Source organism: Ochlerotatus camptorhynchus, unplaced genomic scaffold (assembly GCF_037179485.1).
Source record: "Ochlerotatus camptorhynchus isolate MF236.1 unplaced genomic scaffold, CSIRO-AGI_Acam_v1.1 ptg000602l, whole genome shotgun sequence".
NCBI classification, from domain to species: domain Eukaryota; kingdom Metazoa; phylum Arthropoda; class Insecta; order Diptera; family Culicidae; genus Ochlerotatus; species Ochlerotatus camptorhynchus.
Genome location: NW_027041082.1, coordinates 66,017 through 138,105, shown reverse-complemented (window position 1 = coordinate 138,105; position 72,089 = coordinate 66,017). Strand labels below are relative to the sequence as shown.

Sequence of the window (72,089 nt, the reverse complement as noted above, 5' to 3'; positions counted from 1 at the left end):
CCGGCGGCGCCGACTGGGATTGAACCCAGGCCTGCTGGGGTGAGAGGTAATCACGCTTACCACTACACCACTGGCGCCGCTAAAGATCATTGTTTAATAGGGAGTGAGTAAAAGCAATGTTGAGTGCACTGATATGTCGAAAATAGGACGCGGAAGGTCCGCTTAGGAACATATAAGCATGCATATGTAGAACTTTAGGGTAACGCGGTATTAGGTAGAAAGTTTCTTAATATATTAATATAACTTTTTTTTTTGTTGTTTTTCAACGGTATATTTCAGGGTCTAAAGGGTGTCCACGATGAAATTGCCACACTATGAAATTGCTCTAACTTTTTAACCGTTGGGTAGAATTTAATGAAAATTTTGGTGGATTTAGTTCATAGTGCATTATTTACATCCTGCAAGTTTTAAAGTCCTGTGATCAAAACTCGCGGAAATGGAGTCGAAAGAACAGCTCGTGCGTGATAAAATCTTGCGCATTCATCACGAGAACAAGGATCTCTCGCATCGTTCCATCGCTAAAACGTTGGGAATCGCGAATTCCACGGTGTCGCGAGTGATTAAGCGGTTCGAGGAACGGTTGACCACCGATCGGAAGCCCAGAAGTGAAGGAAAAAGTATTCCGTACAACACCAAAAATCACAACCGCGTAGTTGGGGCCTTCAACCGAAATCCGAACGCCTCCGTTAGGGATGTGGCTAAGAAGCTGCACCTAAGCCGAAGTTTTGTCCAGAAGGCCAAAACTAAGGCTGGGCTTCGAACGTTCAAGGTACAAAAGGCCCCTAATCGTGACGAGAAGCAGAACAAGTCCGCCAAAACCCGTGCCAGGAAGTTGTACCTCAACATGCTGACGAAAGTTGAATGCTGCATCATGGACGACGAAACATATGTGAAGGCCGACTTCAAACAGATCCCCGGCAACCTGTTTTTCACGGCCAAGGATAAGTTCAGCGTTCCGGAGCATGTCCGCACTCAGAAGATGTCCAAATTTGCGAAGAAATTCCTGGTTTGGTAAGCCATCTGCACGTGCGGGAAGCGGAGTGCACCTTTCGTGACCCAGGACACGATGAACGGACAGGTGTACATAAAAGAGTGCCTCCAGAAGCGGCTGCTTCCTCTCCTGAAGGCCCACAACGTCCCAACAATCTTCTGGCCGGATTTGGCCTCATGCCACTACTCCTACGTGCTGAAGTGGTATGCGGACAATAAGGTCAATTTCGTGCCGAAAATGTTCAACCCTCCCAACACTCCGGAGCTCCGCCCCATCGAGAAGTACTGGGCGATTATGAAGCAGCACCTTCTTAAACGACCTAAGGCAGTGAAGACAGTCGAGGAACTGAAGAAAGTATGGGTTTACATGCGAAAAACGGTTGATTCACAGGTTGTGTAGAATCTTATGGCCGGGGTTAAGGCCAAGGTGCGGGCATTTGCGTATGGACTGTAAATAAAATACGAGTAAAATGGTAAAATGAAGTTTAATAGTTATTTCTCAATCCCTGAAAATTTGATGGCAATCGGATGAAAACTCGAATTTTGCGAATCAATTTTGTGTGTGGCAATTTCATCGTGGACACCCTTTAAACTAATTCTATGCTAATTGATACTGTATTTTGCAACTAAATATATATCTATACAAAATTTTGATTCACGGTTAGAAGAATAATCGCGGCAGTAGGTTCTATAAAATACAGACCCCTGCATGCACCCCCCCATTTTCCTTTTTTATTTTTTATCTTTTTGGGATTTTTGCATTGGGCAAAATCTGATTCAATTGATTTTATTATTATTTTTATTATTTAACTTTAATAGCATAACACTTTTCATTCATTCTCAAATTTGATTCAAAGCAGCGTAGAACTCTCAATAATGAATTAATATATAATTAAATAACTTATTACAAATTTCAAAATATTTCCAGCTTGCACATTCCATATAATTTTGTAGCATCGTAAGCAATTCAATCCAAAAAAAAAACTTCCAACTACCTACCTCAATCTAATCATCATCCCTTCCCATGGCGATCATGTAGCCTGCATGTGGCGAGTCAGTCATTACCCCTTCTTTACTATCGACCTTGGATTGACTTGCGCTCTTACTGCCCCACCCTGCGCTGCAAAATGAAAATGAAATGAATTCGCGGTTTCGCGAGAAATCAACTGCAACGGCACGGAATCCGGTCACACTTTTCGCGCGAATTTAAGTATTCCTCGCTTTCGTTGCTATTAACGAAAGAGAGAGTCGTTGAAGAGAATCGATCAATGTAGATTGGTCTATTTCAAAGGTGACGCGAGAATTGTATGATCATGTGGGTGGAAGGAGATTCTCTATCATCCCGTGGAGGCGTATAGGTGAATAGATTATAGATCCACCAAAACCGACATGTTGAGGAAAATCAGAAGTTATTAAGCTTGATCAAATCAAACAGTGAGGAGCTAGGGGCATCCCACTCTAAACTTTGTATTTTTTCCAAATATACATTTAAAGATCTTAGATACCTAATCTAATATCTAATGTCGTTTTCGTTTTTGTTCAGTTCCAACCCAGTTTTGCACCAGTTTCAACCTAACTGCTGTCAAAACGTTTTTTTATTCGCACGGGTTGAACCTAGTTCCACACTAGTTTCAACTCCAAAGTTGATAGGTTCGCACTGTAATTTTTCACGGTTTACTGGTTGGATTCACCAATACAACTGCATCTGAGCTGTCAAACTGTGCGTTGTTGGATTGTGAAAAAAAAAATTCGAAATAGATATGCAAAACGTTGCGTCTGTGGTTGCTTTCGCTGCCTCTGCAGTTCAATTACTGGAATCGGAATCGGAATCCGATTCTGATTCCGATTTCGATGAACATATTTTAATGACGATTCTCAGAAAACCGAAGTACAAAAAATGCCGGGTCAATAATTTCGTCAGAGACGTAGTTGAGCATTTTTCGGAGGAAGAGGTAATAAAAAAGATTATATGCAGCCGGTAAACGGAAGTCAGCTCCAAGCGGCATTTTTATCAGTTTTGAGTTTGCATCATGAACAAGCAAAACATATTTATTTCTAGTTCCGACGTCACTTTCGGCTCAACAAAACCACAGCCAATACGATAGTTACGAGATACGCAGAATCCGAATTCTTTCGTTCAAACTCCGGTACTGGACGCAGGAATGTTCCAGCAAACGAGCAAATGTATGCTTTTTTGTGGTAAGGATTTTGGTTTAGCATTTATATGGTCATAATACTGAAAGATTTTCAATATTTTTTTACTTAACTTCATTGAGAGAGGAGGTGTTGTGAGTGTAGATGGCAATTTATCGTAGTTTTAAATCTTAAAATCCTCTGATTTTCCAATCCTGAATATTTTTATTTTCTCTGAAAACCCCTCTGCACATTTTTTTTTATTTTCTCAAGAATTTTCCTAGGGGAACGCAATATCCTTTAACTCCAACGCAGGCAACGGCTGTAATTAAATTAATTCCATTAACTACTGCTTTCATTACATTAATTACACAATGTAGAACCACAGACAAACAGATATAACACTCGCAAGTTGTTCATCGAACAAGCATTTAACGGCCAATTCAAAAGTATCGTAGTTGGTAGCACCACCACCTGTGGCGCGCATAGTCAATTCCCTTGCGTTTGACTTTACACACTACCGCCATTTGTTCAGCGTACTACCCACCACAGTGTATTCAACAGATGGCGGTAATGTTTTAGCGACGATGTTTTACAGTGAGAAATATTCAATGTGTGATGTCTTTTTGTCTGTGGTAGAACATTAACTACTTTTTAACTCCATTATTTACGATTTAAATTTCGTAATTAAAGTACATTAATTACAGTTTCAATACTTTTAATTACATTAATTACGGATAGATAATTTTAATAACCGTCAGTACTACTTCAAAACGCATTTATTACTTTAAGTACTTTTGATTGCATTTTAACTTCAAAGCACCGGTTCTTTGTATTACGTGCCCCTCGGAATTTTCTTAGAAACAAGTTTTAAAGTTATCTCGTTCAAATTATTCATAAAGATGACGGGAATCATGCTCAATACCATAAGGAAGAAAACCAGAATCCAGGGTGGAAAAGTGATGAATTGGTTTTACGAATTGTTTAAGGAATCTTAAGTTTGCAAGAAATTAAGATCCAAAGAATAGTTTTTTTTAAGGTTACGAACTCATGTTTTGCTCGATATTTGAATTTTATTTTCACCAGTGAATTTTTTTTAAAAATCGGCGGCTGATAAACTTTTAAATTTTTCCTACTTTAGTAAATGCTGAGTATTTAGAACATATTTTTTTTTTAACCAAGGGATCATAACCTTGCAATAAAAGTCCTTTTAATGTTATACATAAAATCAAGACGAAACGATTTGCATTTAGAAAATGTTACAAAATTGTGAGACTCCGACAATTGAGCAAAGCAAAATTATAAAACATCTTTGAAAACTTAGTCTTGGTAGAGATCAACTATTTTATTCGATAATAGGTTTTTAAATAATTATCATTATAATTAACTTGAATATTTGATAGAAACATTTTATTTTAGATTTTGCTTCAAGTGTGGATTAGGAATGAGATAAAAAAATGGGCACTTTTGATTGTTTTACGACTATCCTGGAATATTTTCTACCCAATTGCGATGATTCAAAAACTATATATTTGCAAGTAAAATTTCTGAAACACTAGAAACAATTTGGATTCTAATTGGATTTCCCTTCAAATTTTCAACAACTGCTGAAATTTTTAAAAATTGAGTTTACAGTATTGTTGGTATTTTCATGAAACCTTGCACTGTTTATTCTATTTATAAAATACTCTTGTTATATTCATTGCAATTCCTCGGGTAATTTCTTCAGATTTACCTATAAGCATTTTTCAGAAACCTTTTGAAATTCACCCCCGATCTGCTATTGAAGTTTGCTATTAATTTTCTTGAAACCATCCTCAGTACACTCCTGAAAATTTCCTCAGAACTTTGTTAAAATTCTTCTTAGAATGTTGCAAGGGTTCACCTTGAAATTCCCTAAGATTTATTAAGAACCGATTAAAATTATCTCTCGCGCTAAACATTTCTTTCGTAGTTTAATGGCTTGTTGTGGACGACTACGTAACTAATTTGCAATCTGCTTGATGTTTCTTCAAGAGAAAAGATAGGCTAAAAGATAGAATAACACATGTGAACTTACGACCCTCCTCCTTTTTGTGGGGGGGGGGCGGATATAAATGTTCAAATTTGGCAAATGTAGTGCAGTATGATCATAGAGGTAACTCTAAGACCAGAAGGTCCCGAAGAAACGTGCTCAACTTTTTGGCTCAGCTCTGGTACTCTCTTCGGTCCCAAGTTTATCGATTCACCCCTCGAAACATACGAAAAACCAATAACCCCTCATTTTATCTGTCAAACTTTCATAGCAAATCAAAACAAACATTGCGTAGTACTAGAATTTCGACTAGAATGGGACACGTTAATCGTTTGCTTGGGACCAATAGGCTAGTCAAGTAGTAAGCCAATTTAAAATCGTTAGTTTCGTATTGATTATTGGTATGATGCTCATAAATGATTAGGTTTTGACAAAGTCTTACAAAATTAAATGATTTTTGGCACAAATTTCGATAATATACCTGCGTTAGTAAGAATCATTACCAATTTGCATGTATGCCACACTCATATCCGGCCATATCTTTTAGCCAATCACTTCTCCTTGATGAAACATCAAGTAGATTGCAACGTAGTTGTCTAAAACGAACCATTATTCTAAATAAAAATTCGTCTCGGTAGGTTAAGGGGTGATTCAACTTTGTAACTATACTGTACTAAATCCTGATAAATGTGAGCGTCTTAGTGGAATACCTGTATAATGAGAGAGAGAAGGATTAGTATTTTCCATTTAATTCCACTACTTTATTTGCTTATCCTTGGCAGATACGCGTATTTCGTCTACAATGTGCAGACTTCTTCAGTGTCTTGTACTAATACTCGACTAGTTGAGTCGAGTATTAGTACAAGACACTGAAGAAGTCTGCACATTGTAGACGAAATACGCGTATCTGTCAAGAATAGGCAAATAAAGTATTGGAATTAAATGGAAAATACTAATCCTTCTCTCTCTCATTATATACTGTACCAAACAAAATACACCAACGAATTCTGCTAGATTGTACTGATTTTAAACGATTTTTTTTAGGTTTTGTGCAAACAAAGATTCGTATCGTGAAATCGGCACCCTGTTCAACATGTCGGAATCATCGTTTTTTAAATGTTTGAACCGTATTTTGGACTTCCTTTACGATGTGTCCAAAACCATTATTCGGTTTCCAGATTCAACAGCAGAGAAGGAAAGGATCGCAACCGATTTCAGAAGTGTTAGTTAAAAATGAGATAATTCTGATGTGATCAGCGAATATTTCAAATTTTTACAGATTTCTGGTTTTCCAAACGTGATTGGCTGTATCGACGGGTGTTACATCTACATCAGAAAACCAGCAAACAAAATACGATCTACGTATGTTAATCGTCATGACTTGTTGTCAATAACACTTCAAGGGATTTGTGACGCGAAGAGAAGATTCATTGATGTCTGTGTGGGGTCTCCTAGCCGCATACACGACTCAAGAATTTTCTCTCTGTCACCTGTTAGTGACGAGCTACCTGGCATATGCCATGGAAAGTACCATCTGCTCGGTGATGCGGCGTATCCCTTGCGGGAGTATTTGCTTACTCCGTTCAAAGATTATGGTAATCTATCACAAAAGGATACAAACTACAATCTTAAACACAGCCAAACACGTGTTAAGATTGAGAACTGCTTTGGAATTTTGAAACAAAGGTTCCGTCAGCTAACTCGGCTCGATTTCTTTCGTGTCGAAAGAATGTGCAAGTTTGTTTTGGCTTGTTGTACACTCCATAACATGTGTATTGATCAAAATGACACATTCAACGAAGAAGCAGCTGATCCCATTGAGCCCGATGAAACCCGAAGCAGTCAGATTCCACCTACCGGGCCAAGTGGTTCCCAAAGCACAAGGAATGCCGCTTTGCGCAGACTTGGAGAAGTTAAGAGAAGTGAAATTGCTGAAACATTAATGCAATAGAAATTCAATAAAACGACTTTTAATCAAACTCCATCATGTATTTCTAGTTTTTAAGCACCACTCTGTGGGATACCGGGTCCATATTCCGGTCCCAAGTCTAATTTTGTTCTAAAAGCACAGATACAAACATTTCATTTGAATACGGTATGACCACAGAAAAACAGACATAACACATTGAATATTTCTCACTGTAAAACAAAGTCACTAAAACATTACCGCCATCTATTGAGTACACAGTGGTGGGCACTACGTTGAACAGATGGCGGTAGTGTGTAAACGTCAAACGCAAGGGAATTGACTATGCGCGCCACAGGTGGCGGTACTACCAACTACGATACTTTTAAATTGTTCGTTAAATGCTTGTTCGATGAACAACTTACGAGTGTTATGTCTGTTTGTCTGTGGTATGACCATAGAGGTAACTCTAAGACCAGAAGGTTCCGAAGAAACCAGCTCAACTTCCCAAGCAACACAGAAAACATCTCAATTCTTTTATTTTTCTTTTTAAGTTGCCTAGAAATCCCTTAAATGGTACAGGACATACATCTTGATACGACAAAGTTTCAACTTTGTTGCTTCATTTACTTTAGGTCACAATAATGAAACTCAACTGTTTCAATGTACTGCTTGGATGACCTGTCAAATCATGTCTCAAATGGGAGGAGCAAACATGTTACACTCAAATTGGTATGAAGTTATATGCTACGTGATATTGTATGAAACACTTGAGCAACAAATCTAACTTGTGTTGTGTTTGTTGAATGAGAGTTCCATAAAACATTATGTTTCTTACAACATTTGGTGCAACAGAGTGTGAACTATATGTTTTTTGTACCTATTGAGCAACTGTATTGAAATGTTTCTAAAAAGTTGACGAACCAAGATGTGTTGAAGAACCTATTTGCAATCTTGTTCCAATTAAGCGTATGAATCTATAAGTTTTCAAACTTCGTTTTGCAACCAACTGAATCAAGTTGTCACTGTAAAGGTTTGTTGTAACCATCTAGTATCTACCATGGCTCAAATATGTCTTGTCACTTTGATGTTGTAAAATATTTTTGGACAACATTAGCAAAAGTGGAGAAATCGTAATGCATGTGCTAACATCTGCATAGGAAATGGAAGACCACGACGAGGACGATAGGATTACGGATGGCGGGGGACGATAGTGACTAAACACGATGCCAACAGCGACTGGCGTGGCCGTAGTCTCTCAACCAGCCGGGTGTTCCAAAGGGCTAAATAGAACGGTGAGAAGCCTGAGGTGACGATGAATTGGTTGTTGCATGAGCTGGGGGCAGCAAATATATTGATACCGCCGAACGGAGATGCTGGCGAACTGGAAATGGCATCAAAAAGCGGGTGGATTGCCAGAACTAGTGGCTTATAATGCCGAAACCTGATGACTGCTGGCGGAGGAGCTGCACCGATGTCGCTACCACTCGATGTCACATTGCTACTGACAAGTGACGTTTAAAGCACGCACATACTCAACAAATTCTATGATTGTTCAAACTACGCATTTGCTATTTATTTTCAACATAACTGGAACATGGATACCATCGATAATACGTAATGGTGCAGTTATGTTGACAAATCGTTGCGGTGTTGTTGCAGTTCAATATGAATCATAATTTTAATATCCACTCATCTGCAACGTAAAAAATACTTGTTGTAAACTTTTCATGAAGTCTTGAAAAATAGCTACATTATTGTAACGTACTATTGAACATGTTTGCAACAGTTCAGTGAGCTGGATTGTATCTGGATGAACCGTACACTACCGGCCGAAATTATGTAGCTATAATGGAGAATGTTCACAAATATTGCAAAGCGGGATGGTCGTACTGAACATGTTGACCCGCAATGTACACAATTAGAATGCTGTTGGTAAGACTGGCAGCCATATGTAATCCACCAGAAATAATCATAATAAACTTATTTTTCAATTTATTCATGTTTCCCACCCTATTAACATAAAAACATTAAATTCTTATTACAGCTGTAATGTTTTCCAATAGTTAAAATATAAATATTTTATTTTACAGATCAATTTTTTATCACGCCATATTTTTGAGCTGCAAATTTGTTGCATAAATTTATAAATTTTTGAAGGCGTATATATTTAATCGAAGCAAAATGTGTAATTTCACCATAAAACTAGATGCGTTTGAAAAAACGGACTAGTTATCAATATTTTAAAGTAATTAATATCATACTTTTATTCAATGACTCTTTCTACGATTGTCATCTCTTATTTTGCGCAGTCTAAATAAAAACATCAGTATGCTTTTTCCACCTCACCTCACAAAAATATCCAATACTCGTGGTTAACTTGAATGTCATTTACATGTATTCGAAAACATCACAGTACAGTTTTAAATATTTCAGTAAAACATTGCAGTTAAGTCAGTTGAAACCTCATTTACAACTCGTGTCATTCAAATATCATGTTACATGCACCTTATTTGCAACACATTATGCCACAAACACAAGTTGCAAAGAGACTCCACCTTCTGCGCTTTTTAAGGTACAATGAAGTTTTATATGCGGTGCGTCGTCCATAATTTAGACTGTCTATTACTCACACTAAGGTTGTTGTTACTCGCTGTGAAACAAATGGTGTTGCTTGGGTTTTTGGCTCAGCTCTGGTACTATCTTCGGTCCCAAGCTAATCGATGCACCCCTCGAAACATAGGAAAATCCACGAACCCCTCATTTTATCTGTCAAATTTTCATAGCGAATCAAAACGAACATAGTGTAGTACTGGAATTTATACTAGAATGGAGTACGTTAATCGATTTGCTTGGGACCAATAGGCTAGAGGAAATCAAGGTCAGGGTGCCAAGCTTCTTCTTTCATTTGCGGCAAAGATACCAAAAATCGGTTCGAGAATGTATTTAATTGTGATATTGTATATGTTATTTTATTTGACATGAACATTTCAAAGCTGTACGTAAATCTTCGTGTAGAACCAAACTCCAACTAAAACTGAATTAATTAATTTTCTTTAGAAGTTCTTCCAATACATTATTTAGCCGATCCAGTTTCTCCATCTTTTCGCTGTGTTGCTTTGCTTTTTCCTTTCCTCTTTCTTCTTTCCGTTCGCATTCTGCTTTGTACGCCTCCAACAGCTGAAATGAAGCATCCGCGTTGCTAGTCCTTTTGCTGGGCGTCGTGGATGTAGTGGAATCTGTGACATCTGGGACAGAGCTATCGGTAGTAGACAGTTCCGTTTCTGCCAATCGTTTGCGTCTGATGACAGTGGGTGTCATGATGATCTCCGGCTCTATTGAATCATCGACTGATGCTATTTGACCCATCTCCTTATCATAAGGTGTAGCAATGATCGATGCACCGGATGTGCGGTTATTTTTCAATACATCCTTGTTCTTCTTGGATACGTTCTTGTACCGGTTTTCTACTTGTAACGCAGAAAAATTAACGCCTTGTTGTTTATAAATTTCTTGGGAAATATTTTCCCACAATTGTTTTTTGTTTTTAAATTTTTTTAGCGGTCCAACATTATCCAAGTTAATCAAATACAGATTCAACAGGAGACGCGTCTGCTCCTCAGTCCACGTCATCACTGTTTTTGTGGTACACGATGGACCTGGGCTGCTGATTTCAGCATTCCTCTCGTATTGTGGTGCTTCCGTTCTCAAACCGTAGAACTCAGCAACTTCAGTGATTTTCACTTGCACCACTGCATAATCTGAAGACAAAATTAAAAATATATCCCATGAGACATGAATAATAGCAAGAAATAAATTAGCAAAATTAAGTTAGCAAAATTAAAAATAGGTATATCCCATGAGACATGAATAATAGCAAGAAATAAATTCATTATTTCAATTTTTGATTAGAAGCTCCAGGGGATATTCAAAATAACTACACTGATAAAATTTCAAAGATTGTGTTTATGTGTCCCACACATGCATTTTTAAAATGTGATCAACAAATGATATCTATGTGTCGGACACATACTTAATATGTGTTAACATAAAAGCCATGTGTAACCACACATACTAATCATTTGACTCATAAATTTAATGTGTGCTTCTGAGTGGATTCTGTTTATGTGCGGAATGAAAATCATGTGGAATTTTACATGGAAATTCGTCAATAAAAATGTGTGGAATTGTATTAGTGTAGGATAGACTAATTTCTGGAAAAATTTGGATTGTTGTAACTTCGTCAAATATGGTCCGATTTTAATTCTTTTAAAAGCATTCGACTGCAAAACTAATATATTTTTATATTGTTACCACGAAAATAACCATGGTCAGCGGATACAAGTATTATTAAGCTTGATTTAAAAATCGAGATGAAAGTGTGTGGGTTCGAAAAACATATCGCTATGCTCACAAAACGAAGCTTTTTCAGATGACATATAAAAACCAATATATTTTTATAAAATTTAAGAACCCAATTGCGTTTTTACACCAAAACTTGCCGTGCGATAGCTATTTCTTCATATTTTTCTTATTAATAGGCTCTCTATAGAAAGCATATTCATGAAAAAACATAAAGAAAGAGCTTTTGCAAGGCATGTTTTGGTGTAAAAATTCATTTTTTCTCCTATAGGCCCATCTACATTTAAGATTCGTCAATGATTAAAAAGGAGCTCGTCTGCCTAGTGGCAGATGTTTTTGCTTACTGAGCAGAGGACCGTGGGTTCAATCCCCAGCTCCTTCGCGTTATACGATCGTTAGGACATCAATTCAGCTTATCGTTTACCAAAACGAACCCTGCTGCAAACCCAACCGTATTACCCAATATCCCAGTGATTCCTCGTGGAAGTGCAGAGGTGTTCTCGGCTTCCATCAAAGCCAGTGTCACGTCAACACATTCCTATCCCTTCCTTTCTTGACCTCTTGACATTGAGGATGATTGCTAGTCCCAAGCATCGTCTATTGGTTCTCTGTGTAATTACAGCTGGTCTGGCAATAACAGAGTAGCAACCGTGGGCGGTCAATCATGCTCATGCTCATGCTCAAACATTCATGTAAAGTTTCATAACCATTTCAGTGAAAGTTTAGCAGGGATTATAGACAATTTTTAACCTTTTCGGTAAGGTCAAGTTATGATTCGCGTTTATGCGGGTGTCGCACGGCATGTTTGGTGTAAACATAGAACTGTCCCATGCTCCCTCGGGGGGATCCTGGAGTTTCCGAGAGCGGCCAATATGGCCAATGATCCGTTTGAAGTTTATGGAAGGCCTATTCATGAAAAACCATGAAGATAGAACTGTCATACGGCATGTTCAGGTGTAAACTTGAAGTTGTCTCCTGCTACAGGGTTCCCCGGGGATATCTTGGTAGTTCCGAGAGCTGTCAATGTGGTCAATGATTTATTAAAAGTCCATCAAAAGCCTAATGATGAAAAATCATGAAGAAAAAGCTGTCACAAGGTACGTTTTGATGTAAAAAGCCAATTGTCCCATGCTACATGTTTTCCCGGGGTTATCCCATGGCTCCAAGAGTGGTCAATGTGGTCAATCAGGAGGTTCCGAGAGCGGCTTATGTGGTCAATGATGCATTTTAAACCCTCCATCAGGACTGATTCCAGGGAAATGGCCATATCTCGGTTAATTATAAGCCGATTTTATTTCTTGGCAAATCACTCGCTTTGGAAATGGTTCTTCGTTCTGTTTATTTACTGAAAAATGTCGATTTTAAACCGGCATCCTAAAGAAAATTTCATCACAGATTCAGCATGTTAGACAAGCCCTCCAGAAACCCGGAATATCTCCGGTATCCGGTGAACATGGTTACTTTTGCGGTCACACTATAAAACTATACTAGTTTTCCAGTCGAATGCTCTTGAAAGAATTAAAATTGACCGAAAATTAGCCCATCCTAGTTATTTTAAGTATCCCCTGTATTAAAAGAATTTCACTCCGTATTCAAACAATACAACATGTTTTCTCGATAAAACTATTGCAAAGGCTCATAGGTTTTTGTAAATAAAACCAAAGCCCTTTCCTCCCAAAGCGTAAACCGCCAACGCAAACCATCAGCATCTTCTCATTGCATAGAGGAAAGTTTCCTCTACACGATGATGCGATTGATTTGCGTGGGCGGTTTGCGCTTTGCGTGGAAAAAGCTTACAATGTCATTATCGGTCGAGATTTCATACTATAACGCACCTGGATTACACTGGGAATGCCTCCGGCATCGCAGCCTTGTAAAAAACAATAAACCGACAAAATGAATCGCACTAGCCATAAAATCAGGCAACAAAAAATGAACTTACCTGCTTTGTTCCGAAGCAGCACGAACCCTTCCACTTGTTGCACGGCGTTCCCGTTTTCGTCCACCACGAGCTCAAAATCGGTGAGATTGATGATTTGTCCTTCCATTTTATTTTAAAACGCGAAAAGCAGAAAACGGCGTCGGAAACTACAGACGGAATTATTGAAAAAGTGAAAAAGCGCGATACTGCAAACGAGGGGCAATTCACTGCTCTCAAAAATGAATCGAAAATACGCGAATGAAAAAAATACACAAAAATTCATCATAACTCGTCATTACTCAAAAAAATGCAAAAAAATGCAAAAAAATACAAAATTCGGAAAAAAATACACAAATATTCGACGAATAATAAAAATACACGATAATTCGTCATTTGCACGAAAAATTCGAAATATGTACAATCAAAATGCTGAATTCGGACAAAATGCGTAAATTTATTATTTTATATTTTAATCCGAGCTCGAATCACAAAACAATGCATTAATGAGTAGGATTTCACCCATTTTTAAGAAAAGTGCCTTAAATCGTTTATTAAATTAAAAAAAAAATGAGTAGTTGTGACCCACAAATAAGTAACGTACGCCTTCGTTACAGACTTGGTAACAGATGCTTATTTATGCGTAATGAGCGAGGTAAGGGGCTGTTCATGAACTACGGGGGGAGGGGTTAGTTGGCAATTATCCACGGCCCATACACATTTTTAAAGTTTTGTATGGACAATTGTCAACATAGGTGGGTGGGGTGGCTCAAGAATCCCAAAAATCTGTCTACGCAACTAATGTCAAGCCTCTAATGAGTTTATGAGTTAAGCCTCTTTTCTTTAAATTGGGTGAAATTCTACTCATCAGTGGGTATTTCAAAGTTAGCGTGTGCTGTGCCTTTGTCAAACAAAACGTCAACATTGTGAGTTTGATCCGTTTGATTATCGGTTCGAGTGGTAAACATAAACACTGAATTGACAGAATACACTTATAACTGATTTTCAATACATTAATGCATAAAAATACACTTTTATTTTTCTAATACACAGAAAATTACATATATTCAAAAAGTGCAAAATAATACATAAATACGCAAAATACACGTTTATTCGATAAAAAATACTTCAATACGTTCATCAATACGTTGACCTGAATCGAAAATACACAAGTGAATCGCCCCTCGACTGCAAACAACAAGCAAAAAAGTGTTTGACAGCTAACTTCACGCGATGTCACACACACCAACATACGAAACACTCTTCAAACTGAAAACGTTTTTTTATTGCAGAGTCAGGTTAACACTAACCCAGGTTCAAAAACGAAAACGACATAAGATACCTAAAAATACTTAAGAAATATCTAGGAACCTTTTGCTGTTGCTCATTCGATTCGTTCGATATTCTATCATTATATACCCAATCTCATAGTGAATTTTGTGTTGTTCTTTTCGTCCGCTAAGTTTTTGGGTGTGTGACGATGACAACGCTTAATAAGAGCATAATTAGATGTGACGAAACCATGCGACCATACTATCACCCATATTCTCGTTTTTGTTCGAAGAGTATTTAAACGAGAATATGGTTGTATTGCTCAGACCTAGATCTCTTAGCTTCCCAGCAGAACATATTTATTACAGTAGAGAATAAATCATAAAGGCTAGTTAGCTGGATACAGTTGAAGCTACATAACCAGAATGATTTAAATTAATGGGTTTAGTTTTCTGTATTTTCCTATGTATAATCAAAACAAACAATACTTTATGTTCAATGTGATTTCATAATTTCATCACTTTTTAAAAATAAATATCCTGGTAATTGATTCAAAAATAAAAAGGGCTAAAAACTTCCAGCATGAAACGAATCACGATCATTATCATTCAGCGCCCCGTAGATCGACAAACTTTACTTGCTGCATTTGCTCGCAAATTTTTGCGCTCCTGATAATTGATGGAGTTCCTGTTGACTAAATGCAGCATTCTCGATCAGCGTGAAATCAGAATATTCTGCAACACATTGTCAAGGCTTCAGTTTCTTGATGCTTAAAAAGATATACGTAGCCTGCTAGGTAGGTCAATGGTAGTTAACATTTGGTCACTTTTTTCGTCCACCTGGTCACTAAAGTCACTATTTTTACTAGATACAAAATCATTAAAAACAGTCCTTTGTGTTCTGTCAGAAAAATAGCTTTTAAACCATTTGTATGCAGAACCCGAAATTCCAAAGCGCTTGATTGTTCTCAACAATAAGGGCCTAGAAATTGTCTCAAAAGCGCGTTTTAGATCCAAAAACACAGCAACAATCGTATCTTTATGCTCCAATTTTTCTTTCCATTTAGCTAACACTAAGTTTAACGCGGTTTCACAAGAATGATCTTCCCGGTATCCCGATTGTTCCGGTATCAACAAACAGTTACTTTTTAAATATTCTAACAGCTGGCCTTTTACAACAAGTTCTAAAATTTTCTCTAATGAGTGCAACATGTTGATGGGACGAAACTCTTCAGCTTTAATCGTCCCAGCAACTTTTTGTATAGGAACAACTAAAGATTCTTTCCAAATACGCGGCACGTGCCCAGATTGCAATGATTGATTAATAAGGTTCAGCAGAGTGTGTTGAATGACATGAAAGCAATCTTGAATAACTCTAGCATTAACATTATCTACTCCAGCCGTTTTTCCTAATGAAAAGCAAATATTTTTAAGTTCATCTAATGTAATTGGATGAAAACCATCAAATCTACAGTTACTATTAATCGGCTGTTTTATTTCGTCCGGTTCATTGACTAGTTCAATAGATTGATTAATCAGTGAAACGCTCTCCACGAAATAGTCATTAAACTTAGAAGCAATTACTGGTTCTGACTGTTCTAATATGCCATCAAAAGTTATGGACCGCGATTTACAATTACTAGGCTTCATCAAAGATTTCAAAATTTTCCATGACTCTTTGCTGTTGTTTTGATGCTGATCAATTTTCCTCTGAATATATTCACTGTCAAAAAAACAAACCAATGCTTTCAAAAGAGAAGCAACATTTACAGGGTTGTTACTTTAATTTAAACTAGCAATTATGCATTGAAAATCTACTCCTCGCCATTACCATTTGCTATTGGCTTGATGCGACACACCGATCACAGTAAAGGCACGTAAAGGATAAATAATTGGTGAAGATAACATTTTATCCTTAGCTTTATGCTAAATTGTATGCTCAAAATTAACGAGGAGCCACACATGACAGCTTCACAATAACAGCCGGGGTACTTACCTTACCACCACGCTGAAAATGTATCGCGTTTGCCACTGACACGATAACAACGGAAAGCAAAGCTGAGTTTAAAAACTAACGGCGGGTTACTGCGCTTGAGTAGGAACGATGTTTTTCAAACGCTGAAGCAAGCGATGTTCGAATGTAAACATTGCACTCATGCTGGGGTGCACACACAAAATCACGGCCTCCCTGTTTGGTAATTTTTTACTAGGTTTTTACAGCTAAAAAGTCAGTAAATTTAAAAAAAAATTGTGAAAAATTGTATAGAACAGATTTTTTTCTTGAAATTTGCACAAACTGCGTTCTTATTACATTTATTTGATGATAAAAATAAAATATGTTAAAAATTTTAGTTTCATTACGTGTGACCGTTATTTTCAGCTGTTTGAAAACCCAGTAAAAAATTACTGACCCAGTAAAATAATCTGTGCAAGTGCAAGTTTATTTGCCTGAGTGCATCACGGAACCGAATTTCGTTCATATAAATAAAAAATATAAAGGTTTATTCTATAGAAATATGAATAATACTTCAAAATAAATTGAAAACATGTTTTCAACAAAAATATAGATATTTGAATTAAAGTCAAAACTTGTTTATTTCAACAATATAGAATTTGGGCAAACGATTTTTAACGTGTCCTACGTTTTTTTTTTTCCTTGTTTACATTCGAAAAAAAATTGCAGCAGCTCTGCCATTCAACCGAAAGCGGCCCGCAAGCGACAAAACCGTCATGGATTCGGAAACCCACCTATGTAAGTGTCTTAACAATGTGCCAGCTCGATAAAACCGGAGGAACCCCACAGTATCGCGTCGACGTCACTCTGTCGTTTCTGATGCCGATCTCTGTATCATCCTCCTCCACAACTGACGTTGGAAGAAAAACGAAAATCCGAAATGGATTTTTAATCTATTCCGGATCCTCCAGCCCACCCCCTCCTCCAACACCAAAAGTAGAAAGGGCCGGTATGAGGACTAGCGTTAGAAACGACAAAACGACGCTAATATCACAAAGTTTTGCTGATTTTACTGAACTGGAACCTTCGGACACTCACCCCGACGGGTCCCCGCATCTCGGACCAGGATCCCAATATCCACAGCCCACCTTTAATCGCACCCGAAAAAGAGCAGGAGTTTAGATGCCCTGTCTGCAGATCGTTTTTTTTTTATCTCTTTGCAATCCATTTTTTGCTTTATCTTGGATTCAAATACTAATAGGTATAATTTAAAATGAAGTATGTTTCTTTCAAATATGAGAAGCTGTTTAAAATAAACATATTAAGTCGCATATTTATTTTTGTTCGCATAGTTGTCAAACCAAACAAAAATATTCACGTTTATTTTCAACACGAATATTTTTTAAAATAAAAGTAAAATTATTTTTATTTTAAACATTATTATCACATGCCTTCAAACATGGAATACGTTTGAAATAAACCTTGCTTATTTTTGTGGCCAGAACAAACTGAGTTTACGTTTAAATTTACCTCAAATATTTTCGTTCCAACGATAATTTTTTCTGCGTTATGCGTGAACATAGAGGGGGTTATTCCGATAGTCGAAGTGACTTTTGTCACTGGTGAAGTTGTTAAAAATGATTTTGTGAGTGGGTATATTAGGGCTTGTTCAAATATTACCTAACACAAAAAATCGTGTTTTTGAGTAAAACGCTGTTCAGACTGGAGAATTATAACATGTTATAACGGTTGTCAAATAATTGGAACACAGAAACCACCATCAAGACAGCGCTATAACATGTTATAGCTCTGTAGTCTGAACAAGGCATAACCCTCACCTCCTCATAATGCTACTTCCTATACCTAATACATGGCGGGTAACGCGTTGCCAAACTACCCCCACCCCCTCTTGCGTTACGTAAAGTTTGAACTGACCCTTACGTGACGTTAGAACGTTTTGCACTACTCAACTACATCTACTCAACAACTCCTTACCAAAACGTTATGAGCTACTCAAATAAGATTTTCTTGATCAATTCTTATAAGAAATTCGCACTTTCCAAATATGCAATCATAATTGGGGGTTAATTTTCAATTGAATCAATTGATTAAAATACAGGTCGAAAGAAAACCGTTAACGTATCGTACCGTATTGTATCGTCACGTAGAATGTGTCATAAGAGATCGTGTTGTCGGATTATCGATTCATCGGTTTAATTAGCGAGGGGATACTGTAAATCATATCATAATGGGGTCGCATCTCACCTCCTTTCAAAATGTTTTTTTTTTACATAATCTGACGGGCCCACCGTGCAATAAGTTAGCCACCAATTTTTAATGTTGTTTTCTACTTTGAAATGTAGGTGGCGCGTCACCAACCACCATTTTTTTTTTGGTGGCTCGATTTTTGGTGGCTAACTTAACGGAAGTCTTTTCGACCACGTATGAGTCCACGCTAGGCGATGACAGCTGGATGAACAGCCGCACTGCAGCAGCTGATTGATAATCATAACAAACGCATTACATTGCGGTACTTTTTCGAATCAAGTTTATTCTCGGTTTAATCCGACTACATTTCTGCAATCTAAGACACTTTGTCATTTTAAAATATGACTTCCAAAGTGTTGCTCAATAAGCTCTCGTCCCTATCGGCTAGGCATGTTTACGTTGTAAACTTTGGTAAGTTATGCGTTCTATTGGAACTCTCATTCGCTTGCTCTGATAAAAATTTATAATCTACTCTTTAACCTCAGTGCCATCGCTTTCATTCTCCTCTAAGTCCCCATCGGACAAGCCAGTGAGTCCACGGATGGAGGAGTTCCAGAAGAAACTACGTGAGAAGACTCCGATCGGTAAGTTGGATGAGATCGTTGGCAAGCATCCGTATCAGGAGAAAGAACCCCTCGAACCGTGGCCAAATAACACCAATCCAAAAACCGGTGAGATCGGTGGCCCGCGGGGTCCAGAACCGACACGCTACGGAGATTGGGAACGTAAGGGTCGAGTAAGCGATTTCTAAAGACCAGACAGGCAATGGTAGTAAAAGTGTTGTATTTTTAATGTAGAATTAGGAAAGTAGGTATAGGATTAGATCTTAGGCGCAAAGGAATGTTTCCAATTTGAAAAAATAAATAAAATAAAGTTTATTTCACAACTTTTGAAATAGGATAGACGTTATACTCTGCATTGCAGTTCATGAGACAAATGTGTAGTTTGAAATAAAATCATGCAATAATATATTAAATATATTGTTAAGATAAATCGTATATCATAGAATGCCGCAATTCAACGCAGCTAAGGCCTAATTCTTCACAATTTAAAGAAACAATGAAAATATTATTCCTAGATAAATTGAATTGTGCTTATGGTTTATTTACAAATTTAAAAAGATTAGATTTCCCATAATATTAATACTATCATTTTTACATTAAAAGTCCGAGCTGTCCAAAAATCCAAAAAGCCTAGCTGCGCTGAATTGGGGCTCAAAGCATGTATTGTTTTTATTCCAATTGCATTATTATGCTAAATATTTACTTTTCGCAGTAACCTTTCATTATTGGGAGTGCAGCGAATCGAGACATAGGGTCTATCACCCCGTAATTTCCCAGATCGAATTCCTATACGCAAAGAAAATTAATACCTATTCAAGTGTTTCATTTATGTCCGTCTTCTTTGGATTTATAACGTTATCGCTGGGACTTCACGTTAGGTCTCAACTTAGTGTTCTTTGAGCATATCCACAATTATGAATTGAGAGCTTTCTATGCCTGTACCATTTTTGCATTAGTACTGATCTTTTTTTTATGATCATATTCTACGCGGCATAATAATAATAATAATAGTAATATTAATTATTATTATAATATAGGGCCAATATTCCAAATCTGCATCTAATATTGTACCCATACATAAATTTGGAAGGAAAGCTGCATGTTGCATGTTTTGATCATTTTTCATTAGCAACCATAAATATTGTTGTAGAAAAAAATAAGATCAGGAAATTTTATCGATTGGCCCGATTGTTAGATCCATGGCCAACATTAGAGCCATTTCCATTATTAAGCTTTTCTGCAATTTAAAATTGAAATACCTATATGATGAAAAATACGCTTTCGATGCATATTCAGGTAAAAAAAAGTGAACGACAGCCTAAAGAAATCATTCATGGACTTTGTCGTTCACTTATTTCCTGGAAATTATTTGGAAATTATGAAAACGTCGCTAGAACTATTCCACAGCCGCAGTCAGTTTATGAGCAAAAGAAGGACGCACATTTTTTGCCTGTAGACTAGGAGACATACTTCAAGTCTCCGCGTACATCGTACGGGTTAGGCAAAAGATGTGCGTCTAACTTTAAAAACTGTCGCATTAATGGCCCTTCGCTCATTTTCAACTTCTATTCAATTTTCATACTGCCGTACTCTAACGGAACTATGCACCTACTCTCTTCTAAAGATCATTCTCTAGCTAATAAATCATCACACTAAAGCTTCATGTTAGCATTTCCAACCAACTCTGAAAATCGCTAACTTCACGTATGAAGTAACATAAAAACACTTTGAATGGAAATTATTGTTATTTTTCCCATACAGTTTTACCAACAATCAATACGAAACTAACGATTTTAAATTGGCTCACCACTTTAGTAGCCTATTGGTCCCAAGCAAACGATTAACGTACCCTATTCTAGTTGAAATTCTATTACTACACTATGTTTGTTTTGATTCGCTATGAAAGTTTGACAGATAACATCAAGGGTGTGTGGATTCATGCAGAACATGCAGGGGTGAGTGAAATAGCTTGGGACTGCTTGGGACCGTTGTTCTGGTACTGAGTGAGCCAAAAATAATAATGATTTTCTTCGGGACCCAGTGGTCTTAGAGTTACCTCTATGGTTTTACCATAGAGGTAACTCTAAGACTAGAAGGTCTCGAAATAACGTGCTCAACTTTTTGGCTCAGCTCTGGTACTCTCTTCGGTCCCAAGCTAATCGATTCACCCCTCGAAACATAGGAAAAACCAATAACCCCTCATTTTATCTGTCAAACTTTCATAACGAATCAAAACAAACATTGCGTAGTACTAGAATTTTGCCTAGAATGGGTTACGTTAATCGTTTGCTTGGGACTAATAGCAACAATCAATACGAAACTAACGATTTTAAATTGGCTCACCACTTTAGTAGCCTATTGGTCCCAAGCAAACGATTAACGTACCCTATTCTAGTTGAAATTCTATTACTACACTATGTTTGTTTTGATTCGCTATGAAAGTTTGACAGATAACATCAGGGGTGTGTGGATTCATGCAGAACATGCAGGGGTGAGTGAAATAGCTTGGGACTGCTTGGGACCGTTGTTCTGGTACTGAGTGAGCCAAAAATAATAATGATTTTCTTCGGGACCCAGTGGTCTTAGAGTTACCTCTATGCTAATAGGCTAGTCAAGTAGTGAGCCAATTTAAAATCGTTAGTTTCGTATTGATTGTTGGTAAAGCCGTTGGTCCCCGGTTCATGAGTTGATGGGTCGAGAGGTAGGGCCCAGGTGTGGGAGCTACGGAAAACAAGATCGACGGAAATTAAATCAAAAAGGAAAAAAGAGAGCTGTTTTGAAGTGATGATTTAGGAAGAAGCAGAAGCAAATCGAGTGACGGTTAGTTGCCTCTTAAGAACCAAAATGGAGATCCCAACCGCTCATCTGTAGAATGCGTTGCTTCCCCTCTCAATGGATTAAGGTACAAATCAAAGAAACCGCATGTGATTCATATATATATGTACTTAATAATTCTATATACTTTTAGCCAGTGGAAGGTTGGTCCATAGATTTGCCCTCAGGAAAACATCCACACATTATTTGTTTGTCAACTGCAACAAGGCAAGGAGACGACTTTGTGTATATGTTTGCAATATATCTACGGAAATCAAACTAATAAAATTTATTTCAAATTTGAGCTAGTCACTAGGACCAAAAACTGGAACACTAGTGCCAAAACTGGAACGCTTACCCTTCTTGATTGCTTACAAAAAAAAGAACATCATGTGATAAATATTCAAATAATTTCAATATTTTACATCTATAAGGTAATCCATGAGACGTTTCAAAGTTGACCTGACAGCTAAAAAGCTGTGAGTGTGTGAGTGATTAGGTGCTGCCGATACAAGATGTAAATATAAACAAAGCTATTTTCAATGGGAAAGATCTGTCAGTTCAACTGTGAACTGTCAAAACTTCTCGGTAAACAAAAAAAAATCAGCAGACCGCAGCTGTTTCGTGGAATGCCTTATTTCCTTCGTGGAACTCAGTGTTGACATTATCTTGTGCCCTTTCGAAAAATAGCTCAGAGATGTGAGATGTTATCCGATGAAATGTCAAACCTTCTTTACCATCATCGCCGCTGTGCAAGCTGTCACAAATTTGCAAAACCTTTCTCCGTGTTCCTTTTGCTGGCTGCCTGGCTGACAGAGGGACATTGGTGTTAGTGCCTTCGCGCACCTCATCGTAGCAGTTCTTCGTACGTAGCACGTGAAATGAAAGTTGAATATTACACTCCTTCATAGTGAAAAGAAGCAAGGAAATAGCACGATTAACCATTAATCACACCAAAAAAGGGTGTACCGTTTTGCTCGCAGATCAAGAAACCATCTAAGGACCAATTTTGACGCGGGTGATCCGGTTTGATAATCGCGGAAGCAAATTCAGTGAGTGGCAGCAGTGAGTGGACGAGAAAAAAAAATTGCGAAAGGATTCTTGTCATTGTCAAAAAAAGAAGGCCGTCATTTCGGGTCAGCAGCAAGACTGGATAAACGAACTACGCAGAAACAAGGAAAAAAATATTTTCGATACGTGTACAGGAGAAACTCATCAGGAATTCGTACTAACAAAACCCATAAAGACTGAGTGGAAGGGTCGAAAATCGCAGATTCAGATTTCAAGTCTACCCTCACCAAGCAGTGCGGAATCTGGCCTTCCCAACAGCAATTGTCAACGTAGCAAATCGTAGCAGTCATTAATTTCATGCTGTTTCGACTAAATCGTGCAAAATCAAGCTAGACCAGTCGAAACAAAAGGTAGGTCACCGGAAAATGCCATCCCTGGTTTAATATTTATCTGTTACATTACAAGCAGTAGAATGGAAATTGCATAAGAACTCGCACGAGTCGTGGTGGTTTTCCCCTAACGAAAGGGAAGGTGAAACTAGTTACCTTTTTTTTTTCCTTCTTTTTCGAAACCTTGCTTCCATCCACACCGTCTCTCTCGCATAATCTCATCTCTTTTCTGTGTGTATCGCAGCGTTGACTGCGTGTCTACTATGATTAAAATTCCATTCATCGTGTTGCTCGCTCGATCTTGACAAAGCTGACCCAAATTGTGAGGTTGGAATCTGCTTAAGAAGAACGACCCTGGAAGGAATTTTCCAAGACATAATTATGAGATTTCCACGATGATTCAAACCCAAAAGCAACAATAAAAATCCCGATCACCTCAATCCAATGTTAATTTAGTTTTCTTCTCTTCTTCTTCTTCGTCTCTTGCACCGCCGTTGCGTTTTGCGACGTGTGTGGACGTCACATCAATCTTCTTGATCACTGCTCTGAATGGTGTCGTGTTTTGCGAGAGCGCAACGGAATAATATTCTGTGAGAGAATAAGAGAGCTTGCACTTTTCGACAGCATGTTTGGTTCAATCCCATGTATAATGCAATGTCTGTCAAATCGGAATGTACGTATAATATAAGAATATGGGATTATTATCAATATAGGTATTTGTATATAATTATGTACTATTGAAGCTCATCTAAAATGTTTTTTTTCCTTGATTTGTTTTCTGTACTAAGTACTAATGCAACCGACGCTAGGGAGAGAGCTCCCACATCTGGACCTTACCTATCGACCCATCAACTCATGGGACCGGGGACCAACGGCTTTACTTGCCTGATCATCCCCGTGATGAGAGATTTTATGTCACGGTGTCTATTTCGCAATCTGAAATGTAGCGTCGATAAAACATGGGTTTGAATTACATATTCGGAAATGCATTAATGAAAATGTATCTTTAGTTCGAATGGTAAGAAACATCATTTTAAACTGCTTGAATGATGATGTGAATATCATTAGGTTTGTCATTTTGAGATATTTTCCAGACACAATTGTCTGGAACTGTCATTGAGAGCCAAGCAGTTTGACAATACTTTTCTTACAATTGAACAAGAATACAGAAGGCGGTATTGAAATCTTGCGTAAAGTAATTTCTGACAAATTGTCGTTTTTAGCTATCTTATTCGGGGCCTCCTTTAGCTCAGTCGGTAAAGGCGCAGCTACAAAGCAAGACCATGCTGGAGGTGGCTGGGTTCGATTCCCGGTCCGTTCTAGGAATTTTTCGGGTTGGAAATTTTCTCGACTTCCCTGGGCATAGAAGTATGATTGGACTTGCCACACAATTATACCAATGCAAAAATGGTACAGGCATCGAAAGCTCTCAATTAATAACTGTGGAAGTGCATCTAGAACACTAAGTTGAGAGCACGCAATAAGCTAATATGCGATATGCATTAAGCTTGAAATGCGAAGAAGAAGAAGAAGCTATCTTATTCAATGGGACACCGTTTTTTTAGATTCATTCATTAAATATGCCATAAGTATAGTTAAATCCATATTGGAAGATACCATTAACCAAGGTTTTTGCCAAAATCTTTGGTGGCATCATAAAATACAAAACAGAAAAGGACATTTTCTCACTGCACACTGAACACGTCAAACAAGCACTACACGCTCAAAGTAAAACAGGTAATATTACTACGCCCAGGGTTACTTCCACTCACTTGCTATAAAAAAATGTTTTTCAGAATTATGAAATCATGAGATGGTATAGTGACAATTAGTACTTGTAAGTTACAAGATGAGGACGTGAAGTATGTGTTTGACACATAAAATCTGTCAATATTGCTTTCAGTGCGTCACAATCAGCAATTTTACGACTCGTGACGCTCTGAGAGCAAAATTGACAGGTTTTATGAGTCAAACACATACTTTAAACCCTCTTCTCGTTACTTCCATCAGGCTTACTTCCACTCACTTGCTATAAAAACATGATTTTCTGAATTTTGCAATCATTAGATGTTATAATCATATTTTATACTTGTTAGATACAAGAAGAGGTTGAAGGGCAAGTGTTTGACACATGAAACCTGTCAAATTTGCTTTCAGATAGTCACAATCAGCGATTTTACGACTCGCGAGCGCTCACTCTGAGTGAACGCTCACGAATCATAAGATCGCTGATTGTAACACTCTGGTAGCGAAATTGACAGGTTTTATGAGTTAAACACTTGCCTTTCAACCTCTTCTTGTATCTTACAAGTACAAAATATCATTATAACGTCTAATGATTACAAAATTCAGGAAATCATTTTTTTATACAAAGTGAGTGGAAGCAACCCTGACTACGCCTATTTTTCAATAACTCAAATTTTCATGACATAAAGAAAAGCTATAAAATGAATGCCGTGTGTGCTATCTGTATCTTCCTCCCATGTTAAGACTAATGTATGATAAAAGTTTAAAAATATAGGAAAAAATTCCAGCTTCAAGTAAAATTCCATAAAATTTGTTAAAGATTGTGTAATTTGAATTACCCTCGAAAAAAAAAATACCAATAAGAACTTTGCAGTAGTTTCGACAAAAAGGCTATTAATGCCTTCAGTTATACAGGTGTTCTTTTTGCTTCATTGACCATCTTACCCCATAGCCCATAAGTAGAAAATTATGCCTAAAACTTTTAAATTTTCTTTTGCACTTTATCGAATTTAAACTAGTTTGTTTGATTGTTCTTCAAGCATAGGATTGTAGGTCAACCCTTTAAGCTTCTGTAGGATTATAGGAAGAATTATTTTCTTGTCAAAATTGTGGAATTGTGTTAGGAAGGCCATTTTGCCCCATTTTCCCTTACATTTGATGCTTCAGCATGAATTATAGCGCATCACGCATTACATGATAAGTGTGGAAACGCTAATAAAATTACGCTTTTACATTAGGAACAAATTTTATAGAATCAAAAAATGGCCGATGTCGTGGCTGATTTGCCTTGTAAAATCAACCATGATAGTAGCGGCCATTTGTAGAATTTTATAAATCTTCTCCATACATCGTTTGGGTGTTTTCGGCACACTTATTCCAACCGGTGAACACTCGTGTTTATTTCAGTTACCGTAGGGACGTAATTTGTGATTAGCCCCGGTCCCTTTCAAATTGTATCATTATTTATGTACGGTCCTTATATTTGAAATGACGTTTCACATTCATCAAGGGATGGCCGATTTTCATTCGAATAATTGATAAATCGATTAACGAACCGAAAAGTAAAATATATGTAATCGGTTATATCGTGCCGATATAAGCATTAACATCTCCATAGGATCATCACCGATCGTTTCAAACATGTGCTGCACTCTTATTGGTTGAAAAATGGCAGCACAGCGAACAAAAAATAATCGATTAGTTGTTAATCGAGTAATTAAAAAATGGGACATCTCTGATTTTGGTGTGTTTGCTTTGATAAAAATGAGCGCAAAATTTCATCTCTACCAAAGGGGCAGCAAAACCACAAAATTACCTTGAATACGGGGTGTATTCATTGGATGAAAGGGACCGTGAAAGAGGACACTATAATGGAAAGTTTTTGTTCCGACAGTTTCATCTTAGTATTCATCTTTGCTTATTCCTTGATTCATAAAGAATAAGTGCGATGTGAATTGAAAGAATCTATCAATAAACCACACAATCCACAACACAACAGTTTCTCGTCTACTCTGACGACGGTCTATGCTGCCCATTAAAGCATATCAGTCCCATCTGAAAACAACCAGCCGATAGAAACGCTGTTGAAAATATTTTTTTTTTCACGTGCTGGGACACCTTAGTGTGGTATTTTTCAGGATATTTTCGGAACAAAACCTGCAAATTTTAGTGCACAATGTAAAATTACCGGTAGTTTGCAATCTAATCTAATGGACAACTGACAAATCTGACAAAAATCTATATGGGACTGTTATGCTTTTATGTGCAGTCAGGAGATGCGTGTATACTGGAATAGCTGTGAAAAACAGTTACGGTAAAACAAATGGTAATTGTAACTTCAATGCAGTACCTTAAGGTGAATCTGAAACGAAGCCTTATCTTGAAACTTCAGCAGCACACATGTCAGCTCTCACACAACATAGGGTAAGGTGGCGCAAGCTGGTTGGTTGGTTGGTTGTGTTTTTTTAAATAGATTTTCAGTCAGACGCTTGATTGTCAACATCAACAGGCTTATTGTAGCCCCAATACTGGTTTGAAAAAGCAAACTATCATTGCATTGAACAAGTTGATTTTGACAAACAATTTAATTAATAAGTGTACTAGCTGACTCATCTTATTTTGTTTAACGTTTTATTTTCATTAGGCTGTGACTTATCTTGTCCCACCTTACCCTACGATAATAAAACTGCAACTCCCTGTTTGTTGCACTATAACAAACGTGGAGTTCCAGTTTGATCATTGTATGTTTTGTGGGAGCTGACATGTTTGCTCTTCAGGGTTGTTACTGGTAAAGTAGAATCACTTAGGTCTATTCTGCGCGGCCTGCACGGCCGTATCCGATACACCATACAATTTTTTTTTGTATGACGTATCCGGACGTTCACAAAAATAAGGGTGATAGACTCAAAAAGCTTAAAATCAATATGTTTGGGCATGCTCAACAAGAATATTAACTTGAAAGCAGGCATAGCTTCCAGTTGGAACATAGAAGAAGCAAAGCAGGTATTTAGTACTTCCGCCATAAAGCGTTTTTTTTTAGCAAAGGCTTTTGGTTATGAACCGAGAAACCGATCACACCCTCTCGCCTCGCCAACAGAGCATCAGGTAGCGGCTTTCGCAGATATGTTCGGTATACACCTACGTGAAAGGAAAAGAAAACATGAAATTAGATCAGCGCACACCAAAAAGTGCATCATGTAAGACCGGTTTCATGCAGCCAGCAGCTGATCATGAACGGGAGCTTTGGGCGGATAAGCTCATTCATGCGTCTGTTTTTTCTATATCATAGGGTGCCGCGTTAAGTACTTTTCTATTAGATTATGTATCGTGAGATAGTTTTTAATGTTACCATCATTAAGAAATGCATTTAAACTGTATTGTCAGGCTGTTCATATACCCTTAAAAACTGTCCACGTGGAATGTGGACGCCCCTGGTAAGATTTGAAGTAACCTTAATTGAAAGTTACTAATTAATCGATTATAAAAGATTCGAAACAGTGATGTCATTATGCTACGCGACTGATGTCATAGCGGCTTGAGATACATCTGTATACATTTTTTTCTGCAGTAGGTAGGAAGAATAGTAATAAGTGACGCACATCCACATGCAAACCAAACAGTCTGTGGTGTGTTAAAATCGCACGCTCTCGCTCAAATTAATGCTTTCAAAATTTGCTACCACACGATACCAACAACGTCAGAGCAGCTCTGACACACGAAAGCAAACGTAGCAAAAATGCCAACTTGTTGTATCTTTTCAAGTTTCTGCAAGTTTGTTGCATATGCAGAAAGGGGAGGGGGAAATTTACCCACGCGTAATTTTAATCACACTAATAGCCAGTTCAAATTAATCACAAGTACAGTAAAGTGCAATAATTCCGCCTTTACTGACCTAATTCTGCGCAGTTCTTAACAATTCCAAAATAATTATAAGCTGTAGATTATTAAATGATTAAAAATGATTAATTTTGAAGTGTGTTAAAAATGTGGATAGATATTAGATATTCATTTGGGTAGGTATGGCAATAATATACATTTAGAAAAAAAAAATCATTTTATACTGCACAATTACCGAAAAATGCACATAATTAGGCGCTGTGCACAATTATGGCACATTGCGGTACATGCACACTAAGATTTTGATTCCGTTTTCGGTAAATTTTACCGAAATCAGAACAGCTGAACGTTCGGTAAATTTTACCGAAATCAGAACAGCTGAACGTTCGGTAAAACTTTGACCTTCATTTTAAAACATTTCAAACCATGTTTAAATGATCAAATCTTGTAATTTTAGTGGAGATTTAGTTTCAAAGTAGCTGAAAAGCAATTGAATTGAATTGCATAAATTTTAACGAACAGTTCAGCTGTTCAGATTTCGGTAAAAATGACCGAAGTCGGCGATAATTTCTAAGTGCGTGTGTGAAAATACATATAGAGATAGTACAAAAGCCGCCATGTTTCACGCACAGTCTGACGTTCGCTTACGTGATTTTCGATAGGAGTTAAGAGTTACAGAGTCGTCGTCAGCGCATATTACTTAGGCGCTTTCAAGTTTATTTACACACTAAGATTTTGTTTTCGTGTTCGGTAAATTTTACCGAAATCAGAACAGCTGAACGTTCGGTAAAACTTTGACCTTCATTTTAAAGGCTATTGAATTTGAAAATAATTTAAAAACATGTTCAACCTTGTTTGAATGATCAAATCTTGTCATTTTAGTGGAGATTTAGTTTCAAAGTAGCTGAAAAGCAATTGAATTGTGTTGACGATAGACGTCTTGCCGCACTAGAAGGACTTTCTTCGCTAGTAGATCACTCTCACCGAGACGAATTCTGCCCAAACCGAATCACTGATCACAAGAAAAATTTGTCATCGACCGACCAGAGAAACAGACGACGTAGGTACTGTTTCCTTCAACGTGTATTTTGTAACTGAACTATTTACATAAATTTGCTCGTCCCTTATCTCCTACTGTGGTAGTGACCATCGGCTATCTATCGGTCGGTATCGTAATACAAAATTCTCTCCCTCTCTCTGCTCGCAATTCAATAACAGGCCGTATCATTTGGAATGGTAATTTAACACTTAACTAATTGGATTGATATTTACAAATCTTATTCCTATCTCCAACAAATTGAATTGCATAAATTTTACCGAACATTTCAGCTGTTCAGATTTCGCTTTTGAATTGGTTTAAATTTCAATCAAGGAAAATTTGCCGAAATTCAAATAAAGTTCAAATAAAATTGATAGAACCATTCATAGCTCCTGCTATAGTGTGCAGGGATCGTAATTAACATCCATCATCGTTGCAAACATGTCCTGTACACTAACTAGTGGAAATTTGTTAGATGCGATACTTTAGTTCAAAACCTACAAGACTAACTTTTTTTTTTCAAAAACAAACAATGTGGTACAAGTGAATCCATTTTTACTTTCATCCATATGCCGAAGTGAATCGGAGAAGTTTTAGAATCGAGAAAGAAAACATGATTCATCATGTTTGCAAAATTGCAAGCATCAGAAGATTTGGCGCTATCTGCGTGGTTTGGCGAAGTCTAGATAGAGCTGGAATTAGGGCCTAACAGCTTTTGTAAACAATGACTTCAATCGATGATTTCTAGGAATTCAAGGCACGTCCACGCAGACCAACCTAACCATCGGATAGGGGAAGTCTTTCCCTACCCGATGAGGATGTTGGTTTGCGTGGGCGAGCCTTAAATTTCTTAAAATCATTAAGAGAAGTCATTGTTTACAAAAGCTGTTAGGCCCTAATTCCTGCTCTATCTCGAAGTGATTTGATGAGTTCGTACGTTCCAGTTGAAGATTGTTGACAAGTGTATTTGGGGTGATCAGTCTTCACGTAAACATGCACGGCGCTGAGCGTGAATTCAAATTTCAGAAGTACAAGTTCATTCAGAGCGCGTGTTCTCTCTCAGGCTCATGTTTACACACGCGCATCGAACTTGAGAGAAATGAACAACACCTGGGGATGAGCGCAGCGTAAATGAACTCAGGCTTGATGTTTCGTGCTTGCGCCTGTGCTCGAACATCGAGGTTGCACTCGGAGGTTTTACGTGAATAGTTGGTTGGTGTTGGCGAGTGACTAGATGTTAATTGTGGTTTAACGTGTGTAATTTAAATATAAATTTTGTCCGGTTTTGCGACAATCGTCAACACCAATATCTTTCTGAATGCGCGCAGTTGCCAGTAAATCATTAATTAAAGATTGCTTTTAAAATACTTAAAGTCAGTCAAGCATTGCGCAATGTTTATAATGTAGTTCAATTTTAATTTAGTTATAAAGAAGGATTGATAAAGGAAGTGGATGCAGTATTCTGAAATAAAGGAATGTCGGACAAAAGCCGCACACAAATTTGGAAAATGGTTGGTGGGTTTTTTTCTTCTATTATTGCTAAGTAATAGGGTAGAGAACTAGTTCGGCCTAATCACCCATTTTGGGCCTATCGAGCAGAAAACTTCAAAGAAATCCATGATTGCACCCATTATTCCCAAAAACAAAAGAAGCGCTCAGACCGAATCACTTTTTATCTTCATCCGATAGGCCGCAGTGAATTCATTGACGTTTCAATGGCGTTTCAATGCGTTAGGCCGAGTTTAGAATCCGTAGGCCGAGTTTGACGTCAAGAAGAAGTGTTAGGCTTTTGACAATATCTCAACGATTGGTTGCTCTTTATCAAATCTTACGGTACGTACGGAAAGGTAAGTAAGTTTGGAAGCCATCAGTAATAATAACATTCCGTTTGGTGCTAAACTGCGCTAGATTAAGAAAGACTAAGTGCGGGTTGTGCTTAATAGGCCGAAAATGGGGTAGTTAACCCTATGCTCATTTTATAGTTTCTATTTATTTAACCACATAAACAATAAAACAACAAATCGAATCTATCAATTGAAAATCAAAATAACAAATAACGACTGAACCGAATAGTCATCAAATCATTGAGCATTTGTGAGGACATTCGCAGCCAATGTTGCTCCAGCTTGATTGCCGAGAAGCTCCGCTCAACTGAGACTTGCGTAGCTGATGCGGACAATCATTGATAGTGCATACAATTCTTCTTCTTTTTCGCATTCCAAGCAACCTAGTGTTCTAGATGCATTTTTATAGTTATTAATTTTGAGGTTTAAATGCCAGTCACACTAACATTTTGAGAAATTTCCCTACTTAAAATCACATGCTGTTCTTTCCATAAAATAAACATAATGTATATAGTGTAAAGTTGAATATAACTATGGAAACAAGTAAGCAGGTGCTTAAAATATTTAGAATAATACTAGGCTATCTGAGGCCCCTGCAGTCACTGTGTCCCAACTGATATCGCATAAAAATGTTATATGTTTGCCTCCGTAAATCGATGTTGCTACGTACCTCGATGGTTGTATTTGTCATTAAAATAAGTATATCCATTCACACAAGACATATATAGTGAATTTCAAATAAGTCTGACCAAAATAAAAGTACGACCTATAAAGAGCTTTCTTATATAAATAAGCATTCTTATATAAATCAAGAAATTGTGCGAACAATACAACACAAAACTTTTTTTTAGTTGCAATTTGCTTTGAGAATTTTTGGATGGAAATGGCTGCCATACGACGTAGTGCGCGGATCACTACACTAAATATGCTTCTGCTGAAATATATATTTTTTAACTTTACAGTCTTACTTACCAACGATTACTTCTTGTGATAAAAGATATTTGAATATGAAGAGCTTTGAGTGGTTTGGTTTATTTCTTTGCTTATCTTTTGACAGATACGCGTATTTCGTCTACTACTTGCGGACTTCATCAGTGCCAAGTACTCAACACCACTGTTGTTAAGTACTTGGCACTGATGAAGTTTGCAAGTAGTAGACGAAATACGACTATCTGTCAAAAGATAAGCAATGATAACGGAATTTAAAGGAAATAAACCAACCCACTCAAAGCTCTTCATAAAGGGATTCCGTTCAGAGGTTCGACAAATTTAAAGGATATCTGAATAGGTAACGCTACTAAATCACCACTAAAATATTTCGCGTTCGTCACACACACCACACGTTCACTCGAAAACAAAATGTTGAAAAAGAAACCAGCGTCAGCGCTTGGGTGCAAACATTGATGTTCGAGCGCTGAAGAAAACGAAGTGCGCGCATGAACTTTAAACATACGCTCGGGCTCATGTTCATTTGGCTGGGTGCATGCGTGAGCACAGAATGAATGTTCTTGTGAGTACGAAAACTTATTTGCTCACAAGCGCGAGGCTGCACCTTGAAGACTGGTGGTGATGCAAATTATGATTTAGATGACGCATGGCTTCAAACATTTTGTGTATCCAAATAAAACATATTACATACTAAATACGCACAGGGCATCGTCTGCTGACCATTGCCGCGGGTATATCGTGGGAGTCCCAGGTACCCGGTTCAAGCTTTAGTTGACGGCGGTGGCTCTTCTTGACCTTCCACACCCTGAGTAGTTAGTGTGAATAAGGGCGTCTATGTGATGTTTTGCTGTACCTGTTGTGGACATCTAGTGCATCCTGTTCCCTTAACTTGTTGAGGACACCCTGTCTTGCCTCAAAAGTTACCCTTTTTGAAGTACTAGTCTTCACAACATAAAGGGCACCATTACTAGGGTTACCATATCCAAAACATCAAAAGGAGGACATTTCATTTGAGGTTTGGAGTTTAAGGAGGACAATGATTCCTTTTCTTAACATTAAAGTTTACCATTGAGTTTTTATCAAACGTTTTAATAATATGTGCGCTATCACACAATTAATGATTTGCAACGGTTCAATTGAGATTGTCATAACTTGTAGTCGTTACCAATTCAATTCATCTTCTCGTTATACTTCTGAAAAATGCATCAAACTAGCCTTCATAATTCATTATTGATACTTAGAAATCATCTAGTCGAGCTGATTTGCATGAAAATTACAGCTTTACAGCCTTAAAACCATCCCAACTTTTATCATGTACATACATTAGGATGCATGTCATCGCTGATTGAAACCAATATGGAACATCTCAGCAACCGGTTAATTTTACCATTGATTCAGCATAGGACTTCAAGGCCGCTGCCATAGTGGGAGCGAAGAGGTGTGCTTAGCGTTCCATACAAAATAATTCATATTATTTGTTATTATTCCTTACATTCGTGCCTCTCCACTCTTAGTATGACAGAATGACAGCGGCCTAAACAAATCAAGCGTAACTATTCAAATCATCGTATCTGCTTTTGTAACTTTCGCCTACTAGCTGGTGTTGTTAGTTTCTGTGAGTGAACTTGCAGTTGCCACAAATCGTCGATTGAAGTGATTGTTTACAAAATCAGATACGTTGATTTGAATAATAGTTATGCTTGAAATACCTAAAATCCCATAGAACCAGAACGTCAAAATCGAACAAATGTTGGATTCAATCTGTGTGGCTGTGTTCCATTTGGTGAATTTTTATTTAATTTTGACAGATAGAAAATTTTCAAATAAATAAAATAAACCCTAAGGCTGTGTTCCATTCGATGAATTTTCGCTGACACTTCGAAAATAAATTATATTGTCGAAAATCCCTTTGTTGTTGATCGTCCGATTTTCAAGAAAATGTTTGTCAAAATTGATTCCTGGTTTGTCTGAAAAAAGTCTGGTAGAATAGTAGGTTTATTTGAAAATTTTCATCTGTCAAATATAAGTTAAAATTCACCAAATGGACCGCAGCCTAAATGTAGGGGGGTTGACAGATGTAGTATACTCCTAGTCCCACCATCGAATGGCATTTGCTAGATAAGATGAGGTTGTGACATAATTATTCAAATAAGCTCTGCAAACAACGCTTTTTGAAAACAATTTTATGAATATGTTACTGGAAAAATACAAGGATTAAAAAGGAGGACATTTTCGGGCAAAAGGAGGATGTAGAAAAAATATTGAAAAACCATTAACCATTACGGAGTATAAGATTTGATCAAATTATTCGCAGTTCTACTTGTCCAACGCCCCCGGCTGGGTGAGGGATAGAGGATGACACACACACACACACACACACACACACACACACACACACACACACACACACACACACACACACACACACACACACACTTGTCGAGACGCTGATGCCAACCCCGACGCATACCGAGTCGTGATGGCGAAGATCAGAGGTCCAACGATGCCCGCTGAAATGTGCCCAGAGAAGCTGAAAGTCATCGTGGAAGCACGACGCAACAACCTGGCCACCTACACCGTATGGAGAAGGAGAGGGAGATAACGTCGAAGTCACCAACGAGGAGCTCGTAGCAGTGGCGAAAGGATTGAAGGTGAAGAAAGCTCCCGGTCCGGATGGAATCCCGAACGTAGCGTTGAAATAGGCGATCCAGTCATCCAGACATGTTCAGGATGGTGAACAAAGGTCACTTCCCTGACAGGTGGAAGATACAGAAGCTAGTGTTGCTGCCGAAACCAGGAAAACCGCCGGGGGATCCAGCATCGTACAGGCCTATATGCCTGCTGGATACACTCGGAAAACTCTTGGAAAGGATCATCCTAAACAGGCTGACGAAATACACGTAGAGTGAGCACGGATTGTCGGAGAGGCAGTTCGGATTCCGGAAAGGGAGATCGACGGTGGATGCAATTCGGACAGTGGTCGAGAGAGCTGATAAGGCGTCCAAACAGAAGCGGAGAGGAGATCGATATTGCGCCGTGATTACGATCGACGTCAATAATGCGTTCAACAGCGCCAGCTTGTAGGCCATCGCCTAGGCACTGCATAGAATGAGGATCCCTGACTTCCTGTGCAGGATCCTGAGGCGTTATTTCCAGAACCGGTTTCTGGTCTACGAGACAGACATGGGACAGAGATCGATTAGGATCACAGCGGGAGTTCCACAAGGCTCCATCCTTGGTCCAACGCTCTGGAACGGGATCTACAACGGCGTGCTAACGCTGAAACTGCCCAAAGGAGTTGAGATCGTTGGCTTTGCGGACGACGTCGCCTTGACGGTAACAGGCGAGACGCTGGAAGAGGTGGAAGTGTTGTCAACCGAGGCGATCGATATGGCTGGTAACTGGATGCAAGGAGCGATGTTGCAGATAGCCCACCACAAAACGGAAGTGTTACTGGTCAGTAACTGTAAAGCGGTACAGCTGGCAGAAATCACCGTCGGAGAGCACACCATAGCCTCGAAGCGTGTGTTAAAATACCTGGGAGTGATGATCGATGACCGGCTAAACTTCAACAGCCACGTCGAATATACCTGTGAGAAGGCTTCGCGATAGCTAGAATCATGCCAAACAACGCTGGTCCCAGCAGTAGCAAGAGGCGTCTTCTGGCCAGCGTGTTGTCATCGATACTGAGATATGGAGGTCCAGCCTGGGTTCTAGCGCTGGAAACGAAGCAGAACCAAAGGAAACTGAGCACTACGTTCCGGCTCATGGCCATTCGAGTCGTGAGTGCGTACAGAACCATCTCGTCGGAAGCAGTAAGGGGTAACGCCGGTATGATCCCTATCGGCATCACCCTGGCGGAGGACAGCGAGTGCTACAGGCGGAGAGAAGCCGGAAGAGTATGGAAAGTTGTGAAAGTGGAGTCATTGGCTAAGTGGCAACATGAGTGGAACACGACGGAGAACGGTAGATGAACACATAGACTAATAAAGGGTGATACGGTCAAAATTTGGTCAAGGGAAAACGCGTGTAAATCGGTGAAATCGTTTATTTAAAAAATCAAATTAAATTTCTTTTTCAAGTTCAATTAGTATAAAATTCAGGACAAAAAATACACAGTTAGGCTTCCGCTTTTCCAAATCCGAATTGCCGGGCCTTACGCTTGACCCCTGCCATCAGATTTTGTACAGCCACCTTGTCCACCTTCTTCGCCGCAGAAAGCCAGTTTGCCTTGAACTGCTGCTCGCCCTTAGCAGTTTTTTTGGTCTTCTTTAGGTTCCGCTTGACAATAGCCCAGTATTTCTCAATTGGGCGGAGCTCTGGCGTGTTGGGAGGGTTTTTGTCCTTGGGAACCACCTGCACGTTGTTGGCGGCGTACCACTTCATGGCCTTTTTACCGTAATTTCAAGATGCCAAATCCGGCCAAAACAGTACGGAACAACCGTGTTTCTTCAGGAAAGGCAGCAGACGTTTATTCAAACACTCTTTCACGTAAATTTCTTGGTTTCTGGCTTGCCAAACCAGATATTTCTTTGCGAACTTCGACAGTTTCATGTGCTTGAAAACATCTGCTACCTTTCCCCTTCCTTTTGCCGTATAAAACTCCTGTCCCGGAAGCTGCTTGTAGTCGGCTTTGACGTAGGTTTCGTCGTCCATTACCACGCAGTCAAACTTCGTCAGCATCGTCGTGTACAGCCTCCGGGATCGCGCTTTGGCCGTCGTATTTTGTTTATCATCGCGATTTGGAGTCACTACCTTCTTGTAAGTCGATAGTCCGGCTCGTTTTTTGGCTCGATGCACGGTTGTAGACGATACACCCAGCTTATTTGCGGCATCTCGGAGAGAGAGGTTAGGGTTTCGCTTGAAACTACCGGCAACTCTCTTTGTCGTCTCAGCGGCTTCCGCTTTTCGATTTCCCCCCGATCCAGACTTCCTGGCTGTCGACAAACGTTCCCCAAACACTTTAATTACATTTGTAACGGTTGATTTGGCAACTTTTAGCGATTTTGCCAACTTTGCCTGCGAGTAGCTCGGATTTTCGCGATGCGCGAGCAAAATTTTGATACGCTGCTCTTCTTGCTTGGACGGCATTTTGACAACTGAAGAGTGAATTCCAAAACCAAAATAGGAGCAACATTCTACACACACACACCTTCAAAATGAGGGGTGTTCAGGTTTTTTAAATGCAAAATTGAAAGAAATACGTCAAGTTGATATTGACCAAATTTTGACCGTATCACCCTTTACCGATTCTTTCGACCTGGGTGAACAGAAAACACGGAGAAGTCAATTTTCACCTAACGCAGTTCCTGTCTAGCCACGGTTGCTTCAGGAAATACCTGCATCGGTTCGGACACGCAGCGTCATCCCTCTGTCCGGAGTGTGGAAACGTCGATGAAACACCGGAGCATGTGGTCTTGGACTGTCCAAGGTTCGAGGCAGTGCGAACGGAGAAAAAAAAAACACACACACACACACACATAAAATCTCTGATCACGGGAAGTAAACTCGTTGGTCCCCAGTCTGTGAGTTGATGAGTCGATAGGTAGGGTACAGGTGTGGGAGCTCTGCCTCCCTGGCGTCGGTAGCATTGGTACTCAGTACGGAAAACAAGATCGACGGAATAAATCAAGGAAAAAACAGAAAAACAAAAGTCTATACCAACTTTACAACAATCGCAACTAGGGATGTTTTCCGGCAATTTCGTTACTGTTCGTGTTTATATTTTTTTAAATCAAATCTTAAAAGTCTTAAACATCAAAATGTGGTTTATAGTAAGTGGGAGTGATAGATAAAGTAAGCTATGTCAGCTGGATCTATTTTGCTTCGAATTCGGGAGCTCACGGAATCCGGTAATTGAAACAACCCTACTCGCAACTTTGTTCAACATCAATAACATAATATTCCACGTGACGAAAAGTATCTCATATTTGTATGCCTCACTATTTTAACGTCGATGCATATATGTTTACCTACTGATAACGATTTGCGCATTGTTATTTTGAACGTCCCGTCACACACAGATCTTCTTGTTGTTTCGCTCTAAGTTATCGGGCTTGCAAATTAATATGATTGTCTCTTTAACACTATTGGGTTTTTAGTGATTTATCCGGGATTAGACTTGAATGCGTGACTTTGGCGTCAGAGATATGGATGTTAACGACTATGGATCCCCATTTGGTAATGTTTAATTGTTGAGCTCGTACATATGTTGTGTACAAACAATACTGGGTCAGAAATTAAAGCTTGAATTAATAAATTATGAGCGCTCGGGGGTATCCGGATGATGTACGAATATGGCCCATATAGTCTTGCGCAGTCTTATGATCCCAAGGATCTTATTATTGAATGCGCATGTGATTTAAGTGTCGCATGATGGGGAGTTATACGGTTATACTGCTATCGATCTTGTTTTCGAATTCTCATATGATTTGATGCGTCGCTTTTTCTTCATTTCTGGTGTCATGTTCATATCTGCGGAACCAGTTGGCCGATTCAAGAAAAAAATCAATAGCGTTCTATTGTACCACTGTAACTTTCATTTGATGGTTATTGCGTCGAATTACGGCAGTGGCTGTCGATTGGCATCCAAATATACTCAACTAAGTGTTGCATTGAAAATATTTATTTTTATACGTTCTATAAAGACCATAATAAAAATTTCAACAACGAACGAAAACCCAAATAATAGAACTATTGCACAAATGGTTTGGATGATACCCCAAACACGTCATTAAGAAAAATAACCATACACATTTTATTAGGGGAATTATAGTCAATTTAGTAAGTCTATAACATTTTAGAGAAATTTTCTGACTTTCTAAAAAGTTCATTGGATTTCAGCGAATTTTGATAAAAAAAAAACAGGGAGCAATTTCGATAGATTTGAATCAAAAGTATTGTTTTTAAAGTAGGTTGGCACTGTTGTAACTTATTTTAGTCAACCTAACTTGCAGTGCAAGGAGCTTTCCCTGAGCGAGATGGATTCGATCCAAAAATACATACTGCCACCACAGACAAACAGACATAACATATTGAATATTTCTCATTGTAAAACATCGTCGCTAAAATATTACCGCCATCTGTTGAGTACACTGTGGTGGATAGTACGCTGAACAGATGGCGGTAGTGTGTAAACGTCAAACGCAAGGGAATTGACTATGCGCGCCACAGGTGGCAGTACTACCAACTGAGATACTTTTAAATTGATCGTTAAATGCTTGTTCGATGAACAACTTATGAGTGTTATGTCTGTTTGTCTGTGCTGCCACCTTAACTATAGTTTTTTTAAAGGAATTGTTCATAATTTTCATCACTTTTGGACGCTTCTTTGTTAAGACATATTTGATGAGGAAAATAGTGTGTATTTTGGGTAATCCACCTAGAAGTTAAGATACGCCGTATTTCTGAATTTATGCGTGGGCCCAGAATCGGTTCTGCTAAATGAGGACTGCATAATAGCTGGCTATGGCACTACTAACTAATAACACATTTAATCAATATTTTTTTATGAGTGAACGATGAACAGTAGGAACGCCGAGCTTAAAGTCTGTTTGTCTTCGGATAAGCAGTAAACTAGGAAGATGTATAGGGTAATACCAACCGGTGAACACTCGTGTTTATTTCAGTTACCGTAATTTGTGATTAGCCCCGGTCCCTTTCAAATTGTATCTTTATTTATGTACGGTCCTTATATTTGAAATGACGTTTCACATTCATCTAGTGATGGTGGATTTTCATTCGAATAATCGATTAATCGATTAACGAACCGAACAGTAAAATATTTGTAATCGGTTATATCATGCCAATATAAGCATTAACTTCTTCAGAGGATCATCACCGATCGTTTCAAACAAGTTTTGCACTCTCATTGGTGGAAAAATGACAGGACAGCGAACAAAAAATAATCGATTAGTTGTTAATCGAGTAATTAAAAAATGGGACATCTCTGATTTTGGTGTGTTTGTTTTGATAAAAAAGCGCACAAAATTTCATCTCTACCGAGGGGACAGCTAAACCACAAAATTACCTTGCATACTGGGGGTATTCATTGGATGAAAGGAACCGTGAAAGAGGACACTAAAATTGAAAGTTTTTCTTCCGACAGTTTCATCTTAGTATTCATCTTTGGTAATACTGTGAGTTTTTATTTTGATTCAGTCATGGTTCCCGAGCAAAGCTAGAAATCAAATTGTAATTAAAATTTGCTGTTATGATGAAAATTATTTTGAATACTCCAGTTGATCTCATTTTGCCTGACTTAATGGTTAACACATAAAAAAATGAGAGCAACTCTACTATACACTGCTGAATCAAACGGAAAACTAATCGTGCTTTTAATGAAATCAATTTGATTTCTGATTTTGCATTCATAACATTTAACTAATTATGGGCCTGATGTAAATGGTTAACATCCATGCTTCTTCAGATTTCAAATCTCATTCCGGACAAGTCACGAACGATCTAAAATGTGTCAAACAAAACAAACAATCAATAATCGTTATGAAGAGCTTTGAGTGTGTTGGTTTATTTCCTTTAAATTCCGTTATAATTGCTTAAAGGGTGATACGGTCAAAATTTGGTCAATATCAGCTTGACGTATTTCTTTCAATTTTGCATTTAAATAACCTGAACACCCCTCATTTTGAAGGTGTGTGTGTGTAGAATGTAGCTCCTATTTTGATTTTGGAATTCACTCTTCAGTTGTCAAAATGCCGTCCAAGCAAGAAGAGCAGCGTATCAAAATTTTGCTCGCGCATCGCGAAAATCCGAGCTACTCGCACGCAAAGTTGGCAAAATCGCTAAAAGTTGCCAAATCAACCGTTACAAATGTAATTAAAGTGTTTGGGGAACGTTTGTCGACAGCCAGGAAGTCTGGATCGGGGGGAAATCGAAAACCGGAAGCCGCTGAGACGACAAAGAGAGTTGCCGGTAGTTTCAAGCGAAACCCTAACCTCTCTCTCCGAGATGCCGCAAATAAGCTGGGTGTATCGTCTACAACCGTGCATCGAGCCAAAAAACGAGTCGGACTATCGACTTACAAGAAGGTAGTGACTCCAAATTGCGATGATAAACAAAATACGACGGCCAAAGCGCGATCCCGGAGGCTGTACACGACGATGCTGACGAAGTTTGACTGCGTGGTAATGGACGACGAAACCTACGTCAAAGCCGACTACAAGCAGCTTCCGGGACAGGAGTTTTATACGGCAAAAGGAAGGGGAAAGGTAGCAGATGTTTTCAAGCACATGAAACTGTCAAAGTTCGCAAAGAAATATCTGGTTTGGCAAGCCATCTGTACCTGTGGCTTGAAAAGCAGCATTTTCATAGCTTCCGGGACTGTCAACCAAGAAATTTACGTGTAAGAGTGTTTGAATAAACGTCTGCTGCCTTTCCTGAAGAAACACGGTTGTTCCGTACTGTTTTGGCCGGATTTGGCATCTTGCCATTACGGTAAAAAGGCCATGGAGTGGTACGCCGCCAACAACGTGCAGGTGGTTCCCAAGGACAAGAACCCTCCCAACACGCCAGAGCTCCGCCCAATTGAGAAATACTGGGCTATTGTCAAGCGGGACCTAAAGAAGACCAAAAAAACTGCTAAGGGCGAGCAGCAGTTCAAGGCAAACTGGCTTTCTGCGGCGAAGAAGGTGGACAAGGTGGCTGTACAAAATCTGATGGCAGGGGTCAAGCGTAAGGCCCGGCAATTCGGATTTGGAAAAGCGGAAGCCTAACTGAATATTTTTCTTGAATTTTATACTAATTGAACTTGAAAAAGAAATTTAATTTGATTTTTTAAATAAATGATTTCACCGATTTACACGCGTTTTCCCTTGACCAAATTTTGACCGTATCACCCTTTATCTTTTGACAGATACGCGTATTTCGTCTACTACTTGCAGACTTCATCAACTCAACTCAGTACTCAGTGCCAAGGTCCACCAGTGGTGTTGAGTACTTGGCACTGATGAAGTCTGCAAGTAGTAGACGAAATACGCGTATCTGTCAAAAGATAAGCAATTATAACGGAATTTAAAGAAAATAAACCAACACACTCAAAGCTCTTCATAAAGGGATTCCGTTAAGAGGTTCGACAAATTTTAAGGAATAATCGTTAGTTGAACGACAGATGAACATTAAGAAGACGTTAACAGTAGAACTTAAAGTTAAGTTACTTTCATTTAAAAACATCTTGACTACATAATGAAAGCACAATATGAAATCAGATTTATGTCGCGACAATTGAAATCACATTGAACTTTCATATGATAGGAACTGCAAACTTTAATACCGATTTGCTTTCATTTTGTTAACCGACTTTGCTCAAATTGCGCCTCCGCAAAGATTCACTCTCTTTCACCACTTGAACTCTCGCTGTTTGTTGCGTTATACCTATACTATGTATACTGTCCATTAGACCCGTGTGGGAGCTTTCGGAGTGTTGTCAGTTTTCTGGGGTCTATATAAAATCAGGCGTAACATTTGATAACGACACAAAAGCTTTTGTAAACAAACTTTTTAAGGCCCTTTACACGCGAACCGAAGTACGCTTACACAAACCAACAACATCATCGGATAGGGGCAACAACCTTTCCGAAAATGGTATTGATTTGCGTGGGCGTACTTTGGTTCGCGTGTAAAGGGCCTTAAAAAGTTTGTTTACAAAAGCTTTTGTGCCGTTATCAAATGTTACGCCTGAAGCGTTATATTATATTTTTAATGACAACTATCAACGCAGGGAGGCGGGTATCTTAATTACCATAAAAATTGTCCAGGTGGTTTATGGAAAACTTTATATCTAATGCTTTCTTTTTTGTTTCTTTTTTTCTAGAATTTGCCACTTAAGCAACCTGATACTGCCACGTAACAGAGCTCTATCAATACGCCACTAGTCCCTAAGAGGTAGTCGAAAGGGAAAACACTGTTATTCAGCGAATCCTGCTTACCTGCATATGCACTACGATAAACAACATTATCCTGCCAAGTGAAACTTAAGCAGCGGAGAATATATTTTATTTTTTTATCATTTTATTGTTTATGAAATTATTTGTGCAACGAATATCAGGGAACACGCACTAGTAAATCGATTTTGTCAATAGATACGCTTAACACCTAGTAATGGCTGACACAAGCGATCCCGTGGTCGCTGACCAGCATCAGCAGCAGCAACCAGAAGAAGATAACAATAATCAAATCGACCTGGCTGATTCGGTGGCGAAGTTAAACATCAACGGAACAGCCGATCACGACCAGTCTTCGCATAATAGTAACGATGAAAGTGACAACAATAATCTCTCCTCCTCCGGCAATATCAACAATAATGTCGATGGTGCCCATATGTCGATAGGGAAACGTATTCGCCGAACGTCCGAAAAGCTACTCGGCGAGGATACAATGGGAGCACGGAAGAAATATTCTTTGGATCAGCTACTGTCACTGAAAGATACCACGATTAGCAGAGAAAAGCCCACAACGATACCGGATGTGTGTAGATCTATCTTGAAATCATCGCACAGTCCAATGAGTGCAGCATGTAGAAACTTCGGTAATCAGGACAATTCACTGTTGCCAACCTTCATGAGGGGAGGAATGGATGGTGGCGGTCCCATGATGGGCAGCCGACCGGGTCCGATGAAAAGGGCACCATATCAAGGCCGGTTATCGGCCAAGGAAATGCGATCCAGCGGAGGAGATGATGTGGACTGCGGTATAATCAAGGTCAATTTGAACATCGCCGAAGAGGTGAAACTTCGTGAATCTGCCAACGCTTGGAGGCCACGATTTTTACTGAAACAGGAAGAACAGATGGATGATGAAGCCAAGAAAACGCACGAACTCTTCAAGAAATTCCGCAGCGTCCTGAACAAACTCACACCGGACAATTTTGGTACACTGGTTGAAAAGGTAAAACTGTACGAAATTGATACGGAGGAACGATTGGATGGATGCATCAAGATTTTATTCGAGAAGGCCATCATGGAACCCAGTTTTACTGATACCTACGCTCAGATGTGCGAAGAGCTGGGAACCATTATAAAGATTGAAACGACCGATAATAAACAACCACCGAACTTTAAGCGCAAGCTTATCACTCAGTGTCAAAAGGAATTCGAAAAACATCACACTGATAAGGAAGAGAACGCTACTGAGTTGGAAGAATCAAAGAAGAAGGCTGCCGAAGAGAAATCTGCAGAGATTAATGAGTTGCAATTCGAACTGGAGGAGAAAGACGCCAAAATTCGGAGGCGAGCCATGGGAACAATCCGGTTCATCGGCGAGCTGTTCAAACACGATCAGCTCACCTGTAAAATTATGTATACCTGCATCAACATTCTGCTGAGCGAAGACATGTTAGATGAAGAGTCGCTAGAGTGCCTCTGTAAGCTGCTGACTACGATAGGTGGACGAATGGAGAAGGACCCGGTGCAAGATTCCCAAGGTCTGCAGTACTACTTTGAACGTCTGCAGGAAATTGCCGATAGGAAGTCAACCCTCCAAGTAAGCAACAGAATTCGATTTATGATTTTGGATCTGGCTGACCTGCGGAAGAACAACTGGCAACCGCGTAGGGCACAAGCTGCACCGAAAACGATGGATGAAATTCAGAAAGAAGTGGAAACCGAAGAGAATAAGAACCGAATTTTGAACTTTGTATTGTCCGGAAGTGGAGGCCGTGGTGGTGGCGGCGGTTACCGTCAGGATGGCGATCGAAATCGCGCCGACGGTAATGCATCTAAAAACAAGCAACGGTTTGTCGATGACGATGGGTTCGTGCAGCCGGTGTCGAAGAACGCGGCTCGCCAGCAGATGCCTATGTTCGATCCGAAGAAGCTCAACTTGACGGTAAGACATGGGGTTTGGAACGCACTTGGTTTATTCCCGTACGTGCAGTAACTTTCGGATTCTGTAACTTTTTTTTAGAGAAATTTCAAAATCTTTTAGTTATACGGGTAAGGGAACAAACTTTGATTTGTCGACAATTGTTTACCGTGGAGGCACCATATTTGACGCAATTAAAGAAATATCAAATTGGGGGCGATTCAAATATGATGTCCATCAAATTTTAGCATTTTTTGCCCCTGGTTTTTCCCTCTGTCATATGGTCATATTTTTCTCGTTGGATGTCAAATTATTGTAAACCCCTCACCTCTCCGTGTCACAACTTGTCACAAAATCTAAACCCCTCTCCCCCCATAAAGTATGAACGTCATTTTTGAATGGCCCCTTGAATTTTTATTTAAATAATTAACAGTCAAGTTTTTTTTTCATTCCACTATTTGAAATATGGGAAAAATATAAATCTGGACGGACCCTCACTACTTTCCCTATGTTCTTAATTTGACACACTATAAAAATGTAATTATATTCAACATGTACATCGTAGACCTAGATTTATAAACCAAGCATAGCATACCTTCTGATTTATCGAGAATATGTCAGAAGTTTTGCATTTTCCAGTAAAGAACTATTTAATGGAAGCAGTGATACTTCAAAATATGAATGCATTGCGTTGCGTTGCGTTTTTACATTCCATACTGGCAGCTGTCACGTATCTACTTTAACATTCTTATTTTAATTGACCACTTTGTCAAGCAGTTTTGGCGTGACTTTCTACCAGCGATTTCACAAAAATTGACCAACTAGTTTCTATTTTTTATGAAACGCACAATTGTTGGCTACTTTTCTCGTGGTTCTAGAAGAAAAAATCTCAAAATAATGTTTTATTTCAAAGTTCGAGTGGCAGTAAACGTCATTTTAACTGCTCGAATGAAATGGATAATTGCTGAAGGAAATTAAATTTGGGAGTGATTAGTTCTCCAATCAGAGTTCAGAACAGGAAAAGCATGACAATTACCGTTGCCTGCCACGCCCATCTTCTTCGTTACAAGGAAAGGAAGAATATTGTTGATGTAACATCTACTTAACGGGAGACCAGCGACACACCGACGCCCCCAAAGATGCTACGGAGTTAGATAGTCAGGATTTGCTTAAGCAGGCGATGCGACCATACCCAAGTAACCATAGGCAGGTTATTTCGCCTTTTTGGCTATATACGGGCCTCATTAGAACTTGCAAACACTGGTATAGTCGTTGTTCAGCTGTATATAGTCAAAAAGGCGAAATAACGTGCCTATGGTTACTTGGGTAGTAATTGTTTTATTTTGGAGGAGCCTGGGAGATGTGCTGAAAGTAAACCCACGATCTTCTACTCAGTAAGCAAAAGCGGCAGCCACCCAGCTAGCCGAGCTACCTAATTTGTTGCAATTTTGGGACCTTATTTGGTAAAGTTTATAAGAATATTGATTGAAATATAATGTAAAAAAATAAACAGAAAGAGTCACAGTATAGTGGTGCTTCAATGCAGGAATTAAAAACGTTATTTAAAGATTTAGAAATCCTTATTTTGTGATGTCTAACTCTTTCCCGCCCATACTTACTCTGAAGCACCATGCCTTTTTGGACATTGTGTGTTATAACTTTTTGAAATTATAACCAATTTTTGTAAAACTATTGCAATATAGTCTGTACTAGATCGGAAAGAAAATCTAGGCCAATGTCTCAAGACATTCCAGAGATACTGGTTTTAAAAAAATATTATGCCAAAACACTGTGGGTGGTAAAAAGCTAATTATTATAATAATTTTCGATTTTCAATGCATCAACACAAAATCATTTTTTACACGTTTTTCACAGTTGAAGATGCCAAGTTTCAAATAGCAGACTTAAAGTGTAGAAGTTATACAAACATAAATAATTAAAGTATGTTTTGCATGGCTTAATTTCCTACAGAACTTTCTACAATGCTCCATAGGAGCACCGTTTCAAAATAAACAACCCCTAACTTTTTTCGTGTATGAAAATCAGGATACCTGGCATCGCTGCATATGTCCCAAATAGTGCGCAGCGATGCTAGATCTACGTGATTAATCTAATTTGGCAGAAAATCAAATCCATAAATCTCGAATCGAATCTATAGAATGTGTGTCTTTTGGTACGGAATTATACGTATTTTTGTGAAAATGTACGACCAAAGGGCTTACCAAACTCCCACCCTTCGGTCATCACAGCACATCTGCAGCTTTATACATATAAATATACAAAAGATTGATTTGGCCCGCTATGTGGGATAGGTTGAGCACCACTGTTTAAGCGATTGTGAATTCTTTCAGTGATGATGTCTAAACTACACGGCGAATGAGAACGACCCAAATTTGAATTTAGTTCACTCATAATCGCCAAAAGTGCAGGAACTCAGCGATGAGTAAAATTTGTCTCATGGTTTCCTGTGGAAAACCTAAAAAATCTGCCGGAAAATGAGGAAATTGACGAAAATTTTATTCAGTCTCGGAGTAGTACCAATAGACTGAGTGAATCCAATCTTTACTTTTCTCAAATTCCGGATTTTTTCCCTGGAAAATCCTGGAAAAACCTGGGAAAACATGAGGCAAATTTATTCATCGCTGAGTTCCTGCACTTTTGGCGATTATGAGTGAACTAAACTCAAATTTGGGTCGTTCTCATTCGCCGTGTAATATTGTCAATATTGCGTGAAATATTTCAATTACATTACAATTGCATACAGCCCTGAGAGTAGCAATGGAATTTGGATTAATTGATTTCAACATAGAATATCTCATGATCATGGCCATATAGAAAGTTTCTATCTGCGACAAAATTGTTCAGAGGGTCAAGGCCTTTTGGGTGGCGGTGGATAGATAAGTTCAGAATTCACTCACAACGTGGTGCTAGCATTCATGTGAACTTCGTGTGTGCGCTATATCAGTAGATCCTGGCTATCTATGAAGTTGCTGTCTTGAGCAAAGATATGCAGGTGACTATGTACCTACTTTCAAATGGTGACAGATTGTACGGTTTCGGCGCATTTCAAATCAAAATCAACATATAAAGAAGTTTGGCAACTCTTCCGTTTTGTCATAACCTCCATGCGACATATCTGTCGCTCGAAGGTAAATGCTCCACACTGAAAACGTATCTTGCTCTGAGAGTGAGTCACTTTTACTCATTCGCGTGGAGAAATCTCTCATGCGCTGAGTGACCTACGCTTTCAGAAAGTTCTCCATACACGAAACGAAAATCAATTATTTTATTCATGTGTTTCACTTATACATTTTTGCCAAAACATCAACCTTATACATTCCATAAGACAAACCACATAGGTCCTATAAGAATGCATAAAAGGTATGTGTGACCGCTTATACATTTCATTTGACACATGATCTTCATTAACTTTTTGCAAGGCGTCTGCTTATTAGTTGACTTATACATTTTATGAATAATCAACAATAGAAATTTGCCAAAAGGTATAAGGAGATTTCTATTCGTGTACGAATGAGTAAAAGTGACTCACAACTGAGTAAAAGTGACTCACTCTGATTTAGTTTAGTTTTCAGTGCAAACGAATTTGGTAGCAAAGATTTCAACTTCAGGAGAAAGGTTTGTGTATTTACCAATAATTTTCCTATGCGCTGCTTCCACCTTTGTTCAAGTGCAGTGCTACTATATCTCAAGGTTATAGATTTTGGAAGAGTTGCCAGTTGTTGGTACACAGAAATTCAAAACAACCCAAAATTAAGTTCTTTTCACTCATCTCCCATGTTCCGTACGATAAGCCAAATTTGGGTAAACCGGCTCAAAGTAGAGTCGGTGTATAATGAGTCACGCCAAGAGTGAAGTCAAGTCTACCTATTGAACTGTCAAACCGGCAACCTATCGTGCAAAGTAAACAAGCATTACGATGCTATGAAAGGTCCACGAAAGGTATTGCAATTAAATATTAAATATAACCGAAGAAATGATCATATACACGCAGTGAGCATTACATTTGTCATGCGATACGGTTTGTAATGATAAGTAATGAAAATTTCTACTATTTTTCCTTAAGATAATTCGACAAAATCACTGATATAATGATTTACTATAGCCGTTAATTTTTTTCCTCGCTAGAAGTCATTTGAAGTTGATGCAGAAGTCCTCTGTTGCCAAGTTAAAAGAAAGGGAATCTTTCGAAAACCGTGATGCGAGTTCAACTGTTTTTCTCTTGGCGTGACTCATTATACACCGACTCTAGCTCAAAGTAGTTTGCATTTAAGCGCGGCAAAAAAAAAATACCCATCGCTAAGTTATTTTCAATTTTTTCTACCCAAAATTAAGTTCAATTAACTCAAATTTGGGTATATCGCATATTACTCAATTTTGGCTTCTCGTACGGAACTAGACGGTTGAGTCGAATCTTTCGTTCTATTTTTGACAACAATAGCGAGAGGAAATGAAACGGGCAGAGGTCAAATAACTCAAATTTGAGTTTAAAAAACCCAAGCGGTGGGTAGTTTTGTTTTTCTGTGGCTGTCTTCGCCCAAACGCAATGACAGTGGAAACTACATTATTACTAGAGTCGGTGTATAATGAGTCACGCCAAGAGAAAAACAGTTGAACTCGCATCACGGTTTTTGAAAGATTCTCTTTCTTTTCACTTGGCAACAGAGGACTTCTGCATCAACTTCAAATGACTTCTAGCGAGAAAAAATAATAGCGGCTGTAGTAAATCATTATATCAGTGACTTTGTCAAAATATCTTAACGAAAAATAGTAGAAATTCTCATTACTGACAATTACAAAAGGTATCGCATGACAAATGTAATGCTCCCTGCGATCATTTATGATCATTTCTTCGATTATATTTTATATTTAATTGCAATACCTTTCATAGCATCGTAATGCTTGTTTACTTTGCACGATAGGTAGCCGGTTTGACAGTTCAATAGGTAGACTTGGCGTGACTCATTATACACCGATTCTAATTATTACGTTTGAGGCTTTAAGAGGGAAGGAGTATAGTCGCTATATTCATAGTCTGGCGGATAGAATTTCGATCTATCAAAAAGCGGAACCAATTCAATATATTGTAGACCAACAATTAAAAAGGTACTATCAACTTTTAAAAACAAAACGTGGATTATTCTTCCCTCGCCAATCGAAGTTAAATTACCAGCTTCATCGGATAGGGGAAACTTTCCACAACCTAAAGATGGTGTTTGTTTGCGTAGGCGAGCCTTGAATCACGAGAAAAGGGGTTCCGAAGTTTCGTTCGCAACAGCTGATGTGCTCTTTTCTGTTGTTGGTCGAGATTTGCTCGATTGGTTCCGCTATTTGACCATTTGAATATAGCGACTATAGTTTGGTGAGTGTTCACGGTTCTAATCAGGTACCAAAAATGTGTATGGACGAATATCTACGCAGGAGGAGTTGGGGGTCTTAAAACGCTCAAAAACTGTCTACGTTCCTAGTTTAAGGATAGCCCTATAATTATTTTTTTGTAAATAGTGGACAATTTCTTCGATGCAGTAATTTTTTCGATCCCGTGTAGTAATATAAATTACCAAACTTCTGGATCTGACTCTAACTGGTATCCATTTCACAGCAAAAATCCACGGAGGTAACCCGCCTGGGTTCGGCATCGATGTTCCAAGGTTGGGGCAACAATAATGCATTCGCCTCACTCACCGATGAACAACAGCAGCAGCAGCAGCAGCAAAGCTCGCCGACACCGAGCTTCTTCGGTCCCGGAGGTCTTGGCGGCGGAAGTAGTGGTGGCGGTCCAGGCAGCAGTGGTGGTCATTCGTCCGGTGGAGGCGGAGGAAGTAAAGGTGGTGGCGGCGGCGGTGGCTACGGAGGAGGGAATAAAAAGTCCGGTGGTGGTGGAGGTGGCAAGAAACCCCTGTATCATGGTAGAAACAGTAGTCGCTTCTGATGATAGGCCCAAGTGTGATGATGAACAGTCGGTTGATCAAAATTTCCTGGTTTATAGCAGTTTATTTCCTTTTTTGCGTCTTATTATGTTGTTAGAGAACCTTTTTGAAACCGAGAAACTGATGTAGCAGATAGCGAATATACATTATACACGTATTTTCATGAAAATTTTTGCGATGTATCTTCCAAATTTCAGGCCACTTTGAAGGTGTATCGCCTTTTGCAGCAGGACAGGGAGGGATTCAGTTGAGCTGATCGACAATTACTTTATAGTGTAGGGTGCATACATTTTTTTTAATAGAAGGCGATTATATTTTTGTTAACAGGTTCTGCTTTTGTTTTCACAATCATAGCTTTTAGATGGATATTTTGAATAATTAAAACTGCTGTAGTTTTCTGTACATTCAATCAAACTAATGTTAATTGCACTTAGTTGTCCGAAAGAGCGTACGTAAACTTGCCGGTTCACACACACAGTGCATTGAGCAGAACTTCTTAGAAGTGACGTAATTGAGCCTCACTAACGACATGCGAAACTGCCAATATTACTAACTAAAGTTCCTTTTGCAATATTTAATTCATGTAGCGAGAGGGGCAAGAATTGCACTGCATATTCCAAATCTTACAACTGCGCAAAACAAAAGGAGATCACACCATGTGATCACATATTGAAATACAGTTGACAAAGAGACAAAAAAGCGGACGTTAACGGAGATTAATAAAAAAAAACGCGAGTAAAACTATACACGAGTGACACTAATCGTTATAGTCAAGCTATATGCTAATCGTAAAAATGAGAATTATCAAATCCAGAACATGTTGTATAGTGTAAGCTCCAATTGCCTTTCAAACTTCCAACTGATTGATTGTGAAACATATATAGATAAAGAGCCACCAATCAATGGCTTTTGCTACTGATAACCAATGAGTAGTTTGCGAAAGGAAGTCCTACTCAAATTAATTATGATTCATTTTGAAAATATCGTCGTAAGTATGTGGGAAAACGGAACACTAAATATAGGGAAACGATATTATATTAAGTCAAACACGGCAAGGATAGCGTAAATGCTCAAGAAACACATGCATACATACATACATACATACACATATTAAAACAGGTGACACTATCGATTATGAGATGATCGATTTATAGGAAAAATTAAAATAAATAATTCATAAATAACAACATGGATAAAACTAATTTTAAACATTAAAACTATATAAAAGTCCAGAAGAGTAAACAAATAGAAAGCCCTCTACTGTATGGAGTAAAGGTGAAATTACCAGGAAAATCTTGTGTACTTTTTGCAAATCATACATATTGTTAAAAATGTAAGCAGTTACAAAAAGCAAAAAAAAAACAGTCCGTTATCCCAAAAACCAAGCCGTTGTGAATTTATTATTTTCTATCCGAAATTTCCTTTTTGCATTGAATACCTACAAGAATTTCGGAAAATATAAATTATAATTTTCATCTTAATTAAGTATTTTTATTTATTGTTTCAATGCAGTCAACTACCTTCGCTAGCAGCTGCAAAGCTTCCAGCAAATCGCTTTTGTCTAGCATTAGGTTCAAGACATTGTCAATAGCAATCAAATCGAATTGAACATGATTTCTTCCCAACTTGTAAACATCAAACTGTTCCAAACAATGGTTAGATTTAAAAGCATCTAAGCGTTTATTGCAAATGTGTATTAACATATTAAGAAATATCTCCAGGTCCATTCCGTAGGATGCCTTCAACATCAGTTGGCAATGTTGGTCAAAATTGTCCATATCTCTGCAGTCTTCAATTTCCTTCACAACCTGCTCATGTGCTGTGTTCAAACCATACCAAATGTTGACTATATTACACCCATTGAACCAATTATGGTTAACGGATATGGCATCTTCTAGATTTTGCACCTGATGGTACCAACCACTTGGCACGAATATAGCTTCTCCCGCTTTCTGTAGAATATTATAATAAACCACCCTCTTCTCCGTCAACAACTCTTCACTTATTTCGAACGGAAAGTTTCCCAGTGAATCCTTCAGCTTCGATTCCTCACCCGGTGGTAGCAGTAACCACTTTTTCACGCCGTAGATATTTGTTGACCAACTGTACGATGAAAAAACGTCAGCGTGAAAGGACGTCCACGTTCCCTTCGGACCGATGTACACGAACATGTAGTCGTCCTGCTTCCGGTCCACCAAATATTCATTCAACCAATCTGATGCGAAGAACATCGGTGTTTCGTAGAAGCGATATTCCGGCATCGTTTCTCGCAAATGCCAATCTTTGAGGTATAGCTTCGATTGCGTGTCTACCCTTTTCTCGTCATCGTTCCAATAATCCAAAAAATCATGAAACCCCATGTCCAATTTCTCGTGGGCATTGTAATACTGTTTGCCGCAGTCTGCAACCGGAACAGTCACGTTGTCGATTCGCGCCTTTAGGTAGCTCACATCTACTTTATCGACACCGGTTTCGTTGCGGTGTACCCAGCGCCGATAGCACTCCCAGTGGTCGGCTACCGAAGTAACGATGACAGCGGTGTTCGTTTGCATAAATCGGGTGAAAAAATCACCGTAGCTGATTTCCGCAGCCGGAATTCGTTGAATTTCCTGTGGACATGGTACCGTGGGAGGTTGCAGCGAGATCCTGTCGATTTCCAACTCCTTCAGCGACGCCATTCAGATGCAAAATTCTTTCTATATCAGAAACCGAAAGGAATTACGATTATAAACAAAAATAGATCAAACTACTGACAGGGATGTGAGTCGGTATATGGGTCACAGATAGAAATACTCAGAGGGAGAGATAGGCGGAGAAAACAAAATACAATTCGGCAGCAGGGATTTGTTCCTAAATTATCTTGCAACCCTTGCTAGAAGCTAATATTTCAAATGACTTTTATTTTCGATTCGATTTACGTGCAAAATAATAATTGATTGCATCGCAATATTTTGCACATTTCTGGTTGCCATTCATTAACCAACGAAGATCAATTAATCAATAGCGTTAGAATATTGTTTTTGGTTCCAAAAACTAGTTGAATTTGAGAAGCACTCAAAACATAAAGGTGATTGAATTTCTGTTCGATTGCAATACTCTCAAATTTATTCTAGTAAGAATAAGAAATTCTCGGAAAATTCTAATTGGAATGTTCGATTGGCTCAGATTTTGACAGTTCATTTGGCTCAAAACATTCTCTCCGCCCATCTCTCCCTCTGAGTATTTCTAGTCACAGATAAACTCTCTTATACACTCATAAAAAATAACACGTCACTCACATGTGTTTCACATCTAAATTTGCGCAATTTGGCAAACACATCCATTTCAAGTGTGAATGTTTTGATATAAACTATTTCTTATCACTATAAAAACGCTTGCGACACACGCGGATTCCATATATCCCGTTTGTTGACTTAAAAAATCTGACACATAATTATCAAACGCTCTACACTTGTAAGTGTGATGTCAATCATATCGGATTAGTACACACAAAAAACAAAAATTGTACCAGTAAAAATATTGACCTTTTAATTTAAAAGTATCAACAAATTCGTTACCCTAACTACGAAGATATTTAATTTAACAATGTAATTTTCAATTCAAAAACGAATGTTTTGATTTTATCTTGTAGTTTTAAAAGCGCAAATTTTCAAATCGAAATTTGTTTTACTGTCAAAATTACTTCTTCATGGGTAGATTTCTACCTTTTATGGGTTATTCTACGGTAGCATGAGTATATAAAGACAAAACGCGCCAAACAATAGGTGGAACATTTTACCAGCCACCAGCCTGTGCATCGACCCATGCAACAGAAACTCTCGAACAGACGCAAACCTCGCAAATGTCCGACAAAGATTCCAGTAAGTGACCTTAAATTTGCTCCTGCTTGGACAAGATTATTTAAGATTACCCCACACTTTTACACTCTCATTAATTTCTATATACCATTCTAGATTAGATCGCTGGCTGCTTCCCACATAGAACATGTCCTCAGCGAAGCCACCAGTTCACTGAGTTTTGTTGCTCCGTACTGGACCACAACAGACGGATGATGCAGTTCAAAATCTGACTGCTGCTATACGACGTCTATCTAACCATACAAAAATCTAATAATTATCATGTAAACTGTAAAAACATTCAATATAAAAACATAAATTTATTTTTGGAACATGAAATTGAAGCACAAAAATAGGAATTTTATAATTAATAGATTTTTAAATGAAAAATTTGATTGTTATGATTGAAAATGCTGGTATTCATACTGAAAATAGTGATTTTTTTAATTCGAAATGGTACATATTATTGTAACAGTAAGGAACTTTTATGTTAATAGTTTGTTTTGGTTAAAAAATAATCCACTTTTAATTTCAACACTGTGATGCTTTTGATTTGACAGTAGTAAAATTCATTTTGAAAGTTCAAACTTTTAAAAGTAGTGAGTAGACTACTTTTGATTTGACTGTTGGCTAACTTTTATTTTGAAAGCTAACCGCTTTCTACCAAAAAAACCAACGCAAACTGTTAATTCTACCAACGATTTTTTCAATTTCATCAACGATAATTTTTTGTGTGATGTCATGTTTATTGGGTTTTAAATATTTTGTTTAACACAAATTTCAAATTTATTTAAACATTTTACACATCAATATTCTATTGCTGCTTTCCCCAGCTCGATCTCGATGCCAGTCATCCGTACAGGAGACATTCGTGACCCAATTTAAGTAAAGAGGCTTACTGTAAGGATAGTTCTGAAAAGAGAATGCTAATAAGATTTTAATGCTATTGGCAGTACAATAGAAGTTACTCACCTTTTCGATTAAGTTTCTAGTTCGATAGACATGGCTCCCAGAATATCCTCCAGAATCCCCGAAGCAGAAGGAATGTTTTGAGCCAAATGAACTGTCAAAATCTGAGCCAATCGAACAGTCCCATTAGAATTTTTCCGAGGATTTCTTATTCTTACTAGATTAATTTAGAGAGTATTGCAATCGAACAGAAATTCAATCACCTTTTTTTTATATTAAGGAGACTTTCAGCCCTGGGCTGGTTCGTCTCCAGGTCACATTTATGTTTCGTGTGCTTCTCAAATTCAACTAGTTTTTTTGAATAAAAAACAATATTCTAACTCCATTGATTAATTGATCTTAGTTGGTTAACTAATAGCACCAAGAAATGTACAAAATATTGCCATGCACTCAGACTCAATTATTATTTTGCACGTAAATTGAATCAAAAGGAAAAGTCATGTGAAATGCTAGCTTCTAGCAAGGGTTGCAAGATTATTTAGCTACAAATCCCTGCTGCCGAATTGTATTTTGTTTTCTCCGCTCATCTCTCCCTCTGAGTATTTCTACTAAAAACATGCGAGCACGATCTAAGAGGAAGATGAGACAATATACCTTTTTGACGTTTAATAGTCTTTCTCTATCTAGCAAACTTGGATGAATCTACGGTTTGTTTTCCCACTAATCTGTTTCTCTCTTGCGCTCATTCGATTTAAATGGTACAGTAGAATGCTAAAGTATGATTGTGTCAGTGATTTGTTTTCATCGGGAAAATTTTCCGATATGAAGTTTTTTTTCCCGATGAAAACATTTTGCATATACGTATACGTGACTAAAGGCCCAAACGCAATGTGGGCGGAAGCGGAACGGAAACGGAAAGTTTGACAGTTGTCACTAATGACATCAAGATGCCTAACTGAAGTCGATTTGAATCTAACTAGTTTTCAATCCAACGAGTAGGCTTACTCAGATCGGGCTTTTCCGCTGGCGTTGCCGTTCCGCTTCCGCCGTCATTGAGCTTGGGCCTTTACACTGAACCAATTTGACATATTCCTGTTATGTGGAAATCTAATAAATTTGCGCTATAAGATAATCCATTGAAAATGATATGATTGAAAATGTGTCAGGTAAATTCTATATGAATATCTGATACATTTACAATGCTGATAATTTGGTAACTTTTATGTGATCGTCATATGATAAATGAAAATCAGTCAAATTATAATAATTAACTGAAATGGATTTGAAACCCATTAGCATAAGCTTTACGTTTCACCACAATATTATATATGTGTCATAAATCAATCGAAGTAAAGTTTATGTGAAAATCACATGAAATTTACTTCTTCTTTTGACACATATATTTAATCGATTTCTAAAAATAAATCGAAAAATAAACATTAGGCAGTGGGAGCTTTCACAGTTGTGTCTTTTTTTATTGTAGCTGATTTGGGATTCGATCAAGAATTGTTGAGGTGTGATGCTTTCGGTTTCTGCGCTCGATTCCACTGGACCACGGCTGACTTCAAGATTGAGCTCGTTCAATTAGCATGAAGTAAGAACAGCTCTCCCGACATGGAATGTAGTGCAACTTTATGCTCGTTTTGCTAGAGTGAAGACAAATAGCACTGACAAGTTTATGTTCCGTTTCGGTGGTGTCGTTTGTTCAAATCTTTCTTAATGCGCCTGTGTGCAATAAAACAACGACTAAATTATATGAGTTGATGGAACTGGTTCATGAAGTTCGAGTACTAGGGCTGGAATCTGAATTAGCTGTGTAGAAGGCTTACAATTAGAATCACAGCAAAGTAAATATTGCAGTAGAATCATTTTTTTTTCAATCTCAATACATTCTTTTCCGGAACCCCTTATCTTATGAAACAATAACAAACAAAGATTATTCAATACAGTATCATTGTTGTTAGAAATATTTACAATATCAACAATATCAACTAATCATTTTAATGAGTGTACGATAACATCGTTGAAAATTGTTTCAATAATTTATGAAGAGCAATCATGTAAGATGTATTTTATTTTGAGCGATATTCATCCCAGAAAAACATGCCAAAACAAATGTTTGCTGTTGGATTTCTTAAAAGGCAAATCTATATGACTATATAATGATTGGGATAAATCTGTTTACAATCTTTAAACCTCAAAAATCAAAGGAAGCTATTCCAATGAGATATGAGATATACATGTTTTCCTATACTGCAAAGTTAAATGACAGTCCAATAGTTTCTACATGTCTGTTTACACGCGACATATCAACAAACGTCAATTTCTAATAATGCAAACTTATATGATTTTCCATTACTTTCTAGATGTCTGTTCCCACATACATCAACATGACATATCAACAATTTTTCACCATGAAATATATCAGACAATATTCATATACTTTTTACCTATCGCTAACCACGTTCGAAGCAAAGTATTATCAAGTACAAAGTATGTGAAATTACGATAGAAATCATTCCATATCGCAGTCATAGTTTTAAAGTGATAATACAATGGAATCTATCAATCATCACATAGAATGAATAAATCTGCTGACATTGCTATGTTATAAGATGGATCCAGTAAACGGCACATGTCGATTTGTTTCAGTGTAGTGTGCGTACGATAAACGTCAGCAATCTCTATACGGGGGCGAAAACGAACCACTTTTCTGTCAAACGCGAACCAGCTCGTGATTGGCCGATTTGAAGTGCGTGATAGAGATAGAGATGAAAGAGTAAGAAACCAGTTGTCTCCTCTTCTTCTTATAGGCATGATCTTTACTAGAGGGAGAGATGGGAAAAATTTCACGAAATTCTGAGACATTTCGGCCTAAACCTGTCCGATAATCAAAAAAAAAAAACCATAAGAAATATCGGATAATTTAAATGGATCAAACATTTCGACTTTATAAACAAATATTTAATTCTCGTGATCACCTAAAACACCTTTGTACATTCTAATATCTTTCTAGAAAACAGCATATTCCATCAACAAGTTCTGGAACCGATAAAAATAATATTAGTTTAACGGCAATAGCTCATAAGTAAACGGCATCACTCATGTGACTAAACATTGTGCCCCAAGCGTAATTATTACTACCACCATATACCTACTCCGTCCGATCAAAGCTTTGGCTTGGTACTTGTCAATATTACCCGTTCCTCACACAACCTTGCCATATCCTCAGCTCCCAAATCGATTTCTGCACAAATTTCCATCACCATCTGAAGCTCATCCTTCTCCATGACCAGTGCGCCGGAATGAGCCGGAGTTCTGCTAAGTTTTGGAGCAGGTGTTGGAACAAGTTCCCCATCTTTAGTAAGATTTCTATCCAGAAAAACACTACGCTCCCGATTGTGCGGATATTGATCTACTTCTTCCAGTTCGAGCACCGGGAATACACACGCATCTAGATTTTTGAATATGTCAGTCCATTCGTCTCTCGTTTTGGTCAGGAAAATAGCTTCAATTAGGTGTCTATTTTTGTCATTTTCGTCATATTGAGGCAGTTCGTTTTGCAGGTCCAATCCCTGCAACAGCTCTTTGTAGAATTGTGGTTCAAGAGCTCCAACGGACATGTATTTGCCATCCTTCGTTTGGAACGTATCATAAAAATGCGCTCCTGTATCCAGCATATTTTCCCCACGTCGTTTCCCCCATATTGCAAGTTTCTGGGAACGTATAAGCCAACTACCAACATAAGCAGCGCCTTCAACCATTGAATGATCTACAATTTGACCCATTCCAGAGTGATGCCGTTCCAATACTGCTGCTAAAATTCCAAAAGCACACAACAGACCACCGCCGGCAAAATCAGCAGCAAAATTTATAGGTGCAGTTGGACGTTCCCCTTTCCTGCCGAATAAGGACAAGATTCCTGACAAGGCTACATAATTGATATCATGACCTGCTCTGGGTGCATGGGATCCGCTCTGACCAAATCCCGTTAAACGAGCGTAGATCAGCCTTGGATTTTCCTTCATCATTACAGCAGGACCTAATCCCAGTTTTTCCATAACTCCTGGCCGGAAGGGTTCAATCAGTATATCGGATTTACGGCTCAAAGAACGAACTATCTCGATAGCCTTCGGCTTCTTCAGGTCTAATGACAATGTTCTTTTACCACCCTGAAGAACGTCCAAGCTATTTATCGGTGACTAGAATATTAAAACAGTATGAGTACAAAGTTCCTATTTTCGTCCCATACAAACCTTATCTATCCTGGTCACGGTCGCGCCAAAGTCGGCTAAAATCATTCCGCAGAATGGTCCCGGAGCTAAACCAACAAATTCCAGAACATTCAATCCTTTTAGAGCCATTATTCAAATTTTTAATTCTATACTAGGAGAAAACACGGTCAAAGGTTGTCCGTTCGTTGCAGACCTTTTGAAAACACTGATATCGAAACGAAGAACGAAGAACCATTACGTTCGCAAATCATCGCAAGCATACAAGCATATGAATGAATAATTTTCAATTACTGATTGCTGATGATTGTGACTTTTAATATTGGAAACGAGTCGTGTTTGGTTTGGATGAAAAAGGGTCTCGAGTTGTTTCGTGTACGAGGGGCGTTCCGATGAATGAGTAAAGTTAAAACAGTAATGAGCTACATGTGCACGCTAACTTGAAAGCCCTCATTAATGGGTAAGCTCATAAAGCCTTTTGAGTGTGTTGATTTATTTCCTTCTAAATCCGTTATAATTGCTTATCTTTTGACAGATACGCGTATTTTGCCTACTACTTGCAGACTGCCAAGTACTCAACACCACTCAATAAGCTCTTCAAAAAGGGATTCCGTTAGGAGGTTCGACAAAAAGATTCATAGAGCCGATAAAGCCTAATACCAACAATCAATACGAAACTAACGATTTTAAGTTGGCTCACTACTTGACTAGCCTATTGGTCCCAAGCAAACGATTAACGTATCCCATTCTAGTCGAAATTCTAGTACTACGCAATGTTTGTTTTGATTCGCTATGAAAGTTTGACAGATAAAATGAGGGGTTATTGGTTTTTCCTATGTTTCGAGGGGTGAATCGATTAGCTTGGGACCGAAGAGAGTACTAGAGATAAGCCAAAAAGTTGAGCACGTTTCTTCGGAACCTTCTAGTCTTAGAGTTACCTCTATGCTAATACCATAGAGGTAACTCTAAGACTAGAAGGTCCCGAAGAAACGAGCTCAAATTTTTGGCTCAGCTCTGGTCGTATCTTCGGTCCCAAGCTAATCGATTCACACCTCAAAACATAGGAAAATCCACTAACCCCTAATTTTATCTGTCAAACTTTCACATCGAATCGAAACAAACATAGTGTAGTACTGGAATTTATACTAGAATAGGGTTCGTTAATCGATTTGCTTGGGACCAATACACAGCAAAAAAAAATGTAATATCGATCAACGTAATTCAAGCTGATGTATGAAATAATGATGTAATAGCAAAAAGCAGATACAATATTACATCAATGGATGTAATTTTGTTCGCAAAATCGATGTACATCGTACAATGTGATATTACACAACCGATGGATTGACCTCCCTAATAAAAATTGTATGGTTAATTTGCTTAACGACGTGTTCTGGGTATCATCCAAACCATTTGTGGAATAGTTCAATGATTTGGGTTATCGTTCGTTTATCGTTATTTTTTATTAGGGCTGGTTGCAGTAGTTTCGATGTAATATACAACAACTTTTTTTGCTGTGTAGGCTAGTCAAGTAGTGTAGTGAGCCAATTTCAAATCGTTAGTTTCGAATTGATTGTTGACAATAACTCAGGCATAACATTTGATAACGGCACAAAAGCATTTGTAAACAAAATTTCTAAGGCCCTTTACACGCGAACCAAAGTACGCTCACGCAAACCAATACCACTTTCGGAAAGGTGATAGTTGCCCCTATCCGATGATGTTGTTGGTTTGCGTGGGCGTACTTTGGTTCGTGTTTAAAGGGCCTTAGAAAGTTTGTTTACAAATGCTCTTGTGCCGTTATCAAACACAGCAAAAAAAATGTAATATCGATCAACGTAATTCAAGCAGATGTATGAAATAATGATGTAATAGCAAAAAGCATATGCAATATTACATGAATGGATGTAATTTTGTTCGCAAAATCGATGTACATCGTACAATGTGATATTACACAACCGATGGATTGACCTGGTTGCAGCAGTTTCGATGTAATATTCAACAACTTTTTTTGCTGCGAATGTTATGCCTGAACTAGTGCAAGCAACCGGTGAACACTCGTGTTTATTTCAGTTACCATGGAGACGTAATTTGTGATTAGCTCCGGTCCCTTTCAAATTGTATCATTATTTATGAACGGCCTTATATTTGAAATGACGTTTCACATTCATCTAGTGATGTCCGATTTTCATTCGAATAATCGTTTAATCGATTAACGAACCGAAAAGTAAACTATTTATAATCGGTTAGATCATGCCGATATAAGCATTAACATCTCCACAGGATCATCACCGATCGTTTCAAACATGTGCTGCACTCTCATTGGTGGAAAAATGGCAGCACAGCGAACAAAAAATAATCGATTAGTTGTTAATCGAGTAATTAAAAAATGGGACATCTCTGATTTTGGTGTGATTGTTTTGATAAAAATGAGCGCAAAATTTCATCTCTTCCGAGGGGGCAGCAAAACCACAAAATTACCTTGAATACGGGGGGTTCTCATTGGATGAAAGGGACCGTGAAAGAAGACACTAAAATAGAAAGTTTTTCTTCCGACAGTTTCATCTTAGTATTCAAGAGCAAATTTTCATTACGTCGAATGTAACAAAGGTAAACAAAGTCGAGCTATCAGTGTCAATCGATTCTCCTGCTATTACACTATATACTGTCCGAATATAGGATCAAATCCCATTTTTAAATTTATTTACCAGTCAAATTGCTTTTCGACGTAATCACCTTCCGATCAAAATAGTTTTCGATGTTACTTAAGTCACCCAATTTCTATGGAGATGCCGTTTGACTTAAGTAACAGCGCTGAGAAACCCGTGAAAAGTGTACTTTCGTCGTTTCGCTTTCTCATTATTAAAGTGAATAAATCGAACTGTTTGTTGCTAAGATGATTTCGGTGGTCCTAAAATGATGAATGGGCTGCACGTAAGGAGACGTAATTGATAATTCTGCCGAATATCCTGGTAAATACACTTTGACTTAAGTAACAATAGGGGCCACCAAACGACGTATAATAACTTTTGACTCAAAAACCAGTATTTTTTAGCATGAAAGCTAGCGATTTGCATTTGTATGATTAAAACCCTGCTAAATATGTTAAACATTGCTATCACTATGAGATTATATGTGTTTACTTGGAAATAGGAATAACTTTTCGGTCATCAAAACAAAACCTTATTTTTCTCGGATTGGTGCGAATGTTACTTACGACATAATGAAAATTTGCTCTTGTATTCATCTTTGGTGCAAGGGTCAACTCAAAATTAAGTAAAAAGAACGCAAATTTTGGGTAGTATTTTTTCTCCGTGTATTATTGCTGATGATACACCCCTTGTGAAAAATATTGATTGTTCTTCCTGAATGCAGATCTGTGCAAATAATCACTGACAGCCGTTTGTTTTTCCTGCTCACACTAATGGGTGTCTTACCGTACACGAATAGAGTATCCGAGTACGAGATTTCTCGTTAGCCAGTTGTGAATGTGTGTGTACACAGAAAAACAAAACTACCCACCGCTTGGGTTTTTTAAACTCAAATTTGAGTTATTTGACCTCTGCCCGTTTCATTTTCTCTCGCTATTGTTGTCAAAAATAGAACGAAAGATTCGACTCAACCGTCTAGTTCCGTACGAGAAGCCAAAATTGAGTAATATGCGATATACCCAAATTTGAGTTAATTGAACTTAATTTTGGGTAGAAAAAATTGAAAATAACTTAGCGATGGGTAATTTTTTTTGCCGTGCTTAAATGCAAACTACTTTGAGCCGGTTTGCCCAAATTTGGCTTATTGTACGGAACATGGGAGATGAGTGAAAATAACTTAATTTTGGGTTGTTTTGAATTTCTGTGTACTAACTGCGAAACGTGAGGCAGCAGCAGATCGAGCTCAGTTCGCTGCTCTATCGTAGCAAACATTTTGCTTTATTCCGTTTATTTTAAGTTGTTTCTTTAGTTCATTAGTGATTTAGTCCGAGTGTTTAGTCCGTTTGTTTCAGTTTGTGCTAGTTTTGCGAACGTTTCCAGTGCGGTTCGATAGTGAAATCCGCCCACAAAGGTAGGCGCTATTCCGTGGGATCCCGTAGCATAAAATCTCGTCGAGAGTTGGGCGAAAGAATTCAGGACACCCATCTCCGACGATGAAAAAGGAAAGAGCACAGCATAGTAGACGTCGGCCATTCGAGTGAAAGAGAGGCGTACAGTCATCGTCAGCAAAAATATGTTGGGCGTACGGTTAGTGTCCATTTGTGTTGGTGTTTGAATGAAATTGTTGTGAACGAACGGCCCCTGCACACTCGGGGCTTGGCCCTTTTCCTACATCGTTTCCTTTACGCCAGCCCTCAACCAACAGGAGCAACAACAACAACGCCAGTAATAGCCTAGTGAGCGATGAATGGCTAATGGCGATGGGGTAACACATCAGCGGCCCTCCACCTACCCATCACATCACACAAGTACTTGGCTATCTAATAGCTGCTTATGCACAACGAATGATATCGCGCAGACGGATGGATTGCCTGTGAGGGAATTTTTTGGAAAAGCGTCGACATACAGTTAGTGGAAACCGTAACGTGAATCATCGCGGAATGATGGTGACGAAGCAACGAAAATGGTTGGCTGGTAATCGAAGGATTTTGGATTGTTTTAATTAAATTAAAGCCTAATGTATATTATTTAGGTACGTGTGGAACGTCAAAACTTTCGAAGATGTTTCAAAGTAGGTAAATATTTTGAAATTATAACGATTCAGTAATAAACTGCAGTCCAGAATTTTTCAATGACCAGAACGCATATAGATGCAAATTAAGAACTACTGTGCACAGAAATATTGAAAATATAAGCATGTCTAAAGTTTAGCAGTACTGTTTGTGCAACATCCTCTTAATTTTACTGTTTATTGTGTGCATCTGACAACGTCGACTTTTCACCTTTTGAACCCAGAGATAAGATCAACGTCTATGAAGAAGAAAAATAAAAGAAGTGTAGCAACAAAGGCAGTATCATATGAGTGTGGAAATAATAGTACAAGGCTTATCTAATCTGAAAAAAAAAACAAAAGTGTATCGGTTGACTGCCAGCAGCTACTAAGCGAATCAGAAGCATCGCGAAGAGAGAAGATTTGAGTGTACGTACTTGAAGAAGACCCAAAGCCAACAGTCAGTAGTGTACCGTACCGTTCCAATATGTGTGTTTCGTTGTTATGAGAAGTGAGAGCGCGCGCGAATTGCATTAATTATAATCAGTGAGTTTCAATAGAAGGTCTTTTCTGGTGGCTGCACTCCTCATGACGACGGCGGCGACGACGATGATGATTCACAGAAGCATTAGTACCCGTTTGCGGCAGTGCTGTTCGATGTGAGTGCAAACAAGAGCAAAAGCTGAAGAACAAGAAGAAACTAAACATGGGGGATGCTAAGGTGAAGCAACCATACTTTGGCAATCCGCCCCATCAACAACAGGCAACTACCTCCAAGGCAGGTGTTGGAGCAGCAGTGGTCGACATTCAGAAAGGAAGTCCTTCCAGCTTGAAGAGTGTAGGGACCAAGGACGATGGCGCCACCAAAAGCCCTTGTAAATATGATCAGCTCAAAGCTCGCAAAGCTGAGCTGGAAAAAAGGCTCAACGAAAAGTACGCCCAGTTGCAGCAAATCAAACGAGAAGAGGCTCAACTTATTGGAATGTATCCGAGTGATTTCAGTGCTGGCATTGGAAGTCAAGATCAAAATGGAGCGGCACCCACCTTGAGACGGAAGATTGGTACCAGCTTCAAGCTGCCGGAAAATCTGTTGAACAATAAAGAAGACGACATCAATAAGCTTCTTTTGGAAAAGCAAATACAGCAGCAGATATCGGAGGCATCGCTCCGATTAGCTAATGATACCTCTCAATCTAAGTCGGTTCGAAGGACACACAAGCAAAATTATGAAACTGCTCAGCAGAAACTATTAGCAATCAATCAAAATTTAAGCGTACTGAAAAAACGTCAGCAACAAGCTGCTGAGCAGCAAAAATCTCCTCCTGCAACGAGGGACGATATAGACATTCATAAAAGCAGTAACTTTAATCGGTTTCGATCGAACAGCAACAGCAGCAGCATGATGATGATGAATGTGTCGGAGCGGAGGAACTCGGTGAAATCGAATGCATCGTCAAACCATTCCAGCAACCTAAATAGTTCAATTGGTTCGGCTCCAAAACAACAACATCAACAGCAACAGCAGCTTTTAGTGCAAATTCCAGTTCAGCAGCATCCAGGCCATTATCACTCGCAGCAAATCTCGCCCTATTCGATCCACTCGGGAACACTGTCGGTTATGCCATCCGGTTCACAAAGTATGACTCCTGCTGCCTCGGCAGCGATGGTCTCTCAACTGAGTATGCTTAGACATCGCGTCCGGCACGATAGCTTTAGTGGAATGATAAGTTATGACCTAACGGGTGCTTCGGGAGATACGGCGAAGCTGTCGCCCGTGAGTAGCGGTAGTGGACATCATCATCATTCTCACCCACATCAGCATTACCAGGCACAGTCACAACAGCAGCTGCAGAGTGGTGGTCCTCATCGATTGAATAAATTGATTCAACAGCAGCTCCATAGTTACAGTCCTCCTCCGGGTCATCATTCCCACGGCACAAGTCCTGGTTACGTACTTTCACCTCCAGCTAGTGGATCATCAACGGTTGCCGGACAAGCATTTGTGTATGATGTCAAAATGATCTCAAGGCTGCAGCCTCCTCCACCGCCTCCTCCACTACTGGTTCCTTCAACCTCTATGAGTGACCAGAACTTCTGCCCGAAACTGCCTCCTGGCTTCAATTACGATCAGCAGCAGGAAGGAGCAGCCGGTCTCGGAGGATATTGGATGATGCTCGAAACAGGAGAAAAGGTTTGGTGTTCAGTCGACAACCGTTTCTCAAGTCTGGATCGGAAACAAGGAGGAGGTAGTATGAAACTTTCCCGGTCCAAACTAAGTCAACACGCGTACGCTGCTCCCACCAAAAGTAATTCAATGGGAAACTTTGATTTTATCAACAAACAACAGCAGCAGCAGCAACAGCAACAACGGCAACAATCAGATGAATCGATTCAACCTGATACAATTTCCGTTACCTCCGGATCCAGTGAACACAAGAAACGAGAGAAGGTTTGGCGGGAAACTTCGTTGGATAGTCCAGTCGTTAAGCACAAAACCCTTCCTTCGTCGATGGCCAATCCTCCCTCACTTCCGGCGTATCCCGAACCACCGCCACCACCGCCTCCTCATCATCATTCGCAATCGCATTCAACTCTACAAACTCCGTTGCATATCAATACCAGCAGCAACTACGGTTTATCATCACCTTCATCGCCTTTGCTTTTGTCACCCCAGCAAATGCGATACTATCAGCAAAAACAACAGCAAATCTTGGAACAACAACGTCAACAGCAACAGCATCGGATAAGACAGCTGGAAGAACAGAAACATCAAGCCTATCTGCTAGAACAACAACAACAACAACAACAACAACAGCAGCAGCAACAACAATTACTACAGCAGAAGCTTCTTCGGTCCCCTCCTCAACCACCGAAACATCAAAGTCACTACTCCCATGCAATGCACCAACAACGGCAGCAACAGCAGCAGCATTTGGATCTTATTCCACATTCGCCTCAGTACTACGATCGGGAAAATCACAACCTCCCACCCCATTACTATCAATGCCAGGAAGCTCCTCCGCAAAATAACCTATCGTCCCGACATCCTGACCTTCTAATCTCCCCAACCCTATCGGCATCCTCTTCCAACACGCTCACATCCCCTACACTAAGACCGCAATCGTCCGTTTCTCCTACTCCCTCGACAATAACCACTACGGGATCCGCATCCGGAATCCATTCCACGCCCGACATTCAAACGGAATCGCCGAAAAACGTAACCGTTGTCCAACAGGGCAAAATACAGCCCTACAAGGAAGTTACCAAACCGTTCGAGATGTCCGATTTCTACAAATACTCCACTAAGTACCGGCAAAAGCAGCAGCAGCAGTTACAGCAGCAGCAACAGTACCATCACCATCAAACGGGAGAGCTGAGTCCGAATGGGAACAACAACACCGGTTCCCATACTGGAGGCGGCGGAGAGATGATACAGAAGGTCGTTTACCAACCGCCCAACCCGTCCATATGTCATCCCATCAACTACAACTGAGTAAGTGCGGTTATTAATTTTCATATTGAAAATCACAATAAATCTGGAGTCGGCGTATAGTTTTCCTAGAAGAAAATGTTATCGTTAGACTGATGATAATAGGATTAGAATCGGGTTTTTTTTTTTTAAACGAGAATTGAAATGGGTTTGCCAAGTGATACCGAGGAGTCGTCATCATCGTCATCAACATCACACTTGAAGGACGGGATTAGAGAACTGTGCAGCAGAGCTTAATTCGTTAAGGTCAAAATTAAAGAGCCTAAATTTATAAAGAGGCGACATGTCAAAATTGGAACAATCGATTTTCTGTCAAAGTCATAGGAACAGTCATTCCAATCGAGCAGAAGACCTGTCAAATGGATAAGATGTCGTCTCTTTATAAATTCAGGCTCTTTAGTCAAAATATACGGTTGAAGTGAGTTGATTCAACGCATCCCCGATCAGGTAGTCGGCGTTCAATTGACTTGACATCGATCAGGTTTCCTTTCGTAGGTCAAGTGAGTTGAATCTTAAACCGGCCTTTAGAATAACAAAGCTTTGAAAATGACGATCGTTGGAAGTAGCTACTGTTGAATGCAGGGTGACCAATGAACTTGCGTTGATTGACAATATTCAATATAAAGGTCACAGAACACCGGCCAAAATTACCCGTTACACGAAAATGCGGAGTGAAAGTTAAAAAAAAATGACTTCTATGCTCAGATTCAGATTCCCTTTGTATTGTTAACAGGATTCACTTGGAATCCATATGTCAGAATGCTTTTGGAAATCTTGTCAGTATTTCCTTGGAATTGTTGTTAAGAATTATCATCAGAATTCCCTTTGAATTTTACTCAAAATTTCGTTAAAATTGTTCACCAAGTTATGTTGGAATTCCTCATAAAATTGTCCATGAATTCTAATCACAATCCCTATACAATTCTCCTTAGAAGTACTTTGGAATTCTACCTATAACTACTACTGCTAATACTATTGCCTTGCAATTCACCTGAGATTTTTTTTTTTAATTCCAAGAAACGCCAAATGAATAGTATTGAATTTTTGGAATCGGTCAAATGGTTCCGGAGATATAGCCGGATCATTTTCTGGTGACTATGGGTTATGGAGTCTAGATCCGACCTGAATCGTGTCAGACAAATCAATGCGAAAGCCTAGTGCCTAAACACATGGTTACTTCCACGCACTGCCTATAAAAATAGTTTTTCGGAATTATGAATACATTAGATGTTATAATAATAATTTTACTTGTATGTTACAAGAGAAGATTGTGAAGTAGGTGTTTGACTCATAAAACCTGTCAATATTGCTTTCAGAGCGTCACAATAATCGATTTTAAGATTCGTGAGCGCTCACTCTGAGTGAATGCTCAGTAATCGTTAAATCGCTGATTGTCACTTTCTGAAAGCGAAACTAACAGGTTTTATGAGTCAAACACATATTTCACAACCTCTTCTTGTAACTTTGCCCAATTTTTCCAGTGTGGACGATGGATGGTTGTCCCAACAGTTGGTGCAATTCGCGGTTCATTCGCCTCCTCCACGTTCCGTCATCCATCTGCACTCCAGCGTAGATGGTACGCAGCACCTTCCGTTCGGTTGGTCCTCCACAAGCATAGTCCAGGTCTCGTGGCCGTAGAGAACCCACCGACAAACTGACATGACACTTAATTTTGACTTGTGCCCGAAAATCGTAAACGGCCGATTTAAATGTGCAGTGATCCGAACTGTCAAATCCATAGAATTTTTTGATCTAGATAAAAATAATTTATCCAGAATAGATCAAACACGAACCAATTCATAACTTTTGCATGAGGGTTCGTGACTTTGCTAAATATTTCCTGTGAACACGGAGCCAGATGTCAGTAGTGTGCTTTGGTCAGAATTTTTATTGTTTTTTCTATGGTCATTCATGTCGGTTTGTCGGTGGAGAACCACCGGTCTAATCAGCGTCTTGTAGATAGTCAACGTCGTGCGGCGGCGAATTTCAAACTAAAAGTCCGTACGTTGGAACTTAACTCACCGACAAACTTAACTTTCCTCTTAGTTCACCGAAATACACACCGCAATTTATAAAGGGAACGCTGAAGGTGAAACTGTGATTTCGGCGCTAATTAAAAAAAACCAACTTGTTACTTGTAGGTGTCAGAATAGCGGAATCGACTACACCTTTTTCACATGTGTGTGTGTTTCCGTTAAATGGAAACACGCTAATTGCAAACACGGCAAACACCCTATTCTAGTGTACGCTAAACTCGAGTAGCTTATCCAGTATTTTACGAGCGCTTATGGCCGTCACAATCTGGCTAAGTTTTTGGTAGGGAACATATGATTTGACGTTTGGGTTGTGTCGTTTGACTAGAGTCGGTGTATAATGAGTCACGCCAAGAGAAAAACAGTTGAACTCGCATCACGGTTTTCGAAAGATTCCCTTTCTTTTCACTTGGCAACAGAGGACTTCTGCATCCACTTCAAATGACTTCTAGCGAGGAAAAATAGTAACGACTGTACTGCCGCTATTCGCATAACAGTCCCATGGCGAAAAACAGCAAGTTGAGAAAAAGACAATTGAAATATTTAATCAGTTTTCCTTTATTTCGCTTCCGTATGTTACTTTTAATCGTATGTTCGCAATATTTCTGTTAAAATAAACAAGTTCTATCGAATTCTAATGAAAAAATTCTGGATGATCGATGTATCTGAACAAAATATCAATAGGACTGACATGCAAATAATTTTTGATTTGATCAGCAAAATATTCGCATACCAGTCTCGTTGTGAACAGTGTGATATGCAAACCTAAAATAAATAGCTTGGCGGATGCAAACAAAATGAAAGAGAATACAATCGTGCTCTATCTTTTGTGTAATGTTTACATCAGAGGGAACGACCATTGATTATGTCACGATTTTAGGGGGAGGGGTTTTGGAAGCCATGACATTCTACACAAAAAAAAAATGTTCACGCAAAAAAACTTGACACCTAGGTAAAGGGGGTTTAAAAATTGGCCATGTGGCGTGACATAATTTATGGACTTCACATGTACACATCACGTAATGTACGAATAATAAATATCAGCAACACTTATTTACGGTTCGACAATTGATTTGGATGCATAGAATTCGCATCCGCCAGTCTATTGCTCTAGTGC

General features: G+C 38.7%; 6 protein-coding genes across 13 annotated transcripts; 4 read left to right on the top strand and 2 right to left on the bottom strand.

Annotated features, from left to right (window-relative positions):
• Positions 1–2,512: 2,512 nt before the first annotated feature.
• Positions 2,513–7,088, top strand: LOC135714044 (putative nuclease HARBI1). The gene is made up of 4 exons (XM_065237303.1): positions 2,513–2,942; positions 3,050–3,189; positions 6,182–6,359; positions 6,417–7,088. Exons 1-4 carry the CDS (start codon positions 2,751–2,753, stop codon positions 7,086–7,088), a joined length of 1,182 nt encoding a protein of 393 aa, XP_065093375.1. The 5' UTR covers positions 2,513–2,750.
• An 11,938-nt stretch (positions 7,089–19,026) lies between these two features.
• On the top strand, positions 19,027–19,839 carry LOC135714055 (succinate dehydrogenase assembly factor 4, mitochondrial-like). Its single transcript, XM_065237324.1, has 2 exons — positions 19,027–19,227; positions 19,302–19,839. The coding sequence occupies exons 1-2, from the start codon at positions 19,158–19,160 to the stop codon at positions 19,565–19,567; spliced, it is 336 nt and encodes a 111-aa protein (XP_065093396.1). The 5' UTR covers positions 19,027–19,157; the 3' UTR covers positions 19,568–19,839.
• A 3,184-nt stretch (positions 19,840–23,023) lies between these two features.
• On the top strand, positions 23,024–53,156 carry LOC135714047 (eukaryotic translation initiation factor 4 gamma 1-like). Its single transcript, XM_065237308.1, has 3 exons — positions 23,024–23,614; positions 43,836–45,847; positions 51,444–53,156. Exons 2-3 carry the CDS (start codon positions 44,123–44,125, stop codon positions 51,771–51,773), a joined length of 2,055 nt encoding a protein of 684 aa, XP_065093380.1. The 5' UTR covers positions 23,024–23,614; positions 43,836–44,122; the 3' UTR covers positions 51,774–53,156.
• Positions 53,157–53,240: 84 nt separating this feature from the next.
• LOC135714048 (2-oxoglutarate and iron-dependent oxygenase JMJD4 homolog) lies at positions 53,241–54,467 on the bottom strand. Its single transcript, XM_065237309.1, has one exon. The coding sequence runs from the start codon at positions 54,447–54,449 to the stop codon at positions 53,253–53,255; it is 1,197 nt and encodes a 398-aa protein (XP_065093381.1). The 5' UTR covers positions 54,450–54,467; the 3' UTR covers positions 53,241–53,252.
• Positions 54,468–59,503: 5,036 nt separating this feature from the next.
• On the bottom strand, positions 59,504–60,918 carry LOC135714050 (alpha-methylacyl-CoA racemase-like). The gene is made up of 2 exons (XM_065237312.1): positions 60,773–60,918; positions 59,504–60,718 (listed from the first exon to the last, which is right to left on the bottom strand). Exons 1-2 carry the CDS (start codon positions 60,878–60,880, stop codon positions 59,684–59,686), a joined length of 1,143 nt encoding a protein of 380 aa, XP_065093384.1. The 5' UTR covers positions 60,881–60,918; the 3' UTR covers positions 59,504–59,683.
• A 3,712-nt stretch (positions 60,919–64,630) lies between these two features.
• On the top strand, positions 64,631–70,071 carry LOC135714051 (alpha-protein kinase 1-like). 8 transcript variants are annotated; one of them, XM_065237320.1, is made up of 3 exons: positions 64,631–64,810; positions 65,697–69,185; positions 69,359–70,071. In XM_065237320.1, exon 2 carries the CDS (start codon positions 66,156–66,158, stop codon positions 68,940–68,942), a length of 2,787 nt encoding a protein of 928 aa, XP_065093392.1. In that variant the 5' UTR covers positions 64,631–64,810; positions 65,697–66,155; the 3' UTR covers positions 68,943–69,185; positions 69,359–70,071. The 8 variants fall into 8 exon arrangements, with proteins under 8 accessions (XP_065093392.1, XP_065093390.1, XP_065093389.1 ...); XM_065237318.1 differs by having other exon boundaries at positions 65,611–69,185; XM_065237317.1 differs by having other exon boundaries at positions 65,606–69,185.
• Positions 70,072–72,089: the final 2,018 nt, after the last annotated feature.

Bases quoted from the DNA above. Each gene is read 5' to 3' on its own strand.
- LOC135714044 (XM_065237303.1), top strand. From the start codon at position 2,751: ATGCAAAACGTTGCGTCTGTGGTTGCTTTCGCTGCCTCTGCAGTTCAA. The intron at 2,943-3,049 runs GTAATAAAAAAG...ATTTATTTCTAG, and splicing joins AGCATTTTTCGGAGGAAGAG to TTCCGACGTCACTTTCGGCT. The intron at 3,190-6,181 runs GTAAGGATTTTG...GATTTTTTTTAG, and splicing joins CAAATGTATGCTTTTTTGTG to GTTTTGTGCAAACAAAGATT.
- LOC135714055 (XM_065237324.1), top strand. From the start codon at position 19,158: ATGACTTCCAAAGTGTTGCTCAATAAGCTCTCGTCCCTATCGGCTAGG. The intron at 19,228-19,301 runs GTAAGTTATGCG...CTTTAACCTCAG, and splicing joins TGTTTACGTTGTAAACTTTG to TGCCATCGCTTTCATTCTCC.
- LOC135714047 (XM_065237308.1), top strand. From the start codon at position 44,123: ATGGCTGACACAAGCGATCCCGTGGTCGCTGACCAGCATCAGCAGCAG. The intron at 45,848-51,443 runs GTAAGACATGGG...TCCATTTCACAG, and splicing joins CGAAGAAGCTCAACTTGACG to CAAAAATCCACGGAGGTAAC.
- LOC135714048 (XM_065237309.1), bottom strand. From the start codon at position 54,449: ATGGCGTCGCTGAAGGAGTTGGAAATCGACAGGATCTCGCTGCAACCT.
- LOC135714050 (XM_065237312.1), bottom strand. From the start codon at position 60,880: ATGGCTCTAAAAGGATTGAATGTTCTGGAATTTGTTGGTTTAGCTCCG. The intron at 60,719-60,772 runs GTTTGTATGGGA...TTAATATTCTAG, and splicing joins CCGTGACCAGGATAGATAAG to TCACCGATAAATAGCTTGGA.
- LOC135714051 (XM_065237320.1), top strand. From the start codon at position 66,156: ATGGGGGATGCTAAGGTGAAGCAACCATACTTTGGCAATCCGCCCCAT.